General features: G+C 38.6%; 2 long non-coding RNA genes across 2 annotated transcripts; both read left to right on the top strand.

The window, feature by feature from the left end:
• The first annotated feature begins 51,481 nt into the window (after positions 1 to 51,481).
• Positions 51,482 to 56,566, top strand: LOC143884518 (uncharacterized). Its single transcript, XR_013252951.1, has 3 exons — positions 51,482 to 51,547; positions 52,580 to 52,620; positions 55,674 to 56,566. It is a non-coding gene; the product is annotated as an uncharacterized LOC143884518 (long non-coding RNA).
• A 7,682-nt stretch (positions 56,567 to 64,248) lies between these two features.
• On the top strand, positions 64,249 to 65,605 carry LOC143884511 (uncharacterized). The gene is made up of 3 exons (XR_013252949.1): positions 64,249 to 64,382; positions 64,900 to 65,137; positions 65,230 to 65,605. It is a non-coding gene; the product is annotated as an uncharacterized LOC143884511 (long non-coding RNA).
• The last annotated feature ends 6,484 nt before the right edge of the window (positions 65,606 to 72,089 follow it).

Genomic DNA, 72,089 nt, shown 5'->3' with positions numbered 1-72,089 from the left:
AAATTGTCATTTCATCCTTGTTGGCGCGATCTTCATTTGGTTATGGGGCAAAATTGTCATTCCATCACATCAAAGAAGATACTTGTGTGACACAAATTTCCTCTCTATCATATCTTCGATCTTTTCGAAGATGCATTTTTCTACAACAGAAGTGCCCATATTATTTAATAAAATAACAAATATGCCCGTGCTTTAGTGTACTTTTCAATATTAGTAGTGCTATTTGGGTTAACTTTGATAGAAGATGATAATCGTGTCTCCATATATATTTTCTCTTTAAATATTTAAAAAAATTTTATGTGATAGGCAATGAGGATTTTATGATAACAGGTAGTTGAAGCATGATTGTGAGGGTGAGCGGAAACTCGCGGAGCGAGAAGCAGCTCTTCATCGAGACTGGAATTGACGTGTTCTACCTGAAGCCTATGACACGCACTAAGCTCATCTCTTTCCTCCAAGAAATCGAGAACTGCTAAAATTTCGAGAAATTGTATGGTGAATGCACATGTAGATTGGTATTGGTGGTACGGTAGAAATACCGTCCTTGATATTTGATCCAACAGCAGTATCTTAAAAAGTGTCCTGCTAAGACCACTTTCAATTTATAATAATATCCTTCTAAATTAACCAAAACCATATCATTTCCCTCTAAATTTCGGAAAGAAAAATATTTCTGAGGAAAAGATTTTCCATTAGAAAAATTTTCTTGTAGTCCAAACAGCGCCAAAAGTGATTAAATAATCTTTGGAGTCAATCTTAATTGAATAACAAATGGTTAATAATGACTATAATCGGATCCAAAATTAATTGAATTGAAGATTATAATGCAGTTGCCAATAGTGGAAGGAGTTGATGAGGCCTGTGACTAACTTAGGTGGTTTCACATCACATTACCCTTAGACCTATGTATTTGTTTTGAAAGCATGCTATGCTTGTCTTTTGATCACATACGTCAAAGAGTTCTAATACTAATGCTGATACTTTTTGGACAACGTACTACTTGCTTAGGCAAAGTGAAGATAAATATTTCAGACCCTTTGGCAGGACCACTTTTTTGTATACGAAAGAAGTAGAAAGAAATTGGAAGAACATGATATCTTGATGGAGTGACTATAAATTACGTAGTAATCGACATGATGAGCCTCCACAGCTAGGTGCATTGCAGTAGCTTTGGAACTGCGATAGGGATTGGAAAAATAAAGAAGATGGGGACAACTATATATAGTCTCCTTAATTTGGTCAATAACTAATAAATTCCAATGAAGTTACATAGACTAAATGGGTGTATATATAGTTACAATACATTACATTAAAACATCTCCTATATACTTCCTACCAACAAAATATCTCCCAGATATTAAGAGAGTTACATCAGTTGGCAATTTTGGTACCATAGATAGATAGTTGTTATCTTGGTTGTCATTATCTAAACACTGAGAAGAGGAGTGAGGGGTTTTTTCTGCAAATAAGGCATTCGAGGGTAGTCTGAGGTTTGGGGTATTTTGATCTCGTTAGGCAAAGGCGAGAGCTTTTGTGTCAGAGTTTTGTTTATCCCACTCGTTTTTTTCCTTTTTTATGGCTTTCGTCAATGTTAAGGAAAGCTTCATTTCCTTTTTGGTGAAAAATCGGGCCGCCATTTTGGGGTGGGACAGATTCTGACCTGCTCAAGGCTTCCTTTTCCATATTCATCTTCAACCTTCAGATTTTGTCATCTGGGTTTGCCGAATCTAAGAAAGTTGGCTTCCTGGGGATACACATCGGATTTCGGACCAAAATCGCCAAGTTCCAAATTAGAGGGTGGTTTTCCGATGGAGAGTGCAGCTTTTAGCCTCTGCAAACGATCCAAAAGATTCGGATATGCTTCAATGACCTTCCAGTACTTTTCATTCTAAGCAATCTTATATGAGAGGAAATCCTATCTTCACCCCTTTTGTTTGTCCCTAACGAAAAGCATGAACATGAGAAGGAAGTATCACATTCCTTTAATGCTATAGTATAAAGACAATTGGCCTTGCCATCAGTCTTTTATCCTTCACTGCTCTTTGGAAGCTCTTTCATTCATTCTAGCTAGTTAATTGAAGCCCTAACAAACAAAATTTAGTAAAAGAGTGAAGGTAGAAGATGAAAATATGATTGCCTTTTTCCCTTTCACGTTGCTTACTTGTAAATTTGAATTGACAAGATTAACATGTTGTTAATGGATTGGGTAAAATGAAAAGATGTATGAGTATAAACTTCTTTCCTCTTCTATATTTTGAATTGATATATTTCTTTGTTTTAATTTGTGTGCTATCTCAACAATAAAATCTTACACAACTGTATATCAATGGTAAGAGTATTAGCGTCTCTTTGGGTGCATTGTGCATTAGTCTTTATTTATCTTTAAGATTATTTTAACTTAATTTTATTTCTAAATAATTAAATTAATTAAGAGTTAATTATTAACTAGATATCATTTATGTCTCGTTTAAGTCTTCTATTTCAATTTTCTATTTTTTGAGTACAGTTTTAATAATTAATGCTCTATAAAAAATAATAGGCAACCCATCTAACCCGATTTCCAAAAGACAGCTTTAAGCTAGAGATCCCCTACTAAAAATTCAATTTTACCATCAACAATAAAACGCAAATACCTCAACCCTAGCGCAACCCAACGTAGATCTCAACCGTAACCCAACCCAATCTGAGACTCCGATTGTCAAGTGTCAACCGTAACCTAACCAACCTCTCAATCTCTCAACCCTAATCAAACCCATCTAACCCGATTTTCGAAATTGGGTCGGGCTGGTTTTGGATTGGCGTATCGTAAAAAACAGATAATATACACAAAAAAATTAAGATTTTAAAAGCTGCAATAAAAAATTTAGCAGACAACTAGTTGACGTATGGCAAAATTTCACCCTACTACACCATCTCTACGAAAAAGTCAAAATGGTTCTATTCTAAAGTTGTTTCTTTAAGATAACACAATTTTCGAGGAACTTTAATTCCCTTATATGACAATTGGAAAAGACTCAAATATTCTCGCATCTCGGGGATAATCCCAAGAACACTAGAGAATATGGACAATTTTTCATTTTCTTCAAAATAGAAAATTAAAACTTCATTTAATCCTAAGAGGTGAAATGCTACTTTCCTGCTTAATAAGAGTCCTAACTAAATCTCATTCTCACCTACAAAATTGGTAAGAGTCCTAGCTAATGGTAAGATTACTGCATCATATTCATTTTCTAACTAGGTAATAGCTAATAAGAAGATAAGTGATAAAAAAATCAGAAAAATAGTTCGCATTACTCTCATTCGGCATTACTGGAATAGCTGCACTCTTCTCCATGTCGAAGCTCTTTCATCCGGGCGAGTGTTTTAAAGCTTCGTCTTCGTGGACGTAGGTAATGTTCTATCTTGAAAAGTAAGGGGCCGTTTGGATACGCAGATTTCAGAATCCACGTTTTAGTTTAAAAACAGTGTAAAAGAGGGTTCATGATCAAGCTGCTGGAGGTTGTCATGTCAGTATTTCTTGGATTTTAAGTAAGAAATCCAGGTTTTAGAAATCTCTCCCACATCCTGAGATTTCTAAAACCTGGAAACATGGGATTATCTATTGCTCTCTTGCTGTCGGAAAGAAGAGCAAGAAATCATAAAAGATGGCTGGTCTCTTTCTTCTCTCGTCTCCCTTCTAGAATTTTGAAGAAATCAACAATTCTAAAATCTGCCTGTCCAAACGGCACCTAAAACTTTCCATGAAGGTGTTTTCTACATTTTTTTTTTTTGGAATTTTGAATTCTGAGATAGTGGAGGTGAGCGGAAACTCGCGGAGGAACATCTGGCCGCGGAATTGACGAGAGTAGCAGATCCTCCCCTATTTCCAGGTTTTAGAAATCTCAAGATGCAGAGGGATTTTTAAAACCTGAATTTCTCACTTAAAATCCAAGAAAGGCTGTTAGGACAGCATACAACAGCTTGATCATGAACCCTCTTTTACACTGTTTTTTAACTAAAAAACTGGATTGTAAAATCCGTGTATCCAAAACGGTGCCTTAAATTTAATGTTTGGAAAAGGACATTCAAATGAAACCATTTTTTACTATAGGGAGTTATGTGTAACAATTTCAAAGCATGTCAAGTTTGTCGAAAAAAAAGTCTAAATGGTGTGTGTGGGTGCGTGGGTGTGGGTGGGACCGGTTCCCACTCTTTCAAACCGCACAAGGTGAACATCGCTCTAGAATATGCTTCATCGAGAGAGGAAGCGAAAGCTCTAGTGCAAGACAGAGATGGTATGCAAATACAAGACTTGGAACATGATTATAGAAGTGGACTCTACAAATGCCCCAGCCTGGCCAAGAATTGCCGAGATATTATGTTAGAGAAAATGGGAGGAGTAGGTAATGGGGCAGGCAACGGTACCATGTATGTTAGAACCCTCCTTTCGCCTTGTTTGTTAGAAGGTCAGCTAATTCAGAAGCTGAAATGTTAGCTAGCAAAGGTGTAGCTAGAGAGCACCTAGAGCTATTTGATTTCCTTCCCCTTTGAGGGCGTTCCTCCTTGAGGGCAATCTGTAATCGAGCCCCTTTGTAATTTTTTTTTTCATATATATTAACCACCTCGGTCACAAAATGACACAGTAAAAAAATTCTTTCATTCAAAAGGAAAAAATTAACCCAGCAACATTCCATATTTTTATTAAATGAGAAATCCTCCAGGCATAAGATAATGGACTAAATATCATAAAGTTTATCTTTCCTTGGCAAAAACCTAGCCAAGGATTGATGAATCAAAGGCTCAAAGATCATTAGATCAACGTATTCTCAATGTCATTTAGCTGAACTTTATAGCGACCGGTATGATCAACCAATCCAATTATGTTGCTTGTCTTTTTAGCTTGTTTTAGCTACACACCGTCAGAATATCATATAGTTCTTGCAGGTACAAGGGACTGAGGCATGAGGATAACAATCCTAGGATAATGTGTTGATTCTTGCGGTTGAATAGGAGCAAACTAAACACCAAAAAACCTAAATATTGAAATATTATGGCTCAGCTGGGATCTCAATATCCACCTCTGCCTTTCTTAACCTCTCTCAACTGCAACAAATCAACCACTTCAAAAGGGTTCCATGTTACAATAAACAAAGTTCGAGAAATAAGTGATATTCCAATAAGGAAGAAAACAATCATGCACCCACACGCGGAAATGTAAACATCAATGAACCATGTTGGTTTGTTCAAATTCTCAGTGTCTAAGTTTTGCAGAATGCCATGACACTAAAAAAGAGAGCTGATAGATTCAATGAACATTCTTCCCACTGGGTAAAAAGAAAAGCAGACAAATGCATTATTCAAAAGATTCTAGTTTGTGAGTTCCTTCTGATCACCCCTTTTTCTAGTAGTTGTGCAGACAAAATTCATGCCTCTTCGGCAGGTTTCTCGAACTACTTCTTCAGCCAATCGAATGGCTGCAAAACAAATTTCAAAAGAATTTTTTTAAAATTCATATGCAGGAAAAGGGAGAAGATGATAAAAAGAACATAACATATTAAGACATGCACAGGTGGAAGAATTGTCCAAATCAAGTCCATTCAAGAAAATCGAAGAGACGAGCGAACTTATATCAGCTTGATTTTTCTTTTCCTGATGGTGCTTTCATTTTCATATTAGCCCAATTGCATAAAACAAATGAAAAACTATAGCTCTTGTTTCTTTTCCATATGAAATGCACAAAAATCCGTGAAGAGGAAAATATAAAAGATAGCCCAGAGTCAGCAACAAGAAATATGATCCCATGAAATTGCAGACCAACTTACCATGAAAAGGAAAACCATGCCAAAACTTTGTTCTCAAGATAGCCGAGACAGAAGTTTTTTTCCCACGTCAGTACCTAATATCATCTTCTGAGTAAACTACTGAGTTTTATCCCAGGCTTCTATTGTCCTGAACATATCCAAAACACCAAGCTTTATTCCACATTAATATCTAATAAAATCGTCCCCCTATATACTATATCTGCTAAAAAAGAACCGGCCTTGCTGACTCTCAAAGATGGTAAAATACAAGTTTTGTTCCATCTCAGTATGCCATCTTATACTAAAATTTCAAGCTGTATCGCAAGCTTTTATGGTGATTATCTAAAAAAGGGAGGGAAGGACCCTGCGAGTTTTTTACAGGGTGGGAAGGACCCCTGCGAGTTTTTTACAGGGTGGGAAGGACCCTGCGATGCCAAACAATCTAAAAAATACGGCACCAAACCCCACAGGCCACGTCACAATGAATGCAGGTATGGTTACCAACCAGATTCCCCAGCCCTCTTGCATAAGATGCACTGATTGGGCAAGAACTGTTTCTTCCTTCTCAACATGTCAATGGTATTGATCTTCTTGTGTGCCACCGTCCAACAAAAACTTTGAACCTTTGGGGACCAGCATACCACACCTTGAACCACTTCAAGACGTGCAAGGACCCCTGATGAAACAGAAGAAGAAAAAGCGGAGAGAAGACATAGTTTGGATCTAGATCCTAGATGCCACTCGTTCGGACCTCCCTATCACGTGAACTAACAACTCTATTTTCTCGTCCTTAAGATTGCGCCTATTACTACTCTCCCCCATTCCCTCTTAAAACAGTCCACAACCAACAATCCTTCCCCCAAATTAACCTACGGAGATTCAGGTACTCATGTCATAATGAAGAATGACCAACCATGAATCCCCCCAAAATATAATATGCTCCCTTATTCCCATCCCGAGCCTATTAAAAGCGAGAAAACATCTTGAATATACTATGCTCCTCTACTCCCATCCCGAACCTAATAGAATAGAGGAACACAACTTGAACACTATACAGCGACTATCCCCTTAAAATATAATATGCACCCCTATTCCCATCCCGAACCTAATAAAAGAGAGGAACACATCTTGAACACTATACACAGACCACCATGCACCCAAGCCTCTACCTCTTCCTAGCACTCTTCCCATCCACCCACCCACCCTTGGATGCTCTCTGACACGACTTTTTTCTGAATCCCGTCTTGGCTATATACTTGTAACACTGGTGCCTCTTTAGACGAATAGGAACAGAAGCCACTGCACATGAGTAGGTTGTTCAAGAAGGGCTTAAAGGTGAGGTTGCCTTTGCCATTCGACCAATGCGCGTCAGGCAGATAAAAGAATAAGCATATAAGAAAGCCAAGAAATGAACACACACTATCATGATCCTATGTAAAAATCGATATACTAACATAAATCCCAAGCGCTAACAACAGACCCTAAGACTCTCATGCTTAAGCCCGAGTCCTCGGATGGTCTGATATTCATCCAAAGAAGCCTACGTATCCCCGCCTCCACGAGAATCAAGGCAATGTAGTTCTTCGCGCCTATTCTAAGCTAGGATGCCTAAGACACCTAGACCTCTATCTTAGACTCGATCTAAAAGACCGGACTAGTTCTTAAAGCTTCTTGTACGATTATTTAAATTCCAGTGAATTGTAGATTTTATGACACCCTATATGCCCTAACTAAATGCAGGTTAGCCCTAAGCTAATGCAGGTGGTTCCTACAACCTATGTGTAACTAGGCTGCGTTTCCTAAGGAAAACAATGGGATCACTAACGCATCTTAGACATAGTCATCAGTCGGCGATGTGAATCGCCAATTGACCGGACGGAGGCGCTCCTATAACTCTAGGACAGACCCCTAACTCTAACACAAACACACAACAAGCACACAACAAAAGACAAACTCCTAACTCTGAAACTCTCTATCTAGGACAAAGTCCTAACTCTAGAGGAAGAATTTTTTCGAAAAACAATGTTTTGGAATATTTTTGGTATTTTTAAAAGGGTTAAATGATTTATTTACAAAGGTTTGGCTGGACCTGGGATAAGAATCCCAAGCTGCACTACGTACCTCGTGAAAGAGGATCAAGCCAACGTAGTTCGAAAATCGAACTTTCCTAATACGCTATAAAACTCAACACTTTAGCTGATTTAAGGTTTTTTAATGTTTTTCAAATGTTTTTGATATTTTTAAAGTTTTTAAATATTTTTTAATTTCAAATTTCTAATGTTTTTTGGATTTTAAAGCTTTTCCAATGCTCTGGACCTTTAAATGCTTTCAATCTTAAAGGGAACACGCAAGCACAACCACAAACTAGGGCAAAGCCCTAAATCCAAAGGGAAAATCCCGAACAAGCAACTAACGCCTCAAAGAGACGAACCACAACACGTAAAGAAGTGTCCCAAGAACAGAGAAAATAATCTAAGATCCCAAGCAGGGAAGGCTCTATATGACTGAGTTAGTCTCTAATGGAGAAACTCGTAACTAATAACACTAGGGATGGAGTACAAATGAGTCAGAGACATCTCTAATAACACTACCAAGTAAAAGACTCGCTCTAAAAGAGGAGGCCACTCTAACATGAGGCTAGGTAAGCCTCCTAAAGGAAAAACTCTCTATATGAGACAAGGCTTGTCTCTGAGATACAAATAACGTAAACAAAGATTCTGATGAGACTGGGCAAGTCTCCTATATACAAATGAGGGGTATGCTACTTGGACTGAGCAAGTCCCCTAAGGATGGGGTTGGGCTAGCGCCTTCATCGCCCTAGCTATGCTAGGAAGGGATGGATAACTAACTATATAGTCATGGACTAAATAAGTCCCCTAAATGAATAGGAAAAAGGGGGGAAATGCTATTGGGACCGCACAACTCCCCAAAAATGATGGGCTTGGGATAACTCCTTCATTGCCCTTGCTATGAAAGATAAGATCAAATATCTGAGGTACATGCCTAAAAGACTTAGAGAGTCTTCTAAAAGAAAGAGGGGAATACTATCAAGACTAGGTAAGTCCCCTAAGTATAGCTTCTCTCTTAGAATTAATCGCAAGGCTCTTTTTATTTCTCCTCTGGTGCAGATGATTGAGACATGGTCAGTTAGGTAATAATTCTATCACAATTCCCATCTCACATTGGATTTCCCAGATTGAACTGACTAAGCAATAAGCTCAGCACACAAAATGATCTAGCATAATCATTATTGAGATATCACCCAAACGCCTTATGTAACAAAAATAAAATTTTAGGCCACACTTATCATCAGTTATGATAACCTGATAGTTATTAAATCATAAAAGGCTACATAAATGATTCCCTAGGAAGACAAAACTGAGGAAGTCACGAAACGACATGTTGAATATATCTCTCAATTCATACGAATATTAAACAAGGTACCAACACAGAGACATGAAGTAAATCTTTCAATCAAAAGCAAAATACCATAAGTCTTTCAATTATAAGCATATGAACACAGGAAACTTGGGCTGAAATGCGCAGAACATGGGATGATTCATGTACTGAGTTGTGGAAGAACTGGGACAGATTCAGGGACCGAACTGCGGGACAACAGCAGGACAGCAACTGAGTGCGTTAAACCAAGACAAATCCTACACACAAAGTGCCAAAAGCCATAGGACAGCAGCTATATACTTTAAAACAGATACAAATCATGGCTGTTGAGTGCATAAACACTGTAGGACAGCAATGGGATAGCAATTCGGACTGTGCATAACAAAGGCTAAATTGCTAACCAAACTATGCCCAAAACAGGGACTGAAACGGGGGCTGGACCTGTGCAAAACAAGGGCTATAATGAGGGCTGCCATATGTAAAATCATAATATAAATGTTCAAAACAGGGGAGTCTCATTATCCAAGGATGCATATTCTCAGGGTTCACTGTTACAGCAGACCCGAAGAAAATATTAGAGAAAGAGGATTGCTCACAGATTATTACTGAAATTTAAGGACCAGGAACAAGGATAAAATCCAAGCAAAAGCATACACATCCTCAAGTCCTTGTGAATAAAGCGTGTCTTTCCATTCCCCATACCAGCTACCTTTTTAAAAATAAGTGATGAATACCAAAGGAGCCAATACTTCAGATTATTCAGCAAAATGGTGAGTATGAAATCATTTGGAAATCCACACATGAATAAAAGAAAGCTACTCGAGGTTAATCTTTACTAAACCAATTTAAGAACAGGGATCATTAAAGCCTAGCAATATTGGAATTGTAAAGAGACTCTAAGCAAATGAACTGACATGAATACCACCCCAAAACCAATATGCTTCATGATGAAGCAGAAATCTCCTTTCCTCTGCTCCTTTAAAAGTACAAACCAAAATTCCGAGCAAGATCGGATCTATGATAATGACAGAAACAATGAAAAATTACCCTGCTTACTTTCTCAAAATATCATCATCATTCAAGTTACTCGTATAGCAAGGAAAATGTTAATTAGTAAGTCAACTTTATTCAAACAATATGCAAGCATGACAGGCAAGGTCGATTCTCTGAAATGAAATGAAACACACATAATGCGACCAAGAAAGGAAGCAATTAAGATGGCATGAATCAAACATACTGATGATGACATAGATGGAGAGAGGAATACCAAGGATGGAGGATACCTTTTCTGGATGATTATGTAGCCCCTTTTTACCCAGTGTTAATGCTGCAACAAGGCGGATCTGAGTTGCAGAAGAAGGTTTCTGAGGCCGCACGACGAAGGTGGTCGGAATTTGAATAAGGTTTCGCTGGATCCGGTCGCAGATTGCCAGAGGAGATGACTATATCCAACGAATCTTGTCCGAATTCAGGAAATGGAGGACGGTTTGGATGGTGGTTGTGATAAAATCCGAGAAGGGATGGAAATGAAATTGATGAGGACGATGATGGGTATTGGTGGAATGGGGTTTGGTGGAGACAGAGGTGGCCGGAGAAGGAGCCGACGAAAATGGGTTTTGGATCGGAAATGGCCGGAGGTTTGGTGGGAGATGGAGGTGGGTTTGAGATGGGTTTGGGTCGGATTATGGAGGTGGGTTTGAGATGTAGGTGGCTGTGTGTTGCAGAGATGGAGATGATCAAAGGTGGGTTCGAGCGTGGGGATGAAGATGGGTTTAAGGGATAGAAATGGGTTTTGAAGTGGGTTTCTATGGGGGTTTTGAAGTTGAAGATGGTGGAAAGGGGAGTTAGAGCAGAAGAAGGATTGAGAGAGGGGTTTTAATGGAGGTGGCCGGCCGGAGTTAATGGGGTATTGGCCGGAGCATGGTGGTGGTGGGAATGGGTTTTGGGTTTTAGAAAAAAAAAAGGTAAATGAAAGAAAGAAGAAGAAGAAGATGGTTATGGTTTGGATTGTAGAGGAGGAGGAAGATGGTGGTGGGGAGTTGGTCGGAATCGATGGGTTGGACGGAGAAGAGGGAGTTGCCGGAGAGGATGCGATGGTGGCTGGAGAAGAAGAAAAAGAAGGAAAAGAATGGAGGTGGAGATTGAGAAGTGGTGGTGGGGATGGGGATTCGTGATGGGACATGCCGGATTTAATGGCGGCCGGTGGTGGTGGACTTGGGGAAGAAAATGGGTTTCTGCAAAAAAAAATAAAAAATGGAGATGATGGTGGGATCGTGGTGGTAAAAATAGAAGAAGAATGGTAGAGGCCGATCGGAGTCGGGAGGGAGGCCGGAGAAGAAAGCTCAGACTCCTCTCTCTCTCTCTCTCTCTCTCTCTCTCTCTCTCTCTATGATTTCTTTCCCTTTTTCTTGCAAAAATGAAAATCCTCCCTTCAAACCCCATTTCGCTGGGATTTAAGGAGAAAGGGAGATGATATATTCGACCCCTCTTCTTTCCCAGGCCACCTCCCTTGGCAGTGCATTTATAACTAATCCATAATTACGAGGTGGTATCTCGAGTAAGACAAACCCAAGCGAAATGAAATGAATTGGATCCCCCTCCTTTTCCATGGACAACCAACCCTAGTGTATTTATAATTACTTTTTATACCAGCAGGGGGGGACCACGTAGAAAACAGGGGGGAAATAATCTTTGCAAAAAAAATATCTTCTCTCCCTTTGATCTTAACCCTTCAAATCACCTTTTGATTCAAGGGTTAAGATCAAAGAAATCCTAACCAACTAAGATTCCCTCTAACTAATCCTAGTCTTAAGCATCTCACTAACCTAGCTTAGGGCTTAATGGTGACTTGGAGGGGAAGAAAAGCATCTTTGCAAATTACGAAAGTGCCCTGGTTCAGGATAATACACCCCCTAATTTTATTACACACTAATCCGCACACCCCTATATCTCCCTGGACAACTCATTACAGAAAATTTGAATTGGATTTCTAAGCTCACGCGCACCCTTATTACTGGCTAAGTCGTCACCCTTATTCCTACACTACACTACTCTACAAACATCGTCCGTTTGCTAGGCAAACCGCGACGGATCCGGACGAAAATTTACGGGGACCTAAATGAGACCCTAACCTATTCTAGGAACAAATTTGGGATATTAAAACACTAGTTTAATAGGGTTTCTACCCTAACGACTCTATTAGGGTTCGGTCAAAATGGGGTGTCTACATTAATTAGTAGTTAATTATTAACTAGATCTCATTTATGCCTCGTATAAGTCTTTTATTTCAATTTTCTAATTTTGAGTACAGTAGCAACTCTAATAATTGATGCTCTATAATCTATAACAATAGAAGGCAACCCATCTAGCCTGATTTCTAAACGAGATATTTGACCCAGAGATCACCGACTAAAAATTCACTTTTAATATCAACAATAAGAGGCAATTACCTCAACCTTAGCACAACCCTACATAGCATTATATGAACCCTAACCCCAGCCAATTGTGAAGGGTCAACCATAACTAACCCGCCTCTAAATCTCTCGACCCTAATCCAACCCATCTAACATGAATTTTGAAATTGGGTCGGGTTGGTTTTGGATTGGCATATGGCAAAAACCAGAAAAAAAATACAAAAAAATTACTTTATGATTTTAAAAATTGCAATAAAAAATTTAGTAGACATCTAGTTGGTGTATGGCAAACTTTCATTGTACGACGCCATCTTGACGAAAAGAGTCAAACCCTTCTGAAGTCGTTTTCTCCAAGATAACACAATTTTCGAGAAACTTTAATTCCTTTATGCGACGCTTGAAAAAGAGACTCAAATATTCCCATGTCTAGGGAAGAACACTAGAGAATATGGAGAGAAATAGATAATTTTTCATTTTCTTCAAAATAGAAAATTAAAACTTTATTAAATCCTAATATGTGATCAGCAACTTTCCTACTCAATAAGAGTCCTAGATAAATCTCCTTCTTAGCTTCAAAATAGGTAAGATTCCAACATAATATTCATTTTTTAACTAGGTAAGAGTTAGTAAGAAGATAAGTGATACAAAATCAGATAAATAGTTCTCATTACTCTCATTCGGCGTTACGAGAAAAAGTGTTTTCTTCTCCATGTGGAAGCTCTCTCATCCTGCCAAGTGTATTAAAACTTCATCTTCGTGCACCCATTTCAGGCATCAAAACCAACCCTTAGTGCATGTTTGGATGTAGGTAATATTCTTTCTTGGAAAGTAAAACTTCGCAACAAGGTTTTTTCTATTTTTTTTTGGAATAAATTCTGTGGTCTGTGGTTCACATACTTCAATTTTCAAGACTTTTAAATTTTTATGTTTGGCTCATGTCCCACTCATAGTTACCCGATGCACGTAGTTTACGGGTGATTGCATGCATCCATAGGGATTAGTCCCACCCAAAAAAGGGCTGAGGATACCCTATGTTATCAAAAAAAAAAATGTTTGGCTCACGTCCTTTAACTCTCTAGAATTGATTGAGGAAAGTTTTATCTGATGAAAACTTTACCTACATCAAAATATGCCCTTAGGACTCTTCGCTAGCAAAATCCTTTTCTGAATCTGGTTTATAACTTCCATGAAAAACAAGGAGGTGAGTTACTGCACATTAATTACTGTCCAATACTTTCATTATAAGGAAAAATTATATCTCCACCTGTATTTTTTGTCCGTAACTAAAAGCGTGAATATGAGCGACGGGAGTGGAAATATCACTTCCCATAAGACTGCAATAAACGTACACCTCCACCTCTTCTCTTGTTTGAGATTCGGACTAAGAGAGTGGGAAAAAACGAGATGCGGAATGAGGAAGAAAAAACGACAGGGATTTATTAGCGATTCAATGAAGTCTGTCCATTTCCTAGTTTAACTGGGACTCAATCACGCCCATGGATACGGTCTGTAGGTGCACTGACCACAGGAGCCCATGTACATGGTGGTGCCCACAATTTTACACATCATGCGTTAGATGTGGTGGGCCCAGTTTGTTCCTCTTATAAGAGTGCTACTATAAATAGAAATGATATTCCCACACGGAACTTAACATTGAATGTCATGGTTGTCTTTCCACGTATAAGGATAGATTTGGTCTTACCAAATTGAGTACAAAAATAGAAATGATATTATGGGCACAGTCGCATTTGGAAAATTCAAACGTCATTAATCTTGGCGTTATCAAATTTGCAATCTAGGAGATTTGTTTTCCCAAATAAATCAAAGTACAAGACTAATTTTACATAGACCTCAAAATTATTTCTCCACCCCTTAAGAAAAAAACGTGAAAATAAAGAAAGGGGTGGAGATATCACCACCTGCAGGAAAATTATAAAGAGACACCTCGTCTCCTCTTGTTCCACAGTAGGGCTGTGAGAGAAGGGAAGAAAAAGCGGATGAGATGAGGAAGAGAAAAAGACGAGGATTCCTGTTGAGAAGGTGAGTATTTTCACTTTTACCCGAAAGATGAGTATCTATTCAACTAAGTCTGTCCATTATTTGCCTCTAAATTTTGAAGTGGAAACCCATCACTAATAGTTTCACCTCACATCATTGTCTTTTTTTGTTTCCTTGTACTGATATGTAAGTTTCAATTGACAGGATTAACATGTTGAATGGAATGGGTGATATAGGAAAAAGAGGTACGAGCCTAAACTTATTTCCTCTTTATATGTGGATGGAGTATCGATTTCTTTGTTTTTTTTAATAATATCTGAATTATAAGAGATATTATTTGACATTAATTACGTCAAAAGTTCCACCGATTATGTTAATAATACTGTGTTTGTCTAACTTACTAATTGCTGGTAAACAGGTGGTGCACCGCAATTGCTATTCTCTAAACCCATATGATTATATTTCTTGGAGAATGGCAAGACACTGTGTGATGTAATTCAAGAGCTAAAGAGGAAAACATAGTGTACTCCACTCAACTTGTTGGATGATCTGATTAAAACTGCAATTGCTTCTCCAGCCATTGAGAAATTTGCTAAGTTTTTGTAAGGTGATTTATTTATTGCTTTCAAATTTCAATATTTATTATGAAAAATATGTCTTCTATGTCTTTGTTTCAAAAACATTTCCAGAAGTAAGCTTTGAATTTCAACAAAGCTATGGAACAGAAGAGATAATCTCAGATGAAGCTTAATGATATGCCCCATCTAATTTTTAGGTAAGCCAATTGCTGGATTACCTGGATGGGTTAGTATGTGCTCTTTGGGAAGATCAGATCCTAACTTGCATTATCATATTTCTTTCACATATTAATCACATTTAAGTAGGCAGACAGATTTATTTGTGCATAAAAAGTATTCATCATATCGGTGAAATTATTTACTCATTATGGAGTTTGACTATAGTCGCAAGAATACCTTCACACAATGGAAAAAAATATAAGCCCGATGAACCACAAATTAAGCCAGAGCATGCACTTCCAATGTAATGCAGGATGGAAAATGAAGACAATAGGTATTGCAGCTTTATTACCATTGATGTAGTAGGACTGTTAAGGGAAAGGGATATCTGCCACATCTAGGGTAAGGATTGGGCTCGGGTTTTAGTCGATTAGATAGGTAATAGGTTAAGGAGGTTACGGAAGTCAATTAGTTATGTCCTTAAAAGATAAGCATAGATGGAAAAGCTAATGAAAGATAATCCTAATATAATTCCTTAATGCTTAATTGCCCAATCTACAACATCTAACACCCTAGATCCAATGGTCAGAATTTACTAGATTTGATATACTAACACAAGTTACTTTTAGTTTAATCTTATTTCTAAAGAATTTTTATATGGTGGCCGAGTGTGAAGTCCTGTGTGGGCAGTACCGCCCTTGATATTTGATCCAACAGCAGCCCACTTTTTGAAGAGGCTACTGTTGGATCAAACATCAAGGGTGGTACTTTTGACATTCAAGCCACGGGAGACTGTCCGGCCACCATTTAATTTCTCATTTCTAAATAGGACAGTATGGCTTCTTTGGCTTCCAAAGGGGCCATTTAATGGCATTGCTCAAACTATTATAACCATTATATGCAAACAATGAAACAATCATATTTAACTGAAAACTACTTGCATGTAAAGCATTGTATTCAGAGAAGTTATTGCTTCTCTCTCTCTCTCTCTCTCTCTCTCTCTCTATATATATATATATATATATATATATATATATATATATATATAATTCACAGTAATCATACAGTCTGGATCGTTGATCGATTTCAGTTTACTATGAATGACAATAGCCTAAAAGTCAAATGCGTGTGATGATCCTAGCCAAATGCCTAGAAAATGACAACTAACCTACATTCTAATTTCAAGCTTAAATACTCCAGACCATTCCAGATAAGTAGGTTGAATCAGTGCAGAGGGTTGATCCAAATAATGATTCAATTCAAACCATCTCTCTCTCATATATATATATATATATATATATATATATATATATATATATATATATATATATATATATATATATATATATATATAGAGAGAGAGAGAGAGAGAGAGAGAGAGAGAGAGAGAGAGAGAGAAGCAATAACTTCTCTGAATACGAGATCAATTTTATCCCTGAAAATGTCGTTCAATTTGGGTTCTTTTAGCTTGGTGCTTCCTCTTCGAGACAATGTTTAAGGCTGAAGAAGAAGTTAACTGCCCTCATTGTGGATAAAAATAGGATGAATCGCTCTTTAACCTGCCTTTGTGTGGGAATCAAGTTGGTAGAGAAAGGCAACTGTCAATTTTTGTGCCATTGGAATGGTATTTGATCATCCTCAGCGACATGGAGATGCCTATCATTGATGGGTCGCTTGTAAAGCATTCTAGTTCTTGTAGGGATAAAATTGTCACTTCATCCTTGTTGGCGCGATCTTCATTTGGTTATGGGGCAAAATTGTCATTCCATCACATCAAAGAAGATACTTGTGTGACACAAATTTCCTCTCTATCATATCTTCGATCTTTTCGAAGATGCATTTTTCTACAACAGAAGTGCCCATATTATTTAATAAAATAACAAATATGCCCGTGCTTTAGTGTACTTTTCAATATTAGTAGTGCTATTTGGGTTAACTTTGATAGAAGATGATAATCGTGTCTCCATATATATTTTCTCTTTAAATATTTAATAAAAATTTATGTGATAGGCAATGAGGATTTTATGATAACAGGTACTTGAAGCATGATTGTGAGGGTGAGCGGAAACTCGCGGAGCGAGAAGCAGCTCTTCATCGAGACTGGAATTGACGTGTTCTACCTGAAGCCTATGACACGCACTAAGCTCATCTCTTTCCTCCAAGAAATCGAGAACTCTAAAATGTCGAGAAATTGTATGGTGAATGCACATGTAGATTGGTATTGGTGGTACGATAGAAATACCGTCCTTGATATTTGATCCAACAGCAGTATCTTAAAGAGTGTCCTGCTGAGACCACTTTCAATTTATAATAATATCCTTCTAAATTAACCAAAACCATATCATTTCCCTCTAAATTTCGGAAAGAAAAATATTTCTGAGGAAAAGATTTTCCATTAGAAAATTTTTCTTGTAGTCCAAACAGCGCCACAACTGATTAAATAATCTTTGGAGTCAATCTTAATTGAATAACAAATGGTTAATAATGACTATAATCGGATCCAAAATTAATTGAATTGAAGATTATAATGCAGTTGCCAATAGTGGAAGGAGTTGATGAGGCCTGTGACTAACTTAGGTGGTTTCACATCACATTACCCTTAGACCTATGGATTTGTTTTGAAAGCATGTCTTTTGATCACATACGTCAAAGAGTTCTAATACTAATGCTGATACTTAAATAAGCATTGGACAACTACTTGCTTAGGCAAAGTGAAGATAAATATTTCAGACCCTTTGGCAGGACCACTTTTTTGTATATTTCCACTTTTGCGCTTGATACGAAAGAAGTAGAAAGAAATTGGAAGAACATGATATCTTGATGGAGTGACTACAAATTACGTAGTAATCGACATGATGAGCCTCCACAGCTAGGTGCATTGCAGTAGCTTTGGAACTGCGATAGGGATGGGAAAAATACAGAACATGGGGACAACTACATAGTCTCCTTAATTTGGTCAATAACTAATGAATTCCAATGAAGTTACATAGAATAAATTCCAGTATATTTACAATGACTAGATGGGTGTATATATAGTTACAAATACATTACATTAAAACATCTCCTATATACTTCCTACCAACAAAATATCTCCCAGATATTAAGGGATTTACATCAGTTGGCAATTTTGGTACCATAGATAGATAGTTGTTATCTTGGTTGTCATTATCAAAACACTGAGAAGAGGAGTGAGGGGTTTTTTCTGCGAATAAGGCATTGGAGGGTAGTCTGAGGTTCGGGGTATTTTGAGGGTAAAAGAGGGTTCATGATCAAGCTGCTGGAGGTTGTCATGTCAGTATTTCTTGGATTTTAAGTAAGAAATCCAGGTTTTAGAAATCTCTCCCACATCCTGAGATTTCTAAAACCTGGAAACATGGGATTATCTATTGCTCTCTTGCTGTCGGAAAGAAGAGCAAGAAATCATAAAAGGTGGCTGGTCTCTTTCTTCTCTCGTCTCCCTTCTAGAATTTTGAAGAAATCAACAAGTCTAAAATCTGCCTATCCAAACGCCACCTAAAACTTTCCATGAAGGTGTTTTCTACATTTTTTTTTTTTTTTGGAATTTTGAATTCTGAGATAGTGGAGGTGAGCGGAAAGTCGCGGAGCAACATCTGGCCGTGGAATTGACGAGAGTAGCAGATCCTCCCCTATTTCCAGGTTTTAGAAATCTCAAGATGCAGGAGGGATTTTTAAAACCTGAATTTCTCACTTAAAATCCAAGAAAGGCTATTAGGACAGCATACAACAGCTTGATCATGAACCCTCTTTTACACTGTTTTTTAACTAAAAAACTGGATTGTAAAATCCTTGTATCCAGAAGGGCGCCTTAAATTTAATGTTTGGAAAAGGACATTCAAATGAAACCATTTTTTACTCTAGGGAGTTATGTGTAACAATTTGAAAGCATGTCAAGTTTGTCGAAAAAAAAGTCTAAATGGTGTGTGTGGGTGTGTGGGTGTGGGTGGGACCGGTTCCCACTCTTTCAAACCGCACAAGGTGAACATCGCTCTAGAATATGCTTCATCGAGAGAGGAAGCGAAAGCTCTAGTGCAAGACAGAGATGGTATGCAAATACAAGACTTGGAACATGATTATAGAAGTGGACTCTACAAATGCCCCAGCCTGGCCAAGAATTGCCGAGATATTATGTTAGAGAAAATGGGAGGAGTAGGTAATGGGGCAGGCAACGGTACCATGTATGTTAGAACCCTCCTTTCGCCTTGTTTGTTAGAAGGTCAGCTAATTCAGAAGCTGAAATGTTAGCTAGCAAAGGTGTAGCTAGAGAGCACCTAGAGCTATTTTATTTCCTTCCCCTTTGAGGGCGTTCCTCCTTGAGGGCAATCTGTAATCGAGCCCCTTTGTAATTATTTTTTTTCATATATATTAACCACCTCGGTCACAAAATGACACAGTAAAAAAATTCTTCCATTCAAAAGGAAAAAATTAACCCAGCAACATTCCATATTTTTATTAAATGAGAAATCCACCAGGCATAAGATAATGGACTAAAAATCATAAAGTTTATCTTTCCTTGGCAAAAACCTAGCCAAGGATTGATGAATCAAAGGCTCAAAGATCATTAGATCAAGGTATTCTCAATGTCATTTAGCTGAACTTTATAGCGACCGGTATGATCAACCAATCCAATTATGTTGCCTGTCTTTTTAGCTTGTTTTAGCTACACACCGTCAGAATATCATATAGTTCTTGCAGGTACAAGGGACTGAGGCATGAGGATAACAATCCTAGGATAATGTGTTGATTCTTGCGGTTGAATAGGAGCAAACTAAACACCAAAAAACCTAAATATTGAAACATTATGGCTCAGCTGGGATTTCAATATCCACCTCTGCCTTTCTTAACCTCTCCCAACTGCAGCAAATCAACCACTTCAAAAGGGTTCCATGTTACAATAAACAAAGTCGAGAAATAAGTGTAAACATCAATGAACCATGTTGGTTTGTTCAAATTCTCAGTGTCTAAGTTTTGCAGAATGCCATGAAACTAAATAAAAAAGCTGATAGATTCAATGAACATTCTTCCCACTGGGTAAAAAGAAAAGCAGACAAATGCATTAATCAAAAGATTCTAGTTTGTGAGTTCCTTCTGATCACCCCTTTTTCTAGTAGTTGTGCAGACAAAATTCATGCCTCTTCAGCAGGTTTCTCGAACTGCTTCTTCAGCCAATCGAATGGCTGCAAAACAAATTACAAAAGAATTTTTTTTAAATTCACATAAAGGAAAAGGGAGAAGATGATAAAAGGAACACAACATATTAAGACATGCACAGGTGGAAGAATCGTACAAATCAAGTCGACTCAAGAAAATCGAAAAGACGAGTGAACCTATTTGAGCTTGATTTTGCTTTTCCTTACGGTGCTTTCATTTTCATATTAGCCCAATTACATAAAACAGATGAAAAACTATAGCTCTTGTTTCTTTTCCATATGAAATGCACAAAAATCCGTGAAGAGGAAAATATAAAAGATAGCCCAGAGTCAGCAACAAGAAATATGAGCCCATGAACAATTGCAGACCAACTTACCATGAAAAGGAAAACCATACCAAAACTTTGTTCTCAAGATAGCCGAGACAGAAGTTTTTTTCCCACGTCAGTACCTAATCATCTTCTCAGTAAACTACTGAGTTTTATCCCATGATTCTATTGTCCTGAACATATCCAAAACACCAAGCTTTATTCCACATCAATATCTAATAAAATCATCCCCTATATACCATCTGCTAAAAAAGAACCGGCCTTGATGACTCTCAAAGATGGTAAAATACAAGTTTTGTTCCATTCAGTATGCCATCTTATAGTAAAATTTCAAGCTTTATCACAAGCTTTTATCGTGATTATCTAAAAAAGGGAGGGAAGGACCCTGCGAGTTTTTTACAGGGTGGGAAGGACCCTGCGATGCCAAACAATCTAAAAAATACGGCACCAAACCCCACAGCACGTCACAATGAATGCAGATATGGTTACCAACCAGATTCCTCAGCCCTCTTGCATAAGATGCACGGATTGGGCAAGAACTGTTTCTTCCTTCTCAACATGTCAATGGTATTGATCTTCTTGTGTGCCACCGTCCAACAAAAACTTTGAACCTTTGGGGACCAGCATACCACACCTTGAACCACTTCAAGACGTGCAAGGACCCCTGATGAAACAGAAGAAGAAAAGGAGGAGAGAAAACATAGTTTGGATCTAGATCCTAGATGCTGCTATCCAAAATAAAGGTGAACACTCGTTCTAACCTCCCTATCACGTGAACTAACAACTCTATTTTCTCGTCCTTAAGATTGCGCCTATTACTACTCTCCCCCATACTCTCTTAAAACAGTCCACAACCCAACAATCCTTCCCCCAAATTAACCTACAGAGATTCAGGTACTCATGTCATAATGAAGAATGACCAACCATGAATCCCCCCAAAATATAATATGCTCCCTTATTCCCATCCCGAGCCTAATAAAAGAGAGAAAACATCTTGAATATACTATGCTCCTCTTCTCCCGTCCCGAACCTAATAGAAGAGAGGAACACATCTTGAACACTATACAGCGACTATCCCCTTAAAATATAATATAGACCCCTATTCCCATCCTGAACCTAATAAAAGAGAGGAACACATCTTGAACACTATACACAGACCACCATGCACCCAAGCCTCTACCTCTTCCTAGCACTCTTCCCATCCACCCACCCACTCACCCATGGATGCTCCTCTGACACGACTTTTTTCTGAATCCCGTCTTGGCTATACTTGAAACACTGGTGCCTCTTTAGACGAATAGGAACAGAAGCCACTGCACATGAGTAGGTTGTTCAAGAAGGGCTTAAAGGTGAGGTTGCCTTTGCCATTCGACCAATGGGCGTCGGGCTGCTGCTTCGGAGTCAAGGTAGAGAGGAATGGGGTCCCCATTTACTACGCCAGTCGAAAGCTGGCTGAGTATCACGGGCCAGAGTAGGCAAACGAACCTCTTACTTCCCGAGTTTCTAAAAAACAACAATTTGGATTAACCAAATTTTTGTTTTTTAGAAAACTTCTACTACGAAATTAAAAAGTGAGTGAAGTGAGGTCCCTACGATTAGGCAAATGTTTTTTAGAAAACATCTTCTACTCCAAAGTCATTTACCATTCATAGGGAAATGTTCCCAATTCCAATGCCCCCTATCGATATAAGCCGAAAAAAGTCCCCCATTTAATTAGGTTACTGGTATTAGCACTACCATCTCTAAATTACTGCACAAACTCAGCTTATCTTTTCAGTTTTAATTGGCTTCTGAGTGCTTTTTGGGAACTGTAATAACCTTTGACAGTAGTTTAAATAATAAAAGACAAGATGAGTTATTGCAATCATTAACACGTGGTAATGCCAAAATCAGTAGCTTTTAATTATATGCTTTAATTTTTTTTGCCGCCTCATTACCTTCTATAGAAAGCCCCTTTGAAACTTTCTCAGTCCTCTTGATGACCCCAGTCGGGGTCTTGAATAGAGAAATGAAGTAGACCGGTAAATTAACCAAGGCACCCTTAATAATAGTAACTCTCGCACTAAAGGATAGGTAACTTTTCTTCCAATGAACTACCTTCACTTCCATCTGATCAATTACCGAATCCCAGAGATCCTTGGTTGGGATTCTCAACCCCGAGAGGGAGGCTAAGATAAGAGATAGGGAACTTATCCACGACACAACCAAACATTGATGCAAGATCCATCACCCTATCATCATCCATATTGATGCCCACCGCAAAGCTCAAGACAATTGACCTTAACGCCAAAAACTTCTTCACGCCACTAAAGGACACACCTCAAGTTGTAGATTTATGAAAAAGGATCGCCAAAAAAGATAAATGTCATCCTCAAATTACATATGAGAGATGACTGGGAGAGCCCTCCCCAAGTCAAAACTTCAATATACCCCAACTCATCAGCTTTAGCATTGAGTCTACGAAGGGCTTCCCCCTACAAGAATATATTGGAAGGGAAAGAGGGGATCACATTGCCTCTTCCACTTAATTAGAACTCTTTAAAAAAAAGCCACAAGCTTTACCATCGATGAGAACAGAGAAATGAGGGGAGCAAATGCACCCCATGATCCATTTCTGTCACTGCTCATTGAACCTGATCCTAATCGTGAGGTACTAAACAAACCCTCAATCGATCAAGTCACTTGCCTTCTCCATGTCAACTTCACAAATTATCCCTAGATGGCCATATCGTTTCGTTGAATCAAGGCACTCATTAGCCATGGGGGTGCCGTCAAGGATTTGACAACCATCGACGAAAGTGCCTTGATTTGGAGAAATCAGATCCTCTATTACCTTTATTTATTATTTATTTTGATGGCATAGGGTATCTCCACGCCATTTTAGGGCGGGATAATCCATATGGATGCACGCAATCACCTTTATCAAACTATTAGCTAGAACATTCGCAGTTATGTTACATAGACTATTCACCAAACGAATGAAATGATAGTTCTTCACTTCATTCGCTCCATCCTTGTTTTGTATTAGGGTTAGTGTGATCAAGATAACACTACAATATTTGTTGATGGTACCTTTATCAAAGAATAGGGTGGGTAACGGGGCGGGCGGGGTGTTTGCATTCCCCAATCCCCTCCCCGCAGGAAATCTATTAATCCCCATCCCCGCCCCGCACCCTATGGGGGCAAAATCCCCTCCCCCTCCCCACAAACAGATTATTGGAATCAAATTATTACATCTTTAATAAGGCTCTGTGTGTTTTGGATTTTGTCATTTTGAGAACTGATTGTGTCCAAAACAGATTATAGACTTTTAGTTTAGTCTTAGAGCCCAATCGATTAGAAATTAGAATAGAAATATACCTGTGAGGGCAGATTTGGAATTTAAATTTTAAATAAGTTCTTTTTTTATAATGCAAGGACAGCAAGGTACTCGTATTGAACCGGGCGGGACAGAGCCAAAATCATCCCCACCCCGTCCCCGCTACGGGGAATTCTTTTTAGTCTCCATCCCCCGCCGAAATCAGGGAATCCCCGCCCCGCTCGAGGTGGGGCGGGGTGGATCCCCCTTTTCTCGGGTTAAAATTCCAGCCCTATCAAAGAAATCAGCACAAATTCTCCACACATCTTAAAACTTTCTTGGAAAAATGTGAATGAGTCTCATTCTTCTCCATGCCAAACACCATCTCTCTATTCTTTTCTCTTGCAAAAGATTGTTCAATCCAATTAGCCTTACTAGTTGCTAGGGAGGGCAAATTAAGCCCATCAACGGTCGGCAGAACGCTAAACTCCTTATCATATAAAGATTTGTACAATTCTAAGATCGCATCTTCCACTCCATTCCTATTCTCCACCACTCTTCCATCCAAGTCTATAGTTTTTATGTGACTGATCCTTCTTCAAGCATTAGCCACCCCATGGAAATAAGTCATATTTCTATCTCGTACCTTCAACCATAGGGGCCTCAATCTCTTTTTCCATCTCCTCCCACCTAATGACATCTTGCAAATCCTTATGGCTTACTTTTTTTCCTCCCATTTTCCTACTCATCAAGGGGCTGATTGTCCTCAATTCCCTCCATCAAATCATCATCTAGTAGATCCTTTGTATGAAAAATACTACCAAAGGAAGAAGTTTTCCACTCCTTGATCTTCAGCTTATAGTCCTTACGTTTTCAACAGACGATCCTACCATTCCCCTCAATCATCCCCAAGCATTCCTAGAGATTATTTTTAAATTCAGTCAACCCCAACCAACCATTTTCAAATCTGAATGGTCTCAAACCAGAATTGAAGCCATTTGATTCAAATAAAAAACATTGGCAAGTGGTCCAAAATAGTTTGAGAAAGACCCGATTCACAAGCACTAATAAATCTGCTTTTCCAATCCTTACAGATGAGAAATCAGAAATCTGTCCAGCACACCCATCAACAAGTCAATTCTATTGCTCGATCACATGAACTAGCGCCCCCCCCCACCCCCCCCAAAAAAAAAAAAAAAACTGCCCACGCACCAACTCTAGACCATCCCACAATTGGTTCCTTCTTGGGACAGTAGGGCCATAGATGGATGACGGGGTCAAGCACAAACCCCTAACCTGATCAGTTAAAACGCCCAAACAGGTTTCCACATCTATGTCCAAGACAATCATAATTCCACCAGCAGTAACCTTTGGTAGGAAGCATCTCCATTCGACCATTCTTCAACTTCAAAATCGCTAATAGTTTGCTTAACCACAGTTGCCAATTTTGTTTCATGTAAAATCATGCAGTCCATCCTTTTTCGAGCACCCAACTCCTTGACTGCAATTATCCTATCGTCCAACCCCAAACCATTCAATGGCATAATCCTCATTGTAATTTTGTTTTTTTTTCCTTCCCTACTGCCTTCTTGCTATCGTTCTTCCTGCTTTGAAGATTTCCAGTTTATGAACTCCTTTGAGATTCGCCTTGTGTCCACAATTCTTATCTTTGAAAGAGACCCCCAACGATCCTCCAATGCTAAGAATTCCCTTATGTTTACTAATCAACATCATATCAATGGAGATGATGAACTGTTGCTCGATAACGAAGTACCCTTAACAACAATTTGGGTCCCTCTTTTTACTCCTTTAATAGTATTAGCCATCTTCCTATATCATCTGTTGCAAGAGAAATCAGAGAGAAAGAGAGTGAGTTGGGCATCTCCCCCTCACTCATTGATGCCCTACTCACTCATTTATTAATAATAATGAAAAGAGAAGTACAATGACCAAACTGCCCATAGACATATAGGCTTATCCTAACACTCCCCCTCAAGCTGGAATGTATAAATCATACACTCTTAGCTTGTTACATATGTCGCTAAGCTTGGATTTATTCAATGGTTTTGTGAACATATCTGCCAACTGTTCTACAGAACGAGTGAATACAGCGTGTATCTCCCCTTTCTTAATCCTCTGACGAATGAAATGATAGTCGACTTCGATATGTTTAGTTCTCTCATGGAAGACAGGATTTGTCGTAATATAGATGGCTGCCTTGTTATCACAATATAACTGTGAAGGAGAAGGAAACCCAATACCAATCTCAGTTAAGAGTGACCTCAACCAAATAATCTTAGTCGTAGTATGCGCCACGGCTCTATATTCTGCCTCTGCACTCGATTTGGGAGGGTGGGGCGCGGGGGCCGGCGGCCAAGGAGTGGCAGAGGGAGGAGGAGCGCGGGGGTCGAGGGGGCTGTGAAGAAGGTAGGGTTCGAGTTGGGGCGGGGCTGGGAGAGGGGGATAGGAGTAAGGTTTGGGTTTGGGTTTTTCGAGGAAGATGACAGAGAGAAAACGAGGGTTTGGGTTAGGGCTGTCAGGGAGATGGAGAAGATGGAGGCTGTGGATTTTCCCTAGGGATCAGAAACCCTAGGACTCTAAATTATTAGCCCGAGTCCTCAGATGATCTGATATTCATCCAAAGAAGCCTACGTATCCCCGCCTCCACGAGAATCAAGGCAACGTAGTTCTTCGCGCCTATTCTAAGCTAGGATGCCTAAGACATCTAGACCTCTATCCTAGACTCGATCTAAAAGATCGGACCAGTTATTAAAATTTATTGTACGATTATTTAAATTCCAGTGAATTGTGGATTTTAGGACACCCTATATGCCCTAACTAAATGCAAATTAGCCCTAAGCTAATGCAGGTGGTTCCTACAACCTATGTGTAACTAGGCTGTGTTTCCTAAGGAAAACAAAGGGTGGACTAACGTGCCCTACTCTAGTTATCACCCGGCGATGTGGATCGCCGACTGACTGGACGGAGGCTCTCCTATAACTCTAGGACAGACCCCTAACTCTAAAACAAGCACACAACAAACAAACAAACAAACGACCTATCAAAAGAAAAATCTAACTCTAAAACTCTCTATCTAGGAGAAACTCCTAACTCTAGAGGAAGATCTTTTGAAAATGAGGTTTTAAAGATTTAAAATGTTATTTACAAAAGTTTGGCTGGACTTGGGATATAAATCCCAAGCTGCACTACGTACCTCATGGAAGAGGATCAAGCCAACGTAGTTCGAAACGAACTCTCCTAATTAAAACCTAACAATCCAAAAGATTTAAGGTTTTTAAAGTTTTCAAATGTTTTTGAGTTTTGAATTTCTGATGTTTTTGAATTTTAAAATATTCAATATTTTTGGATTTTAGATTTCTGATTTCACCCTTTTGGTCAAAGACCGGAGGGAACACACAAAGTAAATACCCTCGGCCAAACCCTAGGGCTAACAGGGGAAACCCCTAAACCCGGTAAACTAATGTCAAAGACGAGGGAATGATCTAAGATCTTAAACAAGAAAAACTCTAATGAGACTGTGCTAGTCTCTAACAAAGAAGAATGACGACAACACTAAGGAGAAACTCCTAACAGATAATACCAAGGAAGGAGAACAACTGAGACAGAGGCTCTCTAATAATACTACCAAAAGATGAATGAGTCAAAGACTCTCTAATAATATTGCTAAAGGACGAATGAGTCAAAGACTCCCTAATAAAGACAAATGAGTCAAAGACTCTCTAATAAAAAAAACCACTAAATAAGACAAATGAGCCAAAGGCTCTCTAATACTACAACTTAAAGGAGCAATGAGTCAAGGACTCTCTAAAAGGAGCTGCTCTAATATAAGGCTAGGTAAGCCTTCTAAAAAAGGAAACCCTTTAAATGAGACAAGGCTTGTCTCCAAATAAGGGCTCTATAAATGGAGCAAGGCATGCCTCCTATGGGTATAATCCCTACCAAACTAAAGCGACCTCCCTAAGGGTAAGTCCAAAATGAGGCTTGTCTCCACAAGGGAACTACCTCAACAGAACTCGCTAATAAGACCACAATGGTCTCCTAAATGCGGAAGAGAAACTACCACTTAAAGGTTTCTAAAAGACTAGAGAAGTCTCTAAATAAAAGAGGGGAAGCTCTACTAAGACTGAGCAAGTCCCCTAAAATAATGGGCTTGGGCTAGCGCCTTCATCGCCCTTACAATGAAGGGGGGACTGATGTCTATTGGCGTCTAAAAGACTGAGAAAGTCTACTAAATGGGAGAGGGGATTACTATAAGGACTGAGCAAGTCCCCTAATGATGGGCTTGCTCTATAGAGGAACAAATTGCCTCTCTAAAGGGGAGGCTCTGACTATCGTCATCATTGCCCCCGCAATCCGAGATTACATACCAACCTCACCAGAAACAACAAGCTAAAAGCTCCCAAAACCAAGGAAATAGACTGTCCCTCAGTAGAACAGAAGAAATTATAACGAAATCAAGAAGCCGCGGATTGAGCAAAGATGGAGAGTGGCAACTTCTCTTCCTACGCGCTTGAGCCTTGACTACCTGCTGAGTTTCGGTATTAAGAGTGTCCACACCATGACAGTATATTTATGAGCCAACCTGAGAAGTAAGCAAATCTATGGCAAAGTGGTGTTCAAACATAAAAATGCTAGGATTGCCAACAACAGCATTGAGTAATGCCCGCTCAGTCTCTTTTCCTGTCATATCAGCAGCATGAACAATTCTGTGATGAGAATGACCACCCTCCCTTGCTAGATGCAAGTTTCCATCTTCTCCATGATCAAATGATGCACCCATAGCTATCAGCTCTCTAACTCTATCAGAACCTTCAGTGCACACCAACCTGAGCATAGTTTGTGTTGCTCTCATGAGGCTCTGCCTTTGTAATTATTGCCACAGATCCATGCTTTGAAACTTCTAGAGTATACCGAAGACTAGCAGCTCTACTACCAACGATAATAAAGTCAAAATACTTTATAGGATTATCACCCAAACATGACAGAGTAACATTTCTAAGGCAATCACTATTATCATAAGGAGAATTTCTAGAAAAAGCATGCCCCTGGATCAGCAAGAACTTGGACACTCCACATGACCTTGAAATATCTTTCTGCATGCATCTCTTGAAAGTATCCAGGCCAAATGATTATTAGGATAAATGGCTATAATGAATGGGCTAACAAAATTCTATGAATTATTATGACTTATACAATGTCTAATATCGATGTAATGCCAACGAGATATATATATAAAAAAAAAAATACTAAGAACAGGCTATACATAGAGTCTCCAATTACCCCTCACAACAAGAACATGAGCGACAGAATAACATCGCCGCCATCACAGAATATAATACGCATTAATCACAAGCCTGATTTCTTTATTGCTTAGTATATAACTAAGGTAAAAGATCATGCAAAGCCAAGCCTTTTCACTTACACCTTCCTTCCTTTTACTACCCTAATATTTATTTAATGGTACACATAACTCTAATAACAATAAAGGTAGGCAAGCCAGGGTGGTAGCCCTGCCCCATGAACCTCCATCAACTCTTCATGCTTTACTGCATTTAAATACCTCTATATAGCTTCTCATTTATTGGGACCATTGTTTCAAAACATAAAATGCATTTTCCCATATATTACACAAAACATCTCAACAGGTCACTACAAGCAAAGCAGACATATTGCATATACACAAAAAATCATGTCAAAGAACTGACCTTAGAGGATGAAAAATCATCAACATGACTTCATTACTAAAGTTACACTAATTGAACCTTTCCTTTGGCATTCAAAGAAACAATAGATATTCCCTTATCAATCAGTAAAAAAATGAGACTTAGTATTTATTAGAATATGGTTGGGCAAGACTTCAGCAAAGAGCAAATAATTATAATCTATTTCGAAGCTCCTTGTGCTTCTTGCTCAACTACAGACTTCTATGCTTCAATTAAATGACATTAAGCTTTTCAAAATACCTATCCTGTAGGTTCAGATGAAAATTTTTGAGTAGAATAAGACGAATATCTACCAATTTCAAAACTCATATGACAGGAAGCTCACTTATATTACCTCACACTAACCGGCCTTATGTAATCAAACATCAGTAACTCAGATCAAACATATATAATACTGATTTATTGAAATAAAAAATAAAAATAAATCATAACATAATCCAGTTTCCAAAGTAGAAAACATGTGCAATCCAATTCACAAAAATCTTAGATCCAAAATATTTAGAAAACAAGTTAAAATAGAGGAAAAATTTGCGAATACCATTAGAACAAATAATCAAGCTACTATCTTACCTCTTAAAGACGAAATTACCAAGGTATATGGCTGATGACGATCAAAATTCTGAAATTAGTAATTCTTACTGAAGAGAAATCGATTAGAATCCGCTGACGCTTGCGATCTGAAGAAGGCTAGCTTGATCCTAGGGTTTTCATAGAGATTTGAGAAGAAACCTCAAAACAAGAGTAACAGGTAGGTCAGAGAAGGTAATCACAACTTCTGGCCAGAAATTAACCGGAGATCTGACCGGAATTTGAGGAAATGGCCAATCGAAACTAGGCCGGAGCTCCTGGTAGGAAGATCAGAGAAGAAGAAGATAATCTATGATGGAATTGACAGAGATTTGACCGGATTCCGGTCAGATCCAGACGAAATCTTTGCCGGAAAATACGAACTGATCAGAGAAATGAATAGATCATGCAAGATGTCATGCATAATTGACAAACATAGCTTAAGCCAGCGTTACTTGTAGACATTCCCCCCACCACAGCCTAAATAAACTTCTGGTGATCAATTAACCTACAGATGTAAGCAAGGTCTACCTTCCTCAATCTGCAACTGTTATTTGTGGAGCCTCAAACAGAATCGAATCCAAAACTAGTTTCCACTAGACTAATTAAAAGGAAAACTACACCCAAAGTCACTGAAAACAAATGAAGTTCTTTGATGTATCTCAATTCTACAGCATTAACTAATTGACATAATATAAATTAAGTCTCCCAAAGACCTAGATTTTTCTTAAATTAAGAAGAATACCAATTGTCTCCCGGTAGGTGTGTTTATTGGTGTGTTTAATAAACACGAAAGAAGGAAATTGGAAGAACAGCCAAAATAACCACCACTCAACATGGAGCAACCGATGTGGAAGCTTATTCCTTATGCTTTAATTTGGAACATTTGGAATGAGAGAAACAAGAGGATTTTTGGATAAAAGGAGAAGAGATGTATCAAATCTCTCTTGATATCAAGCTTGCTGAAAAAGCTTGGACAAGAGAGAAGTTTGACTCATTGAATGCGTTAGCTTGGAAACTTGAAAATCTCACTACTGAGATTCGGGATTTGATCCATGTTGCTTCGGCACTCGATTGGCGTGGGAAAAATATAGAGCATGGGGACAACTATTTATAGTCTCCTTAATTAGGTGGCTCACTTTTTTCCACCCCCATGTACAAGAATGCTAGTATAAATAGAAATCATATGACACACTCTTGATTTAGAACATATCTTTGAATGCCATGGGTATTTCAATCCTTTTACAAGGTAATTTTTGTCTTTCCTCGTATAAAGATATTTTGGCCTTTTCAATGAGTTAAACAAATCTACATGCGTATTATGGTCACAAATGAGAAAAGTATGAAATACGGGCAAAGATTGCAAACAACTACGCTGTGCGGGTAGTTTTGGACTTTAGTTCTAGACACACATGAATCCTGAAAAAGTGGAGCAAAAAAGACCCAGTACGTTGCCCTTCTTGACACCATTACAGCCCTGATCGCCTCCTCGGATTTTGTGGAAGATAATACACCTCAGTCATTCTCTTTTATTGGGTTCAAGTTATTTAAAAGTTGGGATCAAATGAATAACAAGATGGGTCGATTAGTGAATGACGTTGCCATCATAATATTGAAGACCATAAAGGGATCGACTACCTTAATCTACGACCGGTCGATCGGAAGTTAAAACGGGTCAATTAAAAAACATTGCCGGTATTGGATCTAGGGTTTCCGTTAATGGGTCCGTATGTAGGAACAATGGACTACTGTATTCATTCCAGCTCAAGTGGAAAAGATGCTGCCGTTATGTTAAATAACGCTGCCGTTCTACTACTTTTTCATTTCGGAAGCAAAGCGAAAAATGTATTTTTCTTAATTATTTTAAGGAATGGGTGGACTACCTTAACCAACAACGGGTTGATCAGGAGTTACAAGGGTTCAATTAGAAAATGTTGTCGTTTTGGATCTAGGGTTTCCATTAATGGGCCTATTTGAAGGAACCGAATCACCTATTCAACCTGGGTCCAGTGGAAAAGACGATGCCAGTAATTTAAATAACATTGACGTTCTTAAAGCTACTGCAATACTACGGAACCAATCTTCTATCTTAAATAACGCTGTCGTTTTTATATAACGTATTTTAAATAACATTGTCGTTCTTAAGTAACAGTAATGTCTATTTATAAACGACAACGTCATTTCATTTATTTTTTGCTTTAAAAGAAAAGCATTCAAAGGCAAGATTGTCGTTTGCAGACAACAAGAGTCTCATGCATATACGGGGGACGCGATATGTAGTAAATGCAAGCAGAAAGAGATAATAAGAAATAGTAAAATATTGCAAAGGGAGGCTGCAGAGAGAATGAGTGTAGTGTACTCTCGTGCAACAAATAAGAGGAGGCTATACAAGCTCTAATGTGTCAATCCATGCACTTTTCCAAGTTTCTCGGTGGACTTTTTATACGGTGTAAGCCCATATAGTTCCTTATTTTCTCAAAATTAAGTATTGTATGGACCATGCTATAGGATGATCCAAACCATCCATGTTATGGGTCACAACGTTCCTTATTTTCCCGAAAGTACTGTACGGACCATACTATAGGATGATCCAAACCATCCATGCTATGGGTCACAACGTTCCTTATTTTCCTGAAAGTACTGTACGGACCATACTATAGGATGATCCAAACCGTCCATGTGATGGGCCACAACGTAAGTAGGTTGTGCCTAAAAAAACATTTCTATAGGATGATCCTAGCCCTCCTATCTATAGAGGTTTCTTTAATGTGCAGTTATTCTATAGATTGGAGGGTTGGGATCATCCTATAGAAATGATTTTTTGGCCGAAACCTATTTAAGTTGTAGCCCATCATATGGACGGTTTGAATCATCCAATAGTATGGTCCATACAGTATTTTTGAGAAAATAAGGGACCATAAGGGCTTACAGCATGTAAAAACTCCGGCGCGTGTCTGAAAACTAGCCTGGTAGCATTCCGTAGTTTTTTCGTCACATGCGATGGCCATATTTGGAAATTTCAAACGTCATACCCCGTTAGTAAAAATCGTGAAAAAGAAGAAAGGGGTGGAGATATCACTATCCTAAGGAATGTTATGAATTGACACCTCTTCTTCCTTTGTTCAACAATCCTCACATTAGGGCTGAGAGAGAAGAGATGGAAAAGAGGAGGAGATGAGGAAGAAAAAGAGATGGAGTTCTCTTGAGAAGGTGAGGTTTTTCATTTTCTCAAGTAGCTATTCAACTAATTTGTAAATTTACCATTTGAGATAAGGTTTTATTCTTTCCTATTGCGTTCTCCTTTATTCCGAGTGTTAGACCTAGGGTTTTTGGTATTCAATATTTTGTATCTGTTTTTCTCTAATCTCTCATCTATTCTTTCATTTTTCTTTGTCTTGGAAATTTCTTATTCACGTGTGAATGAATAGTTTTGTAGAAAGTGCAGAAACATATTCTAGATTAAAATCCGCTTGATCGCTATCACTATTAGTATTAGTACTAGTATGAGTATTGATATTCTGATCCTCGCTATTTTCTAGAATAATTATGTGCAGCTCATTGGTTTAGGAATTGGTCTTGTGAGGATCTTGATAGCGTTCTAGATTAAAATTTTCTAGAAAGTGCAGAAACATATTCTGGAGATAATGATGTAAATCTGTTCAGAAAAAGTACAACCTTTTGCCACTGTTTAGATTGCTGAATATTTTTTTTGGAGAATCTCGGGAAAGAATTTTTTTTTCCAAAGAGTAACTTGAACCGCAGCAGTTCAAGTTTTATCAATTTCGATCGTGGAGGCAAAAATAATTTTTTTGGTAAAAAGTTTTCACCTGAAATCTTTCCTGCAATCCAAACAGGGCCTTTGTGAATAATCAAATAACTTACATCATGAGTCACGAGATTGAGGGAGAAATCAAGTTAGAAAAGCAGATCACAAGAAAGACTACCTTGCCTTTACGATAAAATCGTAGTGCACTCAAGTTTGTAGTTCTAAGCCCTTCATGTTCAATCACCAAAAAAAGAAACACATTTTTAGATGGTTGAATTGCTTGATTATCATAGTTTTTGGGACATATTTGTACGAGGCACATCACATTTAAATCAGCATACCACTTTGTGTGGAATGCCTAAGATTAAAGGGGCAGCTTTAGAGGGAAAATTTTCATTGGAGAATGATTTTCCAGCATTTAGTCAACTCAATTTTCATGTAAATATTTTCTCAAAGGCTTCATTTCTTTCAACGTAAAAATGGACGTTAAATTTGTTTTACATTGTAAAAATGAACATAAACAAAGATATGTCAATTTTCCCGTCGAAAGAAACGGAGCCTAACACAGAATGAAAATAAAATGAAGGCTGAACTATCACTTTCCTTTAAAAATGTATTATAAAGACAATTAGCCTTGCCAAAATTCTTTCACTGCTCTCCCAAAATTCTTTCATTCATTCTAACTACTTAATTGAAGCTGCTGAGCTTGATTAAAAGAGAGATGGTAGAAGTAACTAAAACAAGAGATGAATATATCATTGTCTTTTTATCTTTCCTGATGGTTACATGTAAATTCCAATTGACAGGATTAACATGTTGAATGGAACAGGTGATATAGGAAAAAGAGGTATTATCAAAACCCTAACCCGACCCAATCTGTGGCTCGGATTGTGAAGGCTCAACCATAACCTAACCAGCTTCTAAATCTCCCGACCCTAATCCAAACAATCTAACCTGAATTTTGAAATTGGGTCAGTTGGTTTTGGATTGGCGTATGGCAAAAACCAGAAAAAATACAAAAAAATAAAATAAACAACTTTATGACTTTAGAAAGGGAGGTGATTTTTTCACCCCCCTCAGGATTATGCACCCCCCTTTTCACGTGAATTGTGGCAGAAAACACTTTTTGACGTCATATCACGTGAAAAGGCCGGGCGTGCATAATCCTTAGGGGGGGTGAAAAAATCAACGCCCTTTTAAAAATTGCAATAAAAAATTTAGTAGACATCTAGTTGGCGTATGGCAAACTTTCATTGAACAATGCCATCTTGACGAAAAGAATCAAAATGATGCCCTTCTGAAGTCATTTTCTCCAAGATATATAACACAATTTTCGAGAAACTTTAATTCCCTTATGCGATGCTTAGAAAAGCGACTCAAATATTCCCACATCTAGGCAAGAACAGTAGAGAATATGGAGAGAACACAGAGAATATGGAGAGAAATAGATCATTTTTCATTTTCTTCAAAATAGAAAATTAAAACTTTATTAAATCCTAAGAGGTGATTAACAACTTTCCTACTCAATGGAAGTCCCAGCTAAATCTCCTTCTTACCTAAAAAATAGGTAAGAGTCATAGGTAATTAATGGAAAGATTCCTACATAATATTCATTTTCGTACTAGGTAATAGTTAATAAGAAGATAAGTGATAAAAAATCAGATAAATAGTTCGCATCACTCTCATTCGGTGTTACTGAAAAATGTGTGTTCTTCTCCTTGTGGAAGCTCTCTCATCAGGCCGAGGGTTTTAAAACTTCGTCTTCGTGCATCCATTTCTAGCATCAAAACCGTCTCTTAGTGCATCTTTGGATGTAGGTACTATTCTTTCTTGGAAAGTAAAACTTCCCAACAAGGTTTTTTCTACTTTTGGAATTTTAAATTCTGTGGTTTGGTTCACATACTTCAATTTTCAAGACTTCTAAATTTTAATGTTTTGCTTATGTCCCCCCCTCAGAGTCTGATGCACGTGATCGCGTGCATCCATAGGGATTAGTTAGTCCCGCCCTAAATCTGGTTTGCAACTTCCATGAAAAACAATTAAGGAGGAGAGTTACTGCACATTAGTTACTCCACCCGTATTGTTAAAGGAAGTGACGAAATGCTTGTATTGTTTGTCTGTAACTAAAAGCTTGAAAATGAGCAGAGGGAGTGGAAATATCACTTTCCATGAGAATACAATAATAGGACACCTCCACCTCTTCTCTTGTTTGAGATTCAGACTGAGAGAGTGGGAGAAAACGAGATGTGGAATGAGGAAGAAAAAACGACAGGAATTTATTAACGATTCAATGAAGTCTGTCCATTTCCATGGTTCTTTCTTATAGCACATCATTAACATCCTCTGCACCCCTGGATATTCCATAATAGATACTGAGTTTTACAACTAATGGAATATCAGCCAACTTAATATGAAGCGTCTTCCAATTTGGTAACAGCTCCCCTTTGCTCAAAACAAAATTTGTACACGAACCTAACAATTCCATGAAGTTGGTCACACTCAATATTACTATATCATGTAAAAGCATACATAATTTTGTACAAGTGATGATTTAAGAACCCTAATAATTTCCAATAAAGACCAGTATCTGATAATCTCACTGTGCATTCAAATTTATTTCTTCAAGTAATCACATGATGCGATCAAATCCTGTTTCAAAAATCTCGAGAGCAGTCCTCTCCAATCCAAAATTTGAAAACCTTGATACCAGGCATCTTGCCAGAAACCGCATATAAGAGAGGAGGCATTAGCGATACTCATTAGACGACTTCCAATGCCAAAGATGATGCTAACTGAGCCTCCAAATGAGCATGTTAGCAGTTCAACCATTTTGAGTTTAGAGAAACATTCTCTACTAAGAAGATGTCCAATGAATCAGTGAGAAATAAGATTGAGACAACCTGAACACTTTCAACAAATCTTTAGAATTCTACGCTATTTCCATTGTTTCAAACCCATTTCATTCTTTCCCATCAGGCTAATACTGAATTCATGACAATTCACAAGAATAGACGCCAAACATAGATTGATAAAAAGAGAAATACAGGCTGATTGTATGCCATAGCTAAAATTACATGGCGCCGGAAGAGAGAAAATAAACAAGGTTTCTTTGATCCAAACAAAATGAAGAAGTGGTCGAACATCAGCACATGGGAAGCAAGCATGAAAATAATAAGATCTAATAGAACGGAAAGAAACGAAGTGAACATACATTACCTTCTTTACTCTTCTTCTCTGAGATTTGGTAATCATCACTGCAGCCACGGAATCGCAATTTTCACGGTATCGGAACTGGGGGAAACCGGCCGGAATTACAGAGGAGGTGGAAGAAGGTTGAAAAGGGGATTTGAGGGATCCGGTGGGTAGTGAATGGAAAAGACGATGACCGGCAGGAGAAGACAACAGACTTTGCCGGAATGGTTTGTGATTGCCGTAGATTGGGTTTCCAGGTGGGTTTGGAGAAAAAAAAATGTATCAGAGCAAGATGGAGATTTTAATGGAGGTTGATGGTGGTGGATGTGGCGGCTCAAGATGGTGGTGGCGATAGGTGAAGCATAGGATCGGATTTAATGGAGGTGATGGCCGGCCGATCGGAGCTCCGGCACCGTTGCCGGAGGAGAAACACTCTCCCTTTCTCTGCAATCTCTTTCCCTCTGTCTCACGAGGAAAATCTCAGATCTAGATCTGAGATTTTATCTCAAAATCTCAGATCTGGATCTGAGATTACCTCTTCAAATCTCCACCTCTCTTCTCCCTCTCTTTCTCTCTCTCTCTCTCTCTCTCTCTCTCTCTCTCTCTCTCTCTCTCTGAAATTCCAGCGAAAATGATTTCTCCCCTTTCTTTTCATTCGTTACAGGTTTATATAAACAAAAGATGGCTGTTGATATTCACACTCCCCAAATGATGATCGCACAAAATTTGATAAGCGCGCGAATCGGCTCCGTCCCAAACGGGATTATGCACCCCCCTTCTATGAAAAAATGATATATTTGCCTCCCTTTTTCCGTGGACAACCCCCTTTTCAGATGCTTCACCCCCCTTCTGGTCTGCATTGCGCTCACTCCCTTGGCTCGTTCACTGAGCAAACGCGCTCGGATCTCGACGAAATTTTACGGAGACCTATGGGAGACCTTAAGCTACCTTAGGGTTCAATTTGGGACCCCAGCTCACTAATTTGACGAGGCTTCGCACAAGCGACGTGAACTCGGGTTCGGTCAAAATGGGGTGTCTACACTGGGGCTCCATGATCATGGGACTTTGCCAAAAAAGGAAAATTGGGGAGGCTTTGGATTCATTCAAAGCAATGGAGCTCAAAGGACTGAAACCAGATTCAGAAATTGCGGGAAGTGTGATCAATGCCTGCGCAAATCTAGAAAAAGTGCAATTGGGTTCTCAAATCCATGGACTTGTTATCAGCAATGGCACAGGATCAGATGTGTTTGTAGGTTGAGCTTTGATAAATATGGATTTGAAGTGCGGTTTGAAGGATTTGGCAAGAAGTGTGTTTCCGGTATGTCACATAAGAATTTGGTAGCCTGGAATTCATTAATATCTAGCTACTATCGGATGTGCTCGTTACTCTTTTCGCTCGAATTCGTCAACATGGTTTGATTCCAGACTAGCATCATTGCTAAAGGGAAAGATGATACGTGATTTCTAGATGTGGGATTAAAATTTTCACACCACATTTTTCAAAGGATGTCACAGAGAAATGTTTCAGCATGGATGATCGGGTGTAAAAACTCCAGCCTCTCACAGGCCGCCACCTGTCCCGGAGTATGTGAACTCCTGCCTCTCACAGGTCGCCACCTGTCCTGGAGTAGGTGAACTCCAGCCTCTCACAGGCCGCCACCTGTCCGGGACACCTGTCCTGGACACCTCACTAGATTTTCCCTATAAAAAGGGATCCAAAGCTCAAACCAAAGGGTAATTCGAAAAACCCTCTCCACCCCAAAACTCTCAGACTCTCCCCTTCACTCCTGCTCATACTGACTTGAGTGTCGAAGGGCCTGTCCGGAGTAAAACCCGGGTTGGTCTTCTGACCTCGCTTGCCTTGTGCAGGACTCAGCCCTCATAGCAGGACTCGTTCTCAGTCACTTCCCTTGCTCTCACTCCGGTCCCTCAGGACTCAGCTCCTCTGGTCATCCAGCTCCGCTCTTACGCCACTGTCGTACCTGTTACCAATTTTCGGTCTAACAGATTGGCGCCATCCGTGGGACCGCGGAACTAAAAGCCATTCTCAAACATCTCACAAAAAATGGCAGGCCGCAAGAATGCGCGAGTGCCAGCTGCACGGACTGACCAAGCCGTGCTGCCTCGCAGGACCCGAAGTGAACGAATCGCCTCGCTGGTAGTGGCGGCCTCTGCAACAGCTGAGCAGAGCCCTGCTAGCTCAGAGCACCTGAACCCCCTCCCCACTCCGGAGCAAGTTCAAGCTCTATTTCAACAGATGACAGCTCTCGTCGGGCAGTACCAGCAACTGCTTCAGACGCCTTCACAACCTCCCCCAGAGGCTCCACGATCTGTCCAAGGAAGGCCAGACGTCCACAGGGGAGAGTCGCCGCGCCATGGTGAGGATCGAACTCACCACTCCACCAGACAAGTCCATCACCCCACAGCGGGGTATGCCCGTGCAGAACCTTACCGCCGTCAGAGGTCACGGTCCCGCTCCGCACCAAGACCCCGAGCTCACGAAGACCGTGCTCCACCAGTGAAGTCCAGGTCTCGTCGAAGGAGTCCGGAGAGCCAGCCCGGCTCCGCAGTAAGCCGATCAATGGGAAGAATCAAGCCCGCGGAGCACAGAACGGATCCGCTCCTACAGAGAATGGAGGAGATGGATCACCGGATAGAAGAGCTGGCGAAGGATCAGAGCCGGCCCGCCTCCAGGGCGTTCTCAAGCAGAACGCCATTCACTGATGATGTCCTGGGTGCTCCAGCACCCAGAGGGTTTAAAAATGCCCGCCGTCCCGCAGTACGACGGGACCACTAACCCCGTCGACCATTTGGAGACATTCAGAACAATGATGCTTCTTCACGGCGTCTCCGACGGCTTCATTTGCAGAGCGTTTCCAACGACGCTAACTGGCGCGGCGAGAGACTAGTACTCCAAGATCAAACCGAACTCCATCAGTAATTTTGATGATTTCGGAGAGGATCTGGTACGCCACTTCATGAGCAGTCGCAGGCCGAAGAAAACGACAGCATCTCTGATGGCTTTGCGACAGGACGACAATGAGCCTCTGAAAGTGTTCGTCCGCCGCTTCAACAGGGAGGCACTTCAGGTGCCCAATCAGAGCAAGATGGAGATTTTAATGGAGGTTGATGGTGGTGGATGTGGCGGCTCAAGATGGTGGTGGCGATAGGTGAAGCATAGGATCAGATTTAATGGAGGTGATGGCCGGCCGATCGGAGCTCTGGCACCGTTGCCGGAGGAGAAACACTCTCCCTTTCTCTGCAATCTCTTTCCCTCTGTCTCACGAGGAAAATCTCAGATCTAGATTTGAGATTTTCTCTCAAAATCTCAAATCTGGATCTGAGATTACCTCTTCAAATCTCCACCTCTCTTCTCCCTCTCTCTCTCTCTCTCTCTCTCTCTCTCTCTCTCTCTCTCTCTCTCTGAAATTCCAGCGAAAATGATTTCTCCCCTTTCTTTTCATTCGTTACAGGTTTATATAAACAAAAGATGGATGTTGATATTCACACTCCCCAAATGATGATCGCACAAAATTTGATAAGCGCGCGAATCGGCTCCGTCCCAAATGGGATTATGCACCCCCCTTCTATGAAAAAATGATATATTTGCCTCCCTTTTTCCGTGGACAACCCCCTTTTCAGATGCTTCACCCCCCTTCTGGTCTGCATTGCGCTCACTCCCTTGGCTCGTTCACTGAGCAAACGCGCTCGGATCTCGACGAAATTTTACGGAGACCTATGGGAGACCTTAAGCTACCTTAGGGTTCAATTTGGGACCCCAGCTCACTAATTTGACGAGGCTTCGCACAAGCGACGTGAACTCGGGTTCGGTCAAAATGGGGTGTCTACACTGGGGCTCCATGATCATGGGACTTTGCCAAAAAAGGAAAATTGGGGAGGCTTTGGATTCATTCAAAGCAATGGAGCTCAAAGGACTGAAACCAGATTCAGAAATTGCGGGAAGTCTGATCAATGCCTGCGCAAATCTAGAAAAAGTGCAATTGGGTTCTCAAATCCATGGACTTGTTATCAACAATGGCACAGGATCAGATGTGTTTGTAGGTTGAGCTTTGATAAATATGGATTTGAAATGCGGTTTGAAGGATTTGGCAAGAAGTGTGTTTCCGGTATGTCACATAAGAATTTGGTAGCCTGGAATTCATTAATATCTAGCTACTATCGGATGTGCTCGTTACTCTTTTCGCTCGAATTCGTCAACATGGTTTGATTCCAGACTAGCATCATTGCTAAAGGGAAAGATGATAGGTGATTTCTAGATGTGGGATTAAAATTTTCACACCACATTTTTCAAAGGATGTCACAGAGAAATGTTTCAGCAAGGAATTCAGTGATTGCCGGGTATGGATCTCATGGAGATTGTCCAGAAGCCATCAAACTATTTGAGGAAATGCAAGGATCGAGATTAATGCCTGATGAAGTCACATTCCTTGCCCTGATCTCATCTTTTAGTCATTCAGAGTTTCTGGATAGGGTGTTGGTTTTTTCCAATCCATGAGTAGAGACTATCGCATTGTGCCACAAATGGAGCACTATGCATATATGGTCGACCTCTGGGGTCATGCCGGGTGCCTCGATGAAGCTTACGACTTCATCCAAAGCATGCCAATGGAGCCCGCACAACCCTTGACAAGGCAATGGATTTCCAAACTTTCACTGTAGGATCCTTCCTAATCTCCGAGTTCAACTTGTAGAAAAATCTGAATGACAGTGTGGCCCCTCTTAAGGTGTCCCTCACAAACCCAAGACAGACCTTTTGGAAAGGATGATTAGCGGTTACAACATGGAAATAATTCAATCTTTGGGTCTAACATCTGAAGAACTAAATGGGAAGGGAGAGGTTGATTTGACTAAGAGTGACCTCACGGGTACTAATGGAATGGGTGTTTTGGGAATCACAAATACCCCTCAATGTTTTCTTATGGAAAAGATGGAACTAAATATTTCTAAGAAAGTGACTCTGAACAACTTTCCTTCAAATGCCAAGAGGTTGTTAGCAACTGGCTTGCTCGAAGGTTTTTGTGCATATTATTTTTCGTGGACAGATCCGGTAAAGTGGTTACTTCTTGGTTCTTACTTATTAGATCTTTATCTCCCATATTTAACTTGACCCATATTAACTTTTGTTGTTGTTTATGATGCCTATCAGTAATGCATTGCTGAATATATAAAAGATTGTGGATATTTGTGCGGCTGTCCATGCAAGTTCACTAAAGTAAGTCAGTTCTTGTTCTAACTGGTTTCACTGAATATGTTAATACTGCGTTTCTTTAACTTACTAATTAATCAAGTGGTCTACCGGTGGACAATGTTTATGAGTTTGAACGGCACTCCAATTGCTATTCTCTAAACCCATATGATTATATTTTCCGGGAGAATGGGAAAACAATGTGTGATGCAATTCAAGAGCTAAAGAGGAAAACATTGTGTGATGTAGTTCAAGAGCTAAAGAGTACTCCACTCAAGATGTTATCAAAACTGTGATTGTTTCACCATCCGTCGAGAAATTTGCCGAGGTTTTGGAAGGTGATGTATTTATTGCTTTCAAGTTTCAATATTTACCTTCTGTCCAAATATTTGTTAGGTAGGCTTAATGAAGAGAGAACTGAAAAATATCAGATGAAGCTTAATGATATGCCTCACCTAATTGTTAGGTAGGCCAATTGCTGGATTACATGGATGTGTTAGTATATGCTTTCTTTGAAGTTCAGATCCTTACTTGTATTACCATATTTCTTTAACATATTAATCACATTTATGTAGGCAGACCGATTTATTTTTGTATAAAGCGTTCATTATACTGGTGAAATTATTAACTCATTATAGAGTTTGATTGACTAGAGTTGCAAGAATACCTTCACTCAAGGTAAAAAAAATATAAGCCTGATGAACCTCCCCTTTTTTGGCCAGAGCATGCACAGCGAATGTGATGCATGATGTAAAAGGAAGACAATAGGTATTGCAGCTCTACTACCAATTGATAGTAGGACAGTTAGGGAAAGGGATCTGTCACATCTAGGGTGAGAATTGAGCTCAGGTTTTAGTCAATTAGATTATGGAATTAAAGGTGGTCTAAGGGAATAGGTTAAGGAAGTGGACTGCTATGACAGAGGTAACAAACCTAAGGTAAATCTAACCATGGATTCAGACTAAAGTTTCAGGTTTATGGTGAAATTGTTAACTGTTTCAGGTTTAGATTAGCCTATTGTCGGGAGTTGCCTTGTTTCCCACGTATTATATTTCCTAATATAACTAGTTTTCCTAGTGTTGGAATTTTGGTAGGAAGCTAAAGAAATGGATTTTTTAGATTTTTCCAAACACTTGTGTGTAAGAGTTCTCTTCTTAACCTACGACTAGACAAAAAGGGGAAGCTAAGGAGAAGAGCCTATAAGAAGGCGGGTTTTGTTGTTTTTTTTTGTGAGTAGAGAAAAACAGGAGGGAGACAAAGAGAGCATGTTTGTTTTCTTCTTTGTTTCTCTTGTATATAGAACTTGTTTCTTTTCTCTTTGGTTGCTATTAGGTACGGTCTTGGTTGAGAGGACAAGGAAAAGGGTTATGGTTTGTGGGTTTCGAGTTAATCCATTGTAATCCTTGTATTTTGTTTCTCATAGTGGAAGATAATGTTCTCGCTCATAGACATAGGCATCTTGGCCAAAGCACGTAAAATCTCATGCGCATCTTGTGCTTTATTTCTTTCAATTGTTTCATTTCTTTGTGCACGATTGGATCGGATTTTTCCCGACAGATTTCTCAAAAAATGGTATTAAAGATGTGGTTGGAGAGATTGCCTGTTGGGCCGCGATTGATTGAAGCGAGTTTGGGTGTTATGGCTGGATCGCGGTTAGAGTGATCGCCATAACATAACACAGAAGGTACAAAGATTGTCTAAGAGATTCTCATTCGAGGTGGAGCCTTGGAACGGTATTTATTATTTAAGTATTTTTCTATAATTTTGGAAGATTATTGAATCAATCTAGGATTTATTAGATTTATTGGTGTGTGGAAAGAGGGTTCCCTATTCTTCTTTCTCATGTTTTCTGCCTTGTGTAGAACAACTGAATTTATAGTGGTGTCTAGAGGTGAGGTGATCTAAAATGGTGGTAAAGTTGAGTTCTACTTAGTTCAATATCGATAGGTTTGACGGGAAGGGTAGTTTCACCCTATGACAAATGATTGTGAGAGACATCCTTGTTCAACAAGGTTTGGCTGAGGAGCTTTGAGGAAAAGATGAGAAGACGAACAAGGTGATGGATGTCGAGCGGGAAGACATTGAGTCCAAGGCAGGAACCACAATTCAAGTGTATCTAGAACAGAATATTATGTTTAATATAATGAAAGAAGAATCAATGCCTAAATTGTGGGATAAGTTAGAGATGATTTGTAGGTCGAAAAGCTTGTAACATTTTATGGGATATCCAAAAGAGACCCTTAGGCCAAGTTTGGCATTTGTGAATTTGTTTTTGGTTAGTCCTTCACAGTTTTTTCAACATGATCTAGATAGTTGATCCATTTGGGTTTACAACAGATGACAGTAGCCTAAAAGTCACATGCATGTGATGATCCTAGCCACCCAAGCAACTACCTAGAAAACGACAAATAACCAACATTCTAATTTCAAGTCAATCCATATAAACGCTTAAATACTCGTGACGGTTCTAGATAAGCACTTTGAAGCAATGCAAAGTGGGGATCCAAATAATGATTCAAACCATCTCTCTCTCTCTCTCTCTCTCTCTCTCTCTCTCTCTCTCTCTCACACACACACACACACACATATGGTGTCAATGCTATGTCGATACACTTTTCGACATATACCAAAGCATGGGATCGGCAAGTGAGATTTGGACCGCACTTGAAACCAAGTACATGGCGGAAGATGCAAGTACCAAGAAGTTTATCGTAAGTCGTTTCTTAAATTTCGGCATGGTAGATGATAAGTCCGTCATTGATCAGTTGCATGAAATTCAACATATAGTAAGTCAAATACATTTGCAAGACATTCTTCTTGATGATTCTTTCATTGTTCCTTCGATAGTTGACAAACTTCCACCAACTTGGAAAGACTTTAGAAAAAGTCTCAAGTACAAGAAAGAGAAAATATCTCTTGAAGAGTTGGCTCAATGCCTCAGGTCAAGGATAAGAGACAATAAAGAAGAGCATGAACCTCTATCCTCTAAAATCCATTTGGTAAAAATTGTCAAGGACTCGAACCAACAAGGGAAAGGCAATCGCAAGAGAAATAAGATTCCTGAAAAGAAGTTCAATAAGAACAAGAAAATAAAAGGGGCTTGTTTCAATTGTGGCAAATCTACCCATTACAAGAGTGAGTGTCGAATTCTTAAGGATAAGAAGTCGGGTGCACTAACAGACCAAGAAAAGTTTGTGGCCATGATTTCAGAGGCAAATGTCCTTGAAGATGGCAATGGTTGGTGGATTGATTGGGTGCGACTAGACATGTCTGCAAAGACCAGAACCTATTTTCATCTTATGAAATAGTTGAAGATAGAAGTGTGCTCTACATGGGCAATTCGTCAACATCAGAAGTCAAAGGAAATGAAAAGGTGTAACTTGAATTCTCATCTGGAAAATTTCTCACTCTAACCGATGTCTATCATGTACAAGAAATTATGAAGAATTTAATGTCTGGAAGCATTCTTAACAAGAATAGTTTCAAACTTGTGTTTGAATCTGATAAGTTTATTCTTTCTAAAGGGGGTACATTTGTTGGAAATGATATATGTATGAAGGAATGTTCAAATTGAATATTAATAAAGTGAATGTATTTGCTTATGTTGTTGATTCTTCTTTATCATTATGGCATAGTTGATTAGGACATGTTAATACTAGGAAAATGAATGATATGGTTAAGTTAGAGTTGATTCCTGAGTATCAACATGACTTGGTAGACAAATGCAAAATGATCCGATGGTTGAAGGGTGGGGTGGCTCCACCTTGGAGATTCTTAGCTCTTTTTTATGAAATGGAGGAAATAATCGGGGGATCAGATATAGCAATGAATCATGTTAGGAGGTTTACAAATGAGAAGGCAGATGTGCTGGCTAGGAGAGGGGTGGGGAGCGATCTCATGTGATGTTTGATCATCCTCCTCCTTGAGGTTTCCTCTGTGTTGTGATCTGTTTTCTTTTTCTTTTTTTCGTTCTATATTCTTGGATTTTACCATGTCGGGGTTTCCCTTTATATAATAATATTTGTCATTTGAAAAAAAACAATATCCCTCTAAATTAACCAAAACCATATATTTTGCCTCTAAATTGTAGGAAAAAATATTTCCTTAGAAAAAAATTTCCATCAGAAATGTTTTTCTTGCAGTCCAAAGAGGGCCTAAAGTCATGATTAAATAATCTTTGGAGTCAACTCAACTCAACTCAACTCAACTCAACTAAGCCTTTGTCCCAAACTAGTGGTAGGCTAATGAATCCTTTAGACTATTTTCATGAAGAAGGTGAAGGTGAAAGGATCTACCCGACTCAAATTGCCTAAGTCTAATACTGACACTTGACTAAGTCTAAACCTAACACCGATTGACTCCAAAGATTATTAAGATTTAATAATCTTTGGAGTCAATCTTAATTTATAGCCAAACAGTTAATTATGACTATAATCGGATCTTAAATTAATTGAATTGAAGATTACGCTGCAGTAGCCAATAGTGGAAGGAGCTATGGAAGATAATGCCCATGACCTTAGCTTAAGTGGTTTCACATCACATTACCCTAGGCCATGTTTGGAAGCCATGACATTCTTTTCTGGAAAATTAGATTTATTTTTCCATTTTTCAGCTACTTATCTCCATCTATTCCTAGCCCCTCAAAATCTCTCCCTATGGCAAGCTAATATTCCCTCGAAAAAAATTATGGTGGCTAGACATACTCTTTCAAACCGCAGAAGGTGAACATCGCTGTAGAACATGCTTCATCAAGGGGGGCTCATTATTCGTGACTCAAATTGTTATTCATGCCTCAAGTGGCAAATGGCTGATGTCGTTCTCTGGTTCAAGGCGAGTATGAAACACAAATGAGGAGGAAACAAATACAAGACTTGGAACCACAAATGGCTGATGTGCCAGTCTAGGTAAGAATTATTGAGATATATGTTAGAGAAAATTGGAGTAGGCAGGGGGGCAAGCAACGGTACCGGTTACTAAAGAAATTCGAAATGATGAAGGAACCTATTTGAGGCTGATTTTTGTTTTCCTTGTGGTGTTTTCATTTTCATACTAGGCCAATTACATGAAAAAGTTGAAGAACCATAACTCCTCCTTTTCCATATGAAATGCTTAAAAGCGACATGAAGTGAAAACTAAAAAGGAAAGCTCAGTCAGCAATAAATCTGATTCCGTGAACAATTGCAGACCAAAACAGAATATACAGTGCATAATCCTTGCAGAATTTCATGCATACTTAAATTAGCTTGTGTGAAATAGCAAGCTTTACAACTTAATAGCAAGCCTTACAACTTACCAACAAAAGGCAAACCTTACCAAAAGCTTTATGTTCTAAAGATGGCCGGAGACAAAATCCCACATCGGTACCTAATATAATCTTTTTTGGTAAACTACTGAGCTTTATCCTAAGCTTTCATGGTCCTGAACATATCCAAAACACCAAACTTTATTCCACAATAGTATATAAAATCATCCCCTCTATACCATCGGCTAAAAAAAGAACTGGCCTTGCTGACTGTCAAAGATGGCAAAATACAAGTTTTGTTCCATCTCAGAACTTACGCCGTCTTATAGTAAATTTTCAAGCTTTATAACAAGCTTCGTGGGATGCTTTACCACGATTTTCATTATTGTAATGATTGACAAGGTATCAGATTTTAACACCTTTGAAAATAGGATTTCAATACCTACTATCTACAATCAACTTGTGTAAAATAGCTTTACAACAAGCATGCATGATCCTCAATACAGATAATGGTTCTTATTATACTCACCTCACATGCAAAGTATTTATCTCTACTTCTCTCTCAATTGGAAACAAAGAAAACACAGAAGACGATGCAGAAAAGAATAGATCATGCAAGATGTCATGCATAATTGACCAACATAGCTTAAGCCAGTGTTACTTGCAGACATTCCCCCCCTCCCCCCCCCCCCCCCCGCCACAGCCTAAATAAACTTCTGGTGATCAATTAACCTACAGATGGAAGCAAGGTCTACCTTCCTCAATCTGCAACTGTTATTTCTTGAGCCTCAAATAGAATCGAATCTAAAACTAGTGTCCACTAGACTAGTTAAAAGAAAAATGATACCCAAAGTCACTGAAAACAAATGAAGTTCTTTGATGTATCTCAATTCTACAACATTTAACTAAATGACATAATATAAATTAAGTCTCCAAAAGACCTAGATTTTTCTTAAATTAAGAAGAATCCTACTTGTCTCCCGCTAGGTGTGTTTATTGGTGTGTCTAATAAACACGAAAGAAGGAAATTCGAAGAACAACCAAAATGACCACCACTCTGCATGGAGCAACTGATGTGGAAGCTTATTCCTTATGTTTTAATGTGGAACATTTGGAATGAGGGAAACAAGACGATTTTTTAATAAAAGGAGAAGAGATGGTATGAGAACTCTCTCGATATCAAGCTTGCTGAAAAAGCTTGGACAAGAGAGAAGTTTGACATAGTTTACAGTGCAAGGGAAATTCTTACAAATTGGCAGTTGGTTATAATGGAAAAGGGGAAAAAGAGAGAAAATCATGCCCAAGTAGAAGGCCCCTCTGGTGGGTTGGTTTAACCTAAATTTTGACGGAAGCTCTATCGGCACTCCGAGTCAAGCCGGTATTGGAGGGTTGATTCGAGATGATAACGGTGTTGTATTATTGTTGTCCTTCTCGGGTCCGGTGGTCTTTTGTGGTGCTAATGAAGCCGAAGCGAAGGCCCTCTTGTTTGCCCTAAGATGGCATGTGAAACACAACTTGGGCCCTCTCATCACTAAAGGCTACTCTTTGAATTCGTTAGCTTGGGCCTCTAACAAGTGTAGGGAACCATGGCAACTTAAAAATCTCACTGTTGAGATTCGGGATTTGATTCGTGATGCTTTGGCACTGCGTTTGGCGTGGGAAAGATATAGAGCATGGAGACAACTGTTTATATTCTCCTTAATTTGGTGGGCTCACTTTTTTCCACCCATGTAGAAGAGTGCTAGTATAAATAGAAATGATATTACCATACCCTTGATTTAGAATTTATCATTGAATGCGATGGGTATTTCGGTCCTTTTACAAGGTAATTTTTGTTTTTCCTCGTATAAAGATATTATGGTCTTTTCAATGAGTAAAAAAATATACACAGGTATTATGGTCACAAATGAGAAAAGCATGGAATACATGCAAAGATTGTAAACAACTACGCTGTGCGGGTAGTTTTGGACTTTAGTTTTAGACACACGTGAATCTTGGAAAAGTGGAGGAAAAAAGACCTAGTTGCCCTTCTTGACACCATTAGAGCCCAGATAGCCTCCACGGATTTTGTGTAAGAGAGTACACCTCAGTCATTCTCTTTTATTGGGTTCAAGTTATTTAAAAGTTGGGATCAAATGAATAACCAGATGGGTCGACTAGTGAATGACATTGCCATCCCTATATTGAAGACCAGGAAGGGATCGACTACCTTAATCAACGACGGGTCGATCGGGAGTTAAAACGGGTCAACTAGGAAACATTGCCGGTATTGGATCTAGGGTTTCCGTTAATGGGTCCGTATGTAGGATCCAATGGACTACTGTATTCAATCCGGCTCAAGTGGAAAAGATGCTGCCAGTATGTTAAATAACGTTGTTGTTCTTCTGCTGTTTCATTCAGAAGCAAAGCGGAAAATGTATTTTTTAATTATTTTAAGGAATGGGTCGACTACCTTAATCAATAACGGATCGATCAGGAGTTATTGCGGCTCAATTAGAAAATGTTGTCGTTTTGGATTTAGGGTTTCCATTAATGGGCCTATTTGAAGGAACCGAATCACCTATCAACCCGGGTCGCGATGCCGGTATTTTAAATAACATTGCCACTCTTAAAGCTACTGGAATACTACGGAACCAATCGACTATCTTAATTAACGCTGTCATTTTTAAATAACGTATTTTAAATAACACTGTTGTTCTTTAATAACGGTAACATTTATTTATAAACGACAGCATCATTTCATTTATTTTTTGCTTTAAAAGAAAAGCATTCAAAGGCAAGATTGCTGTTTTCAGACAGCAAGAGTCTCATGCATTTATGTGGGACGCAATATATATTAAATGCAAACGGACAGAGATAATAAGAAATAGTAAAATATTGGAAAGGGAGGCTGCACAGAGGATGATTGTAGTGTGCTCTCGTGCAACAAATCCGAGGTTGCTACACGAGTTCTGATGTGTCAGAAGGGGAAAAGAGACTTTTTCCATTCACTTTTCCAAGTTTCTCGCGTGGAGTTTTTATATGGTGTAAGCCCTTATAGTCCCTTACTTTCCCAAAAGTAAACCATACTATAGGATGATCCAAAACATCCATGTGATGGGCCACAACGTAAATTGGTTGAACCAAAAAAAACATTTTTATAGGAAGATCCTAGCCCTCCAACCTATAGAGGTTTCCGTAATGTGGAGTTCATCTATAGATCATGATTAGTGTTTGGTTTGGATCATCCTATAGTATGGTCCATTCAGTACTTTCCAAAAAAATCCATCAATCTTTTATTCTTAACAGTCGGATCCTTTTCAAACTGTCGTGAATAGTGTTTAGTTGTCAACCACGTAGAGCAATGCGAGGGGATGTCCTTCTCGACATCTTCTCCAGAACGATTTTCTAAAATCTTTGAAGATCGTTCTGTACTTACTAGTAAATAGAAATGATATTCCCACATCCTTAAATGGGAACTTATCATTGAATGTCATGGATATGTTGGCCCTTTTGTCAAATTGTCTGTCCACGTAATTCAAACGTCATGACTCCAGCTGTTACCTAATTGTCAATCTAGAAGATTCTTTTTCTAAATAAGGGGTGGAGGTATCACTACCTTTAGGATTATTATAAAACGACACCTCCTCCTCCCTTGTTTCACATTAGCGCTGAGAGGAAAGAGAGGAGGAGATGAGGAAGAAAAAGAGATGGAATCATCTTGAGAAGGTGAGGATTTTCTTTTTCTCCATTTACCATTTGAGGTTTTATTATTTCCTATTGGGTTCTCATTTTTCATTTGTAGGATTTTTCATCTGTTTTAATCTGGGTGATAGATCTAAGGTTTTTCATATTCAACCAGAAATATTTCCTGCAATCCAAATTCCAAACACGGCCTTTGTGAATCATCATTTGCTTATTTAAGCATGGGGCAGTACTTTTATTGGGTTAGACAACAAATAACTTACCTCATGAGATTGGGGAAGAAATCAAGTTAGAAAAATGGATCACAAATAAGACTACCCCTTCCTTCAGGGTAAAGTGTAATGCACTTGAGTTTGTAGTTCTTGGCCCTTCATGTCCAACTTAAAAAAACATACATTTTTAGACATTGGAATTGCGTAGATGACATAGCTTTTGAAACATAATTGTACCGGGCACATCACATGAAAACCAGCATTCCACACTTTGTAGAAAGGCATTTCGCGGCTGGCTGTTACATGAGAGAGCAGCCACACATGCTGATTTTTCGGCAGATTTTGGTTTGTTCATTTAAACCTTCTGAGGTAGCTGCTCTCTCATGTAACAGCCCGACACTAAATTCCTTCCTTTGAAAGTCCCTAGCAAATCCGTTTTTACACTAAAAAAGGTAATTTGAAACAACCTTGTTCCATTTTTATCTAAAAGGAACTTCAATTTGATATTTGATCCTCCGTAAGCACCTTAAAAAGTGTGATGGTGGTTGATTAAATATATAAGGTGGTACCGCCAGTACCGATCTACATGTGCATCCACCATAAAAAATCTCAGGAAGATCACCTTCCTTTAATAACTAAAATATAAAGACAATTGCCAGCAATTTTTTTTTATCCTTCTGGTGGACTCTTAAAATTCTTTCATTCATTCTAACTAGTTAATTGAAGCTCTAAAAAATGAGCTTGAGTGAAAGAGAAATGGTAGAAGTAACCAAAACAAGAGATGAAAATACCATTATCTTTTTTTTGTTTCCTTGTGCTTATATATGTAAGTTTCAATTGACAGGATTAAGATGTTGAATGGAATGGGTGATATAGGAAAAAGAGGTATGAATCTAAACTTCTTTGCTCTTTATATGTGGATGGAATATCAATTTCTTTGTTTTTTTAATATTATCTCAATTATAAGAGATATTATATGGTGCTGGAGCGTAGGCGTTACATCAAAATTTCCGCACTTGGTATTCGATCCAACAGCAGCCTCTTAAAACAAGTGAGCTGCCTTAGGATCAAATATCAAGGGTGGTACCGCCTGCACGTTTCTTCATGCTAAGGCACCATATAAAAACTCTAGTAAAAATTTTAAACAAATATACATTAATGCTAATGCTAAGAATATTAGGACCTCTTTGGATTCACTGTGCATTAGTTTCTATTTATTGATAAGATTATTTAAAAAAAAAAATTTTAAATAATAACATTAATTAGGGGGGGGGGCGCTGATATTCCTCCCCCCCCCCCCCCCCCCCCCCCCCCGACCGCTGGCTAACATATTCCCACCTTTTGACCTCTCTCTCTCTCTCTCTCTCTCTCTCTCTCTCTCTCCACACACAACAGAACAGTTGGTGGGCCCAACAGAAACAGTTGGTGGAATGGTGGGCCCATCTTTGAACAACGTAGGCCCCGCCCATACCACACCATAGGATAATCCAAACCGTCCATTTGATGTGCCATAAACGTAAATAGGTTGCGTCCCAAAATATTTTTCCATAGGCGGATCCCAGCCCTCCGATCTAAATAGAAACTACATCTTATGCAACCTCTATAGATTGTAGGGTTCTGATCATCCCTACGGAAATGATTTTTGGTGCACAACCTATTTACATTGTGGCCCATCAAATGGACGGCTCGGATCATCCTATGGTCTGGACGGTACACTTCATTTTCAAAAATATGGATGGGGCCTAAATTGGTACGAACCACACCATAGGATGATCCAAACCATGGACAGCTTGGATCATCCTATGTTGTGGACGGTACGCTTCAATTTGAAAAATATCGATGGGGCCTACGATTGGGCCTTAATGTTAGTGTACGACCAACTCCATAGGATTATCCAAACCATGGACGGCTTGGATCATCCTATGTTGTGGACTGGCCTTAATGTTACTGTACGACCACAGGATGATCCAAACCATTCATTTGATGGGCCAACCCTTTTGGGGGCACAACCCATTTACGTTATGGCCCATCAAATGGACGGCTCGGATCATCCTATGGTCTGGACGGTACACTTCATTTTCAAAAATATGGGTGGGGCCTAAATTGGGCCTTAATGTTACTGTACGAACCACACCATAGGAGGATCCAAACCATGGACGGCTTGGATCATCCTATGTTGTGGACGGTACGCTTCAATTTGAAAAAAATCGGTGGGGCCTACGATTGGGCCTTAATGTTAATGTACGACCAACTCAATAGGATTATCCAAACCATGGACGGCTTGGATCGTCCTATGTTGTGGACGGGCCTTAATGTTACTTTACGACCAACTCCATAGAATGATCCAAACCATTCATTTGATGGGCCACAATGTAAATAGGTTGTGCCCAAAAAATCATTTCCGTACGGATGATCACAACCCTATAATCTATAGAGGTTGCATAAGATGTAGTTTCTATTTAGATCGGAGGGCTAGGATCAGCCTATGGAAATGATATTTTGGGACGCAACCTATTTACGTTTATGGCCCATCAAATGGACGGTTTGGATTATCCTACAGTGGTATGGGTGGGGCCTACGTTGTTTAAAGATGGGCCCACCATTCCACTAACAGTTTCTGTTGGGCCCACCAACTGTTCCTGTTGTGTGTGTGTGGAGAGAGAGAGAGAGAGAGACCGGTCAAATGGTGGGAAAGTGACATATCCTAATGTTTAACATTAGCCAACTGTCCCCGGGCGGGGGATATTAACATCATGCATGCCTTATGAACAATAAAAGGTGAACCATCTGACGCGATTTTAGAAAGAGGGCTTGCCTGCAAAATCTACTTTTACTATCATCAATAAAAGGCAATTAACTTAACCCAGCCAAATCCAAGGTAATATTATCTCAATACGAATCCAACCCATTCTGAACCTCAGGTTTGGAAGGGTCAAACTTAACCCAACCTGCCTCTAAATCTCCCAAACCTTAATCCAAGCCATGTAACCTGATTTCTGAAATCGAGGAGGGTTGGTTTTGGATTCGCTTATGGCTAAACTGAAAAAATTATAAAGAAATAACTTTGAGATTTTAAAAATCACAGTAAAAAATATTAGGTGGACGCAGTTTGATCGAGTTGCCCAAGACCTTAGTCATAACCCGATCGGGTTGTCTTTTCTCCACCCAAGCCAAAATCAGCTTGAACCTGTCAATTCAGGTTGAGCCCAACCCAAGTTGCGCTCCCCTAGTGACGCTTGAGCCGCTGCTAATTCAAGACGGGAAATCCGAAACTCAACCGAACCACAACAAGCTTCCATCTATCCGCAAACTGTTTTTTAAGCTACTCACAAGGGCTATAGTTGTCAAATAACCAACCACCGTTAAGCTTTTAAAAATATTCAGTGGGTATTAAGTAAGAGTCTTTGGAATCCAGTTTCCTATTTGCAAATAAGCATATTTTAATCTAATCTTATTTGCAGATGGGATTTTGAGACTCCTTCGGAAGACATTAACTATATCATTTCTAAGACTGTTATAACCATTATTTGCAAATAATTATATTTAACTTCAGACCCATTTCAATGCCAGATTATATACAAATAATTATTAGAGATACCCAAAGAGACCCATAAACTTTTTCCTAATTTCAATTTCTGCTACAAATTCATAACACCCATCTTATCCGATCATCGATCTTGATCACCCATCTAGTGGACCCTAACTTAGGTTGGAGGTGTTAGATCTTGATCCTATGATCATGATTTCCTAAGAGAACTATTCCTGGCCGTTGGATAATCTAATATGGCCCACACTAGGTGGATAGCCTATACAATATATCTCCTCACTTAAGTGAAAAAATTTGATTGGGTATACTTGATTGGTCCTTTTTTTATTGATTTCAATATTTGTTGGTCTTGGCTTTGATTTTCTTATTGCTCTGAATTTTGATTGGTAAGCTGGGGTTAGGCAGGACCCCGACGAGATATATGGAAAGAAGGATAAGATATACATGAGAAACAAAAAGCAACCAAACAACAACAAAATAAAAGCAGACCAAACAACAACAAAAAAAGATGACTCTCTGAAAGAGGAGCTGAATCCTTTCAAGCAACCACCAATACATAGTCATATGCTCCTCCCAAAGGGCAGCTTGTGAGGGATCCCACACGCTGCCAATACATAGTCATATGCTCCTCCCAATTTGAGTTTGAGCCAGGAGAATTTTTATTGCTTTCTTTGAATTTGTTGTGTTTGGAATCAGGGAAATTCTGCCGTGTCTTCTTTTCTGTGGAATTGCTATTGCATTGAAAATGGTGGTTTGTTTAACGGCGTTATAAGATGAAAAAATGGTTTGCGAAACTACTCTCAGAATCGAATCAAAGTGTTCCCACCAATGGGTTGTAGATGGTAACGAACAGGAGTCGTTGTCCAACAAGAGGCGGGCTATTGAAACATCTTAGAGAGACCTAGAGACCTACTTTTGGAGTTTTTTGACGGGGAAGATTCTCGGTGGGAAAATGGTTCTAGCTGGGGAACGATATTGCACCTAGTTGATGAACAGTTACAGAGATCCGAGATGCTGAACTGTAAATCTTGGCTTCGATAATGTCGGTACAGAGAATTCCTCAAAATGCACAATTAACGAGGGGAACTGTGTAAGTGATTACTCTGGTCCCTCTCAATCTCCGCTGATAATAGAAGATTCCAACGTGTTTATTGTGGATGGCTTAGTGAAATTTATTTCAAATTTAGTCAGAATTTGGAATGTGGTAACGGCATTTCCGCAGCAACAGGCCTGGCCATGAATAATCTGGATGACAGTGGCCCCTCTTATGATGTTTCTCATACAGTTTCAGTAACATGAATAATTTCTACAGGCATCTTAACAGTTTCAATAATGCATGTGATGATCCTAGCCATCCAAGCTTGCCTAGAAAACGACACGACGACTAACCAACATTCTAGGATTAAAGCTTATCGAAGCAAAGCTTATCTGGGACCCACTAAATTCATCCTTATTTGGTGGGCCGTACCATAGGACCTGGCACACATGGAAAGTCTCGCCTCTTTTATGCTTCAATTATCGGATCAATGGCATGGAAATCGGATAATCATCACAAAAGTAAACAGCTATCTATATATATTCCAGTTTGATGATCCACTGATAATGAACAATTGCTTAGATAAATTGGCATGCTAATGATCCAATGGTTAGCATTGTTCCATATAAAATTTTTGGAATCATTTTCAAGATGGGAATCGGAATGCAAATGACCAAAATGACCAGCACTTGCATATTTAAAAGCCAAAATTACAGTGGCAAGTTTTGTCCTAGTAAGAATTAACATTTAGAAACCCTAACCCAACTCACTCACTTGCAGAACAGTCACCATTGTCCTTACTCCTTACCAACCCCAAAAGAAGAAAAGCAATACAGAAACAGAACTAAATCCATCCAGACCTTTGCTGAGTCATGTGCTGGCTGAGCCATGTCCTTCCTCATGCCCCCATGTCACCAGCGGTGGATCCCGTCAGGCTTCTTATCTTACACTGGGCCAAGAAAAAAAACTGTAAATAAAACAAAATCAGAAACTCCTTTTAAAAATAATGATAAAAAAAACAAAATATCACTAATAAATCAGAGAGGGAAAGCGAAGAAAACTCCATGTTACCTTGCATATAGCCTCAAAACCACACTCCCCTAGCTTAGTTTCTAGGTGAAATCTTGGGTGGAAGCTAGAAGAGTTTCGAACGAGAAAAGCTTCTTCTCCTAAACGGTAATCATCTCTCCGTCCTCTTCTTTTTGTGCAGCTTATACAACAAACTGTGAAAAACAAAGATAAAAAATTTTCCAGAGAAGGGGCCTTTGCTTAAGAACAAATAACCTTTAATTAGAGACTAAGCATAAAAAGTCCTCTCTCTTTCCTATTCCATTTGCACAAAAAGAAGACGCATCAGAACTTATGCCATCTTATAGTAAAATTTCAAGCTTTATAACAAACTTTCATGGTCCTCAAGATATAAAAGGAGAAGTTTTTGTACAACCTCAGCTACCTAATAGTTTACAGGTGAAGTGGGATGGTTTACCATGAGTTTCACTACTGTCATGATTGACAACGTATAAGATTTTAACAATTTTAAAAGAACGATTTCAATACCTACTATCTACAATCAACTTGTGTAAATAGCAAGCTTTTCAACACGCATGCCTGTTCCACAATACAGCTAACGGTTCTTATTATACTCAACTCACATTCAGAGTATTTATTTTTTCCTTCTCTCTCAATTGGAAACAAAGAAAACACAGAAGACGATGAAAAATGAATAGATCATGCAAGATGTCATGCATAATTGACAAACATAGCTTAAGCCAGCGTTACTTGTAGACATTCCCCCCACCACAGCCTAAATAAACTTCTGGTGATCAATTAACCTACAGATGTAAGCAAGGTCTACCTTCCTCAATCTGCAACTGTTATTTGTGGAGCCTCAAATAGAATCGAATCCAAAACTAGTTTCCACTAGACTAATTAAAAGGAAAACTACACCCAAAGTCACTGAAAAAAAATGAAGTTCTTTGATGTATCTCAATTCTACAGCATTAACTAATTGACATAATATAAATTAAGTCTCCCAAAGACCTAGATTTTTCTTAAATTAAGAAGAATACCAATTGTCTCTCGGTAGGTGTGTTTATTGGTGTGTTTAATAAACACGAAAGAAGGAAATTGGAAGAACAGCCAAAATAACCACCACTCAACATGGAGCAACCGATGTGGAAGCTTATTCCTTATGCTTTAATTTGGAACATTTGGAATGAGAGAAACAAGAGGATTTTTGGATAAAAGGAGAAGAGATGTATCAAATCTCTCTTGATATCAAGCTTGCTGAAAAAGCTTGGACAAGAGAGAAGTTTGACTCATTGAATGCGTTAGCTTGGAAACTTGAAAATCTCACTACTGAGATTCGGGATTTGATCCATGTTGCTTCGGCACTGCGATTGGCGTGGGAAAAATATAGAGCATGGGGACAACTATTTATAGTCTCCTTAATTAGGTGGCTCACTTTTTTCCACCCCCATGTACAAGAATGCTAGTATAAATAGAAATCATATGACACACTCTTGATTTAGAACATATCTTTAAATGCCATGGGTATTTCAATCCTTTTACAAGGTAATTTTTGTCTTTCCTCGTATAAAAAAATCTACATGCGTATTATGGTCACAAATGAGAAAAGTATGAAATACGGGCAAAGATTGCAAACAACTACGCTGTGCGGGTAGTTTTGGACTTTAGTTCTAGACACACATGAATCCTGAACAAGTGGAGCAAAAAAGACCCAGTACGTTGCCCTTCTTGACACCATTACAGCCCTGATCGCCTCCTCGGATTTTGTGGAAGATAATACACCTCAGTCATTCTCTTTTATTGGGTTCAAGTTATTTAAAAGTTGGGATCAAATGAATAATAAGATGGGTCGATTACTGAATGACGTTGCCATCATAATATTGAACACCATAAAGGGATCGACTACCTTAATCTACGACCGGTCGATCGGAAGTTAAAACGGGTCAATTAAAAAACATTGCCGGTATTGGATCTAGGGTTTCCGTTAATGGGTCCGTATGTAGGAACCAATGGACTACTGTATTCATTCCAGCTCAAGTGGAAAAGATGCTGCCGTTATGTTAAATAACGCTGCCGTTCTACTACTGTTTCATTTCGGAAGCAAAGCGAAAAATGTATTTTTCTTAATTATTTTAAGGAATGGGTGGACTACCTTAACCAACAACCGGTTGATCAGGAGTTACAAGGGTTCAATTAGAAAATGTTGTCGTTTTGGATCTAGGGTTTCCACTAATGGGCCTATTTGAAGGAACCGAATCACCTATTCAACCTGGGTCCAGTGGAAAAGACCTGGGTCCAGTGGAAAAGACGATGCCAGTAATTTAAATAACATTGACGTTCTTAAAGCTACTGCAATACTACGGAACCAATCTTCTATCTTAAATAACGCTGTCGTTTTTATATAACGTATTTTAAATAACATTGTCGTTCTTAAGTAACAGTAATGTCTATTTATAAACGACAACGTCATTTCATTTATTTTTTGCTTTAAAAGAAAAGCATTCAAAGGCAAGATTGTCGTTTGCAGACAACAAGAGTCTCATGCATATACGGGGGACGCGATATGTAGTAAATGCAAGCAGAAAGAGATAATAAGAAATAGTAAAATATTGCAAAGGGAGGCTGCAGAGAGAATGAGTGTAGTGTACTCTCGTGCAACAAATAAGAGGAGGCTATACAAGCTCTAATGTGTCAATCCATGCACTTTTCCAAGTTTCTCGGTGGACTTTTTATACGGTGTAAGCCCATATAGTTCCTTATTTTCTCAAAATTAAGTATTGTATGGACCATGCTATAGGATGATCCAAACCATCCATGTTATGGGTCACAACGTTCCTTATTTTCCCGAAAGTACTGTACGGACCATACTATAGGATGATCCAAACCATCCATGTTATGGGTCACAACGTTCCTTATTTTCCTGAAAGTACTGTACGGACCATACTATAGGATGATCCAAACCGTCCATGTGATGGGCCACAACGTAAGTAGGTTGTGCCTAAAAAAACATTTCTATAGGATGATCCTAGCCCTCCTATCTATAGAGGTTTCTTTAATGTGCAGTTATTCTATAGATTGGAGGGTTGGGATCATCCTATAGAAATGATTTTTTGGCCGAAACCTATTTAAGTTGTAGCCCATCATATGGACGGTTTGAATCATCCAATAGTATGGTCCATACAGTATTTTTGAGAAAATAAGGGACCATAAGGGCTTACAGCATGTAAAAACTCCGGTGCGTGTCCGAAAACTAGCCTGGTAGTGTAGTTTTCAAAAAATATTCCCTGCATTCCGTAGTTTTTTCGTCACATGCGATGGCCATATTTGGAAATTTCAAACGTCATACCCCGTTAGTAAAAATCGTGAAAAAGAAGAAAGGGGTGGAGATATCACTATCCTAAGGAATGTTATGAATTGACACCTCTTCTTCCTTTGTTCAACAATCCTCACATTAGGGCTGAGAGAGAAGAGATGGAAAAGAGGAGGAGATGAGGAAGAAAAAGAGATGGAGTTCTCTTGAGAAGGTGAGGTTTTTCATTTTCTCAAGTAGCTATTCAACTAATTTGTAAATTTACCATTTGAGATAAGGTTTTATTCTTTCCTATTGCGTTCTCCTTTATTCCGAGTGTTAGACCTAGGGTTTTTGGTATTCAATATTTTGTATCTGTTTTTCTCTAATCTCTCATCTATTCTTTCATTTTTCTTTGTCTTGGAAATTTCTTATTCACGTGTGAATGAATAGTTTTGTAGAAAGTGCAGAAACATATTCTAGATTAAAATCCGCTTGATCGCTATCACTATTAGTATTAGTACTAGTATGAGTATTGATATTCTGATCCTCGCTATTTTCTAGAATAATTATGTGCAGCTCATTGGTTTAGGAATTGGTCTTGTGAGGATCTTGATAGCCTTCTAGATTAAAATTTTCTAGAAAGTGCAGAAACATATTCTGGAGATAATGATGTAAATCTGTTCAGAAAAAGTACAACCTTTTGCCACTGTTTAGATTGCTGAACTTTTTTTTTGGAGAATCTCGGGAAAGAATTTTTTTTTCCAAAGAGTAACTTGAACCGCAGCAGTTCAAGTTTTATCAGTTTCGATCGTGGAGGCAAAAATAATTTTTTTGGTAAAAAGTTTTCACCTGAAATCTTTCCTGCAATCCAAACAGGGCCTTTGTGAATAATCAAATAACTTAAATCATGAGTCACGAGATTGAGGGAGAAATCAAGTTAGAAAAGCAGATCACAAGAAAGACTACCTTGCCTTTACGATAAAATCGTAGTGCACTCAAGTTTGTAGTTCTAAGCCCTTCATGTTCAATCACCAAAAAAAGAAACACATTTTTAGATGGTTGAATTGCTTGATTATCATAGTTTTTGGGACATATTTGTACCAGGCACATCACATTTAAATCAGCATACCACTTTGTGTGGAATGCCTAAGATTAAAGGGGCAGCTTTAGAGGGAAAATTTTCATTGGAGAATGATTTTCCAGCATTTAGTCAACTCAATTTTCATGTAAATATTTTCTCGAAGGCTTCATTTCTTTCAACGTAAAAATGGACGTTAAATTTGTTTTACATTGTAAAAATGAACATAAACAAAGATATGTCAATTTTCCCGTCGAAAGAAACGGAGCCTAACACAGAATGAAAATAAAATGAAGGCTGAACTATCACTTTCCTTTAAAAATGTATTATAAAGACAATTAGCCTTGCCAAAATTCTTTCACTGCTCTCCCAAAATTCTTTCATTCATTCTAACTACTTAATTGAAGCTGCTGAGCTTGATTAAAAGAGAGATGGTAGAAGTAACTAAAACAAGAGATGAATATATCATTGTCTTTTTATCTTTCCTGATGGTTACATGTAAATTCCAATTGACAGGATTAACATGTTGAATGGAACAGGTGATATAGGAAAAAGAGGTATTATCAAAACCCTAACCCGACCCAATCTGTGGCTCGGATTGTGAAGGCTCAACCATAACCTAACCAGCTTCTAAATCTCCCGACCCTAATCCAAACAATCTAACCTGAATTTTGAAATTGGGTCAGTTGGTTTTGGATTGGCGTATGGCAAAAACCAGAAAAAATACAAAAAAAAAAAAAAAAAAACAACTTTATGACTTTAGAAAGGGAGGTGATTTTTTCACCCCCCTCAGGATTATGCACCCCCCTTTTCACGTGAATTGTGGCAGAAAACACTTTTTGACGTCAAATCACGTGAAAAGGCCGGGGGTGCATAATCCTTAGGGGGGGTGAAAAAATCATCGCCCTTTTAAAAATTGCAATAAAAAATTTAGTAGACATCTAGTTGGCGTATGGCAAACTTTCATTGAACAATGCCATCTTGACGAAAAGAATCAAAATGATGCCCTTCTGAAGTCATTTTCTCCAAGATATATAACACAATTTTCGAGAAACTTTAATTCCCTTATGCGATGCTTAGAAAAGCGACTCAAATATTCCCACATCTAGGCAAGAACAGTAGAGAATATGGAGAGAACACTGGAGAATATGGAGAGAAATAGATCATTTTTCATTTTCTTCAAAATAGAAAATTAAAACTTTATTAAATCCTAAGAGGTGATTAACAACTTTCCTACTCAATGGAAGTCCTAGCTAAATCTCCTTCTTACCTAAAAAATAGGTAAGAGTCATAGGTAATTAATGGAAAGATTCCTACATAATATTCATTTTCGTACTAGGTAATAGTTAATAAGAAGATAAGTGATAAAAAATCAGATAAATAGTTCGCATCACTCTCATTCGGTGTTACTGAAAAATGTGTGTTCTTCTCCTTGTGGAAGCTCTCTCATCAGGCCGAGGGTTTTAAAACTTCGTCTTCGTGCATCCATTTCTAGCATCAAAACCGTCTCTTAGTGCATCTTTGGATGTAGGTACTATTCTTTCTTGGAAAGTAAAACTTCCCAACAAGGTTTTTTCTACTTTTGGAATTTTAAATTCTGTGGTTTGGTTCACATACTTCAATTTTCAAGACTTCTAAATTTTAATGTTTTGCTTATGTCCCCCCCTCAGAGTCTGCACGTGATTGCGTGCATCCATAGGGATTAGTTAGTCCCGCCCTAAATCTGGTTTGCAACTTCCATGAAAAACAATTAAGGAGGAGAGTTACTGCACATTAGTTACTCCACCCGTATTGTTAAAGGAAGTGACGAAATGCTTGTATTGTTTGTCCGTAACTAAAAGCTTGAAAATGAGCAGAGGGAGTGGAAATATCACTTTCCATGAGAATACAATAATAGGACACCTCCACCTCTTCTCTTGTTTGAGATTCAGACTGAGAGAGTGGGAGAAAACGAGATGTGGAATGAGGAAGAAAAAACGACAGGAATTTATTAACGATTCAATGAAGTCTGTCCATTTCCTAGTTTAACTGGCACTCAATCACACCCATGCATATGGTGGGTTGGTCCCATGACCACACGAGCCCATGTATATGGTGGTGCCCACAATTTTACACGTCATGTTTAGATGTGGTGGGTCCACTTTGTTTCATGTATCAAAATGCTACTATAAATAGAAATGATATGGTGTGGGTTGGTCCCATGACCTCACAAGCCCAGGTATAAGGTGGTGCCCACAATTTTACACGTCATTTTTAGATGTGGTGGGCCCGATTTGTTTCACGTATAAAAATGCTACTATAAATAGAAATGATATTCGGCCCACTTTGTTCCACGTACAAGAATGCTACTATAAATAGAAATGATATTCCCACATGGGACTTAACATTGAATGTCATGGTTGTCCTTCCACGTAAAAGGATAATTTGGTCTTACCGATCGAATGCGTACAAAAATAGAAATGAAATGGTCATTAAATCCGGCCGTTACCAAATTGACAATCTAGAAGATTTTTTTTCCAAAAAACGCAAAGTATTAAACCACAAAATTATATCTCCACCCCATAAGAAAAAAGCGTGAAAATAAAGAAAGGGGTGGAGAGAGGAGAGGAAAGAAAGGACGAGATGAGATGAGGAAGAGAAAAAGACAGAGATTCCTGTTGAGAAGGTGAGGATTTTCATTTTCTCCTATTGGGTTTTATTCCTTCCTATTGGTATTCAATTTTTTATTCTGTTTTTCCCTAATCTGTTTTCTTATTCTTTCGTTTTATTTTGTCTTGGTTTAGGCCAACTTATTCTCATGGTTCAAAAAAGATTGGAAAATAATTTTTTTTCCAAATTTTCTTACATTTCGTCAGAAATGTTTCTTGCAATCCAAATTCCAAACATGGCCTTTTTGAATCATCATTTGCATATTTAACCATGAAGCAATAATTTTATCGGGTTAGATAACAAATAATTTAGCTCATGAGATTGGGGAAGGAATCAAGTTAGAAAAACTGATCACAAAAAAGACTAGCTTGCCTTCTGGGTAAAGTGTAATGCACTTGATGTCTGAACTTAGTTCTTAGGTTCAACCTCAAAAAACATACGTTTTTAGAAGTTGGAATTGCGTGAATGTCATAGTTTTTTAATATAGTTGTACCGGGCTTGTCACATTAAAACCAGCATTCCACACTCTGTAGGAATTTTCAGAGAAAGTTTGGAAAATGAAAATGGAAATCTGTGTGACTTCACCGTTTCCATTGACGATTGCTCTCCAATTCTACCGTCTCACTACCATAATTATACATACCGAGCTTGAAAGAACTTACCATTTTCATATAACAAGACAACATGGATGGGTTCCTGTCGTGATGGAGAATGATTGCGAAGACGGGCAGTTAATAGATTCGCCCTCTCCGATTCTACAATGATCCAAAGGTAAAGGTTGGGAGATTTGCTCTTTCTACTCTTCAGTTTCTTTCAACACAATGAAGGCTCTACTAAATCTCACAATGATCCCCCTTAAACAGGAGATTCTATCTAGAAGACTCTCCAATTATAAGAAAAAGATTCGGGATGAAGAATGATGAAGCATAACGCAAAATAAGGTACACAATCTCCTCTCTTTTCTTGTCGTTGTGGTGGAGTTCTTCTGAATGGTGCTAATTTTGCAATAATTGTGTAACTTTTTTTCATCATGATTTTTGGGTAGAATTTCATTTTTTATTAATTTTTTATCATGCTCTGGATTATACATGTTGAGGAATGACATCTTCGAAGTCCCCTTTTCTCTAACAACCTGTTGGCATCGCTATTGGGTTTTATGTAACAGAGTAGCCAAAGTTGTTTAGGAGTTTTTGCTTTCTAGTGCTGCCCTCGATTAGGTGGTGGAAATAGTTGGTTAGTTTGTAGGCCTTTTGGACTATACAGTGAAAATGTCTAATGTAAATTAGTTGTTCTTGAGCACATTTTGCTTGGCTAGTATGCAAGCTTTATATCTGTCGAACTCATCTACTTCAAATTTCTTGATAGACCATTGTACATCTGATGTGATTCTTTATAGACAAATGATTTCTTATCCCCTCAATATGAAGTACCTTTGGTAAGCATATTTCGTCAATGCTAAAAATATGAGAACTTTATTTTATTTCATTGTTCCCTCTCATTTCCATTTTTGAAAGGGTCTTTTTGTTGTATATGATAGGCAATGGAAAATGAAAAAAGGGGTGGAGATATCACTACCCTTAGGATTATTATAAAACGACACCTCCTCCTCTTGTTCCACATTAGGGCTAAGAGAGAATTGAGGAAATATCATTTTTTAAAATTTTATTTCAATATTGTCAAATATAATTTCGGCTTTTATTTCAACATTTTAATTTTTAAAAATTGTCAGTCTTTTTTTCTTAGGGTTTTAGGCACACTGCATTTCCAAATTGCATCCTTTTAGGACAAAAACATTTTAAAACATATTTCTTTAGTCTTTCAGTGCATCGCACAGGGAGTCCCACTAGTTTTCTATATATTTAATGGGTTGGCCGAAACATAACTTAATCATAAGTAGGGCTATCAATGGATCCATTTAGGATCGGATCTATATGTCTCGGTCTCAGGTTTCTTAACAGTACGTCGGATCATTTTGAAATTGCTTTCGTGATCTATTTTGAATCAGGACATCCATCAGAGCGCCCTAAGTCCCACCTAGGTTGTCACTTTGGTTGCACCTCGTAGAGTAAACAGTGTAAGCAGTCAACAGGGAGGAGATAAGCCCTATGGTTACCTTGTAGATACCTCATAGAATAGTAGTAAGTAGTGGTGAGTAGTGTTTGGTTGTCAACCACGTAGAGCAATGGTGGGGGTTGTCCTGAGAAATCTATCTACCAAAACAAATTACCTGTAGTGTTTTTTGGTTGAATTTTGTTGGGAGTTCCTGGGATGCCATGTCTGCAGACAAGCAGGAGACATCCCTAGTAATCTATTAGTTTCACTATTCACGTGGACAGTCCCCCTATCTAGCGTTTGATCCTATGTGGCATCCTCTTTTGATTTAACGCAAAAAACATCAACACCAAATTTCCTATTATGGCACCTTAAAATCATATTGCTATTATGGATTGTTTCCTACAATATCGGGATTTGGGACGTGGCATCCCTTTCTCAATGTAAGCCCAATGGTTCCCACCTTGGCATTCCCATCTTATTTTGATGATTCCAATACAAAAGTGAGTTAAGATTACTAATGTGTTTGAATGTCTAAGTTGTAGATCATAATTGTACTAAGACAAGATTGCTTGGATTGAGGCCAAGAAGCTCTCATTGGACCGCTTATGAAGGCCAAACACATCGGAGATCCAAGACGAATGAAAACTTGAAGAATCAATTGAAGATCGAAGTCATATTAGAATGTATAAGATCCAATCCTAGCATTAGATTTTAAGAGGCATAAATTAAGTAAATAAACACACACCCTAAATGGAAAAAAACTAACTATATCAGTTTCGTCCGGTGGCAAAAATAATTTTCTTAGGATTTTTTCATAAGAAATGTTTCTTTGTGAATCATTGTTTGCATATTTAAGCATGAAGATTGGAGAAGAAATTGAGTTAGAAAAACAGAGCACAACAAAGATGTAAATCTGTTCAAAAAAGTATAACCTTTTGGCACTGTTTTAGATTGCAGGAAATTTTTGGAAAAGTTTGGAAAATAATTTTCTTAGGAAAATTTTTCATCAGAAATGTTTCTTGCAATCCAAATTCCAAACATGGCCTTTGTGAATCATCATTTGCATATTTAACCATGAAGCAATAATTTTATCGGGTTAGATAACAAATAATTTAGCTCATGAGATTGGGGAAGGAATCAAGTTAGAAAAACTGATCACAAAAAACATACGTCTTTAGAAGTTGGAATTGCCTTATGGGTAAAGTGTAATGCACTTGATGTCTCAACTTAGTTCTTAGGTTCAACCTCAAAAAACATACGTTTTTAGAAGTTGGAATTGCGTGAATGTCATAGTTTTTTAATATAGTTGTACCCCGCTTGTCACATTAAAACCGGCATTCCACACTTTGTAGGAATTTTCAGAGAAAGTTTGGAAAATGAAAATTACTTTTAAAATTTTATAATTTTTTACGCAGGATTTCTGTCAGACCTTCGCCGAAAGGTATTTCGTGCCTAGCTGTTACATGAGAGAGCAGCCACATAGGCTAACTTTTCGGCAGATTTTGTCTTGTTCATTTAAATCATCGAGGTGGCTGCTCTCTCATGTAACTGCCCTACGTTAAATGACTTTCTACAAAAGTCCCTAGCGAATCCCTTTTTAGGCACTAAAAATGGTAAATTGAACCAACCTTGTTCCATTTTTATCTAAAAGGATCTTCAATTTATGATGATAATAAACCTACTAAATTAATTATAATCATATTATTTCCCTTTAAATTTTGAAAAGGAAACCCATCCCTAATAGTTTTCACATCACATCACATCACGCTATAGATTCACACTTCAGTTTTAAATTGTTTGACATCACACACCACACGGTTACCTTAATATAGAATTAATTACATGTAGATATGCTTGAATGACCGTCAAATATGCAAGCTTACATGAATGTAAATCCTATCTCGACTGCTTTTGTTTCTCCCTAACAGAGAACATGAAAATGAAGAGGGTGGAAATATCGAGAAATTAAATGGCAAAGGCGCATCTAGATCGGTATTAGTGGTACAATAGAAGTATCGATCTTGATATTTGATCCTTCATCAGCACCTTATAAAGTGTGATGTTGTTGGATCAAATATCTAGGGTGGTACCGCCAGTACCGATCTACATGCGCATCCACCATATAAAATCTCAAAAATATCACCTTCCGTTAATTTTTTATTTTTTTAATGGCAATAATTATATATCATAGCAAATTTAGGAGGCCGAGATGGACCACCTCTACAATAGGAAGCAAGAAAGAAACAGGAACGAAGAAAAAACAAAATACAGAGAAAACCCCTTTTCAGTGAGGAAGGTGGTCGAACCACATAATAGAACCACCAGAGATACTACGCTTAGCTAGTGCATCCGCCTTATCATTTGCCGATCTTCTAACATGTTGAAAGCCGATAGCAGACCCCGCAGTTAAGTCCTCCATCTCATCAAAAATGGAAAGAAATCTCCACAGAGGAGCCACCCCACCTTTCAGCCAACGAATCACATTTAACGAATCTCCCTCAACAATTGTCTGATCCATCAACCTTTCCGTTAATAATTAAAATATAAAGACAAATTCCAGCCATTTTTTTTATCCTTTCGGTGCTCTTAAAATTCTTTCATTCTTTCCAACTAGTTAATTGAAGCTCTTACAAAGGAACTTGAGTAAAATAGAAATGGTAGAAGTAACCAAAACAGGAGATGAAAATACCATTGTCTTTTTTTTGTTTCCTTGTGCTTATATGTAAGTTTCAATTGACAGGATTAACATGTTGAATGGAATGGGTGATATAGGAAAAGAAGTACGAGTCGAAACCTCTTTGCTCTGTATATGTGGATGGAGTATCGATTTCTTAGTTTTTAATATTATCTGAATTATAAGAGATATTATATAGTGCTGGAGCTTACGCGGTACATCAAAAGTTCCGCACTTGGTATTCGATCCAACAATAGCCTCTTTAAAAAGGTGGGCTGCCTTAGGATCAAATATCAAGGGTCGTACCGCCTGCATGTTACTTCATGCTAGGGCACCATATAAAAACTCAAGTAATAAAACTTTTAAACAAATGTACATTAATGCTAATGCTAAGAATATTAGGGCCTCTTTGGATTCACTATGCATTACTCTCTATTTATTGATAAGATTATTTTAATTTATTCTTTTTTATAAATAATAACATTAATTACGAGTTCATTATGAACTAAATATCTTCTTTTTCAATTTTCGAATTTTGAGTACAGTTGAAGTCCTAATAATTAATGCTCTATAAACAATAAAAGACGACCCATCTGACGTGATTTCTGAAAGAAGACTTGCCTGCAAAATCTACTTTTACTATCGTCAATAAAAGGCAATTACCTTAACCCAGTCTTACCCAAGGTAGCATTATCTAAATACGAATCCGACCCATGCTGAACCTCCGGTTTGGAAGTGTCAACCTTTACCCAACCTGCCTCTAAATCTCCCAACCCTAATCCAACCCATCTAAGCTGATTGCTGAAATCGAGGCGGGATGGTTTTGGATTCGCCTATGGCGTAAACTGGTAAAAATATAAACAAATAATTTTGGATTCGCCTATGGCTAAACCCGACCCAAGTTGCGCTCCCCTAGTGATGCTTGAGCCACAAATAATTCAAGACGGGATATTCGAAACTCAACCGAACCAAAACAAGCTTCCATCTATCCGCAAACTGTTTTTTAAGCTACTCACATGGGCTATATAGTTGTCACATAACCAACCACGGTTAAGCTTTTAAAAAAATTCAGTGGGTCTTAAGTAAGCATCTTAGGAATCCAGTTTCCTATTTGCAAATAAGCATATTTTAATCTAATCTTATTTGCAGATGGGATTTTGAGACTTCTTAGGAAGGAGTTAATTATATCATTTCTAAGACTGTTATAACCATTATTTGCAAATAATCATATTTAACATCAGACCCATTTCAATGCAAGATTATATACAAATAATTATTAGAGATATCTAAAGAGACCCATAAACTTTTTCCTAATTTCAATTTCTGCTACAAATTCATAACACCCATCTTATTCGATCATCGATCTTGATCACCCATCTAATGGACCCTAACTTAGGTTGGAGGTGTTAGATCTTGATCCTATGATCATGATTTCCTAAGAGAACAATTCCTGGCCATTGAATAATCCAGTATGGCCGACACTAGGTAGATAGACTATACAATATCTCCTCACTTAAGTGAAAGAATTTGATTGGGTATACTTGGTTGCACCATTTTTTGTAGATTTCAATATTTGTTGGTCTTGGCTTAGATTTTCTTATTGCTCTGAATTTTGACTGGTGCAATTTGAGTTTGAGCCAAATGAATTTTTATTGGTTTCTTTGAATTGGTTGTGTTTGGAATTTGGGAAATTTTGCCGGTTCTTCTTTTCTGAGGAATGGCTGTTGCATTGAAAATGGTGCTGTTTGTTTAACGGCGTTAAAAGATGAAAAAATGGTTTGCGAAACTACTTTGTGAATCGAATCAAAGTGCTCCCACCAATGGTTGTAGATGGTAATGAACAGGAGTCGTTCAACAAGAGGCGGTCTATTGAAACATCTAACAGAGACCTAGTCTCGGAGTTTTTTGACGGGGACGATTCTCACTGGGAAAATGGTTCTAGATGGGGAACCATATTGCGCCTAGTTGATGAACAGTTACCGAGATCCAAGATGCTGAACAGTGTCAATCTTGGTTTCGATAATGTCGGTACAGAGAATTCCTCAAAATGCACAATTAATGAGAGGCATTGTGGAAGTGATTATACAGTTACCTCTCAATCTCAGCTGATAATAGAAGATTCCATCTTGTGTATTGTGGATGGCGGAAGTGAAATTAATTTCAAATTTAGTAAGAATTTGGACTGTGATGACGGCATTTCCACAACAACAGGCCTGGCCATGAATAATCTGGACGACAGTGTGGCCCCTCTTAAGGTGTCCCTCACAAACCCAAGACAGACCTTTTGGAAAGGATGATTAGCGGTTACAACATGGAAATAATTCAATCTTTGGGTCTAACATCTGAAGAACTAAATGCGAAGGGAGAGGTTGATTTGACTAAGAGTGACCTCACGGGTACTAATGCAATGGGTGTTTTGGGAATCACAAATACCCCTCGATGTTTTCTCATGGAAAAGATGGAACTAAATATTTCTAAGAAAGTAACTCTGATCAACTTTCCTTGAAATGCCAAGAGGTTGTTAGCAACTGGCTTGCTCGAAGGTTTTCGTGCATATTATTTTTCATGGACAGATCCGGTAAAGTGGTTACTTCTTGGTTCTTACTTATTAGATCTTTATCACCCATATTTAACTTGACCCATATTAACTTTTGTTGTTGTTTATGATGCCTATCAGTAATGCCTTGCTGGATATATAAAAGATTGTGGATATTTGTTCACTAGAGTAAGTCAGTTCTTGTTCTAACTGGTTTCACTGAATATGTTAATACTGCGTTTCTTTAACTTACTAATTAATCAAGTGGCCTACAGGTGGTCAAGAGCTAAAGAGTACTCCCCTCAAGATGTTATCAAAACTGCGATTGTTTCACCATCCATTGAGAAATTTGCGGAGGTTTTGGAAGGTGATGTATTTATTGTTGGGTGTATATAATATAACCCATGTATGTTCTAATATAAGCCCAATAGGTAATGGACCAGGTGTAGTGGGCCCAT

This window comes from Tasmannia lanceolata, unplaced genomic scaffold (genome assembly GCF_043159265.1).
Source record: "Tasmannia lanceolata isolate RefF3 unplaced genomic scaffold, GAP_Taslan_0.1 ptg000002l, whole genome shotgun sequence".
Lineage (NCBI taxonomy): Eukaryota > Viridiplantae > Streptophyta > Magnoliopsida > Canellales > Winteraceae > Tasmannia > Tasmannia lanceolata.
This window is presented reverse-complemented; position numbering and strand designations above follow the sequence as displayed.